The sequence below is a fragment of the Ruditapes philippinarum genome, unplaced genomic scaffold, assembly GCF_026571515.1.
Source record: "Ruditapes philippinarum isolate M1 unplaced genomic scaffold, ASM2657151v2 ctg4582_1_1_1_1, whole genome shotgun sequence".
Lineage (NCBI taxonomy): Eukaryota > Metazoa > Mollusca > Bivalvia > Venerida > Veneridae > Ruditapes > Ruditapes philippinarum.
Genome location: NW_026866420.1, coordinates 9334 through 81422, shown reverse-complemented (window position 1 = coordinate 81422; position 72089 = coordinate 9334). Strand labels below are relative to the sequence as shown.

The 72089-nt window shown below is 31.4% G+C and overlaps 1 protein-coding gene across 1 annotated transcript; it reads right to left on the bottom strand.

The window, feature by feature from the left end:
* Positions 1-32069: 32069 nt before the first annotated feature.
* On the bottom strand, positions 32070-66290 carry LOC132732419 (paladin-like). The gene is made up of 15 exons (XM_060718834.1): positions 66161-66290; positions 63687-63826; positions 62229-62352; positions 55496-55597; positions 50580-50690; positions 47773-47907; positions 46984-47106; positions 46185-46364; positions 45357-45407; positions 44360-44509; positions 42037-42192; positions 41269-41349; positions 37706-37846; positions 35534-35689; positions 32070-32799 (listed from the first exon to the last, which is right to left on the bottom strand). Exons 1-15 carry the CDS (start codon positions 66269-66271, stop codon positions 32656-32658), a joined length of 1905 nt encoding a protein of 634 aa, XP_060574817.1. The 5' UTR covers positions 66272-66290; the 3' UTR covers positions 32070-32655.
* Between the last annotated feature and the right edge of the window lie 5799 nt (positions 66291-72089).

Below are 72089 nucleotides of genomic sequence, written 5' to 3'. Positions count from 1 at the left end.
CTTTGCTATTTCTTTTAACAGTCTGACATTGTCAGAATTGTCGATAAAAATAAAATTGAGGTACCACATGGGGAAAATCTTAAAAAAAGTAGTTTCGTCATTGAAAAAAGTGAAATTATATTTTGATAATTTTCACTGTGAAATTATCAAATATAATTTTCACGGATAAATCAGTAATCCACTGAAAAGCATAAAATAAATTTTTTTCCTATTTAAATTTCTTCCATTATCTCTTGTATGCTTTCAAATGCAAAACGTAGTGATGTCACTTCATACATTACATAAAGACATGTAATTGAGTTTGGCTAAAACGTTCTGAGATAAAACCGACATTTCTACTTAAGATCGAACGAGTTGTCTATCTTGAGAACAATATTTCATTTTAGAAATGATAAACCGGGTCGTCTTCAATACTGTACTAGCTCCCTTATTTAAAGAGTCTTAAATATATAAACAAAACGTTAAAAGCAATGTAAAACAAATAAAATAAATAGAAATAAATGAAGATAAATAAAACATGATTCTAATACCTTTGCTTTAGATATAAACAACCACTTTATCCCACTCTCATTAGAATTTTTCTGTTTTCTATTTAAGTAAGCTTTAAAATATTTAGAGAAACTTGGCAGCAAGTACAGTTAGCTATATAGTATGATAAACAACAATCAATTGATCTCACTTGAATAACTTTGAAACGCTTGTTGGAAGAGTATTCAAATGAATTTTAGACGTGTATTTTACACAAAAGTGATTTTCATGTTAATCGTATCTGTTTGATATTATGGAAGGTTATTTTCTCATTAATTTTAAGTTACAAATTTGTATCAGATACCACATCCACGCCTCTAGCGCAGTTTTGTTAAATGACCAGTAAAATCAGCTTAACACTTACTGCGGTGAATATCTCCTAATAAATGAGCACTGAACCAGACAATTCATCATTTTAAGGAAAATTTCATTACAAGTTTTGACTGAAAAGCGAACAGTAAACCATAGACGACATATATGCTCCCGCTTGTTTTGGTCTGTACTGGTAGCATGCGTGAAATCAATTGTCGCCAGAAGGCTGAGGATCATATATACTCAATCTTCAATAATTGAAGCATTGAAAACCATTTGTTAAAGGACCAGAAAAATGATTTTTTTAAAAAAGGGGCGGAGGTTTTTTTTGTCATTTGGTGTCTGAAAATTTGTTAAATTATACTTTTTCCAAAAATCTCTGGAGAAATATATTTAAAATATAAAATTTTGTAATTTAAAAACACTATTGATTGATAGAAAACGTCCAAAACTGACAATTTGATATTTTTCAATGAGAGTGTAAACAGTTTTCAATAAACAACTTGATTGGTTTATAAACTCACTCAACACTGCCAATAGTCTTTAGTTAACGCATAATAAAGATTATAATATTATATTATTATAATATTATTATAAGCAAAATTAAGACACTATTAATATTGACCGATAACGGACATACAATATGAGAATAAGACATGACAATAATGATGCTGTTTTATTTATCTTGTGTGGGATATGATTTTTTTTTTTAATTTTCGTACAAACAGCCATTCAATACCATTATAATACTAGAATTCATGAAAGAAATTAAGACAAGAAACCGAGACTTTGATTTTGGTAAAATCTTTCTAAAAGCTTGTATAACAAGCTTACCAAACATTCTCGTAATTACGAATACAATCAGTAAAATATTTGAAGCTTATAATGAAGCTTTATGCCATATTTAAGACATTTCATTATTTCACAATGACCACAAATTGCTTAAAAGAATGTACTTCTTATTTATATTTCCTATCGCCAACATTGCCTATTGTGTGTCCTTTGCAGTAATTAAGTATTGACAGATTAAATAAGGGAACTGCACGGTTAGATAATGCCAAATTCGATCAAATAGAGACTAACATTACTATAATGCCTTGGATACTTATATGAAGTATGTGATCTATATGTGTGTGAAATCGGGATCACGCTTTAAAATGACTATCTATTGTTCATTTTCATATAAAAAAAATATGACAGTCATAATGCAATGCTAATATCGACATTTAACAATAAAACTTTGAAACTTACATGCAAGTATATTCTTTGGCGCTTCGAAACGGTCATGTAATATATACGTTAAAGATAAATACTTATTCATATGATACTTGATTTATTTTCTCAAATGGTTTCCAATGAGTATTTCAAATCGATTTAAGCGTTACATAAGCAGAATGCAAATACTTTTTGGTTTTCATGTCTCTAAGTGGCTTTAAATTCAGCTCTTTTTAGATGAATAACGTGCATTCATTTATTTTGATTTATCTCAGGAAATAAAACGACGATTACAACATTCTACAATATTTTACAAAATGATTGAATTCTTAAACATTTTTACAGAATGAGTTATATACTAAATCATCATGATTAAGTAAAATATAGTATGATAAGCTTCACAATCGAAAATTTTGTAAATAATTGATAATTCTCTCAAATTTAGACATCTTTGTTCAAACGTATGGTGCTTTTGAAAGTTTTGCCTGCATATAAAAATGGACAACTCAGACATTTAAAATTGCAGCTTAATATAACTTATATAAGTACTTCTATAACAGTAATTCAACAATGAAAAAAAATGTTTCTTTTACAAAGTCATTCAATTCTTGTTTAGAAAACGATAATTTCGAATTGTTGATGACATTGTATTTTTTAAGTTATTAATTATTCGCTGATTTCCACGGGAAAAAATACTTTTACAGATATTTATAAAAAAAAACTCACATGGTATTCAGTCTACTCTAGAAGTAATGAAATGAATATAGAAAGTTTTGATTTTCAGACTTTCCATTCTTAACATTTCATAACAGATTCAGCAATGCTGCAATAAAAATTTCATGTAAAAGAATATTGGTCGTCAAATTGTCCCCCGCCATTCATCTTCTCCTGTTAAACCATATACATGAACTTTAAGGCAATAATATATAGCAATAAATTAGGTATTTATATAAATGTATTGCCGGTTTTGCAATATTTCATGTTTAACTTCCATAAACAGACGACATTGTGGGTCCTACACCGCCATATATGTATAATATAACTCTCCAAATATTTTAATTTATGTATCTCATTGGCAAAAATAAATAATATATTATAATAAATTTACAAAACGTACGTATACACTAGAGGATCAATTTATTTTGGTTTTTATATATTTGAAAGCATTATTGTGATTCTCGTTAAATGTAGGGATGAACTTGCAACTGATATGCAAATAGAAGCGATTGATCCGTCTATTATTTATATAGAAGTTTGCAATATATGGTGTTCCCGATGGTTATATATTGTATGTATATAGAAAAAAACACAAGCAAAGAATCAGGCATGACGGAGTTGTTGAGCTGTTTTGTTTTGCTTATATGTATTTTCGTAAAAGTTTATCAATCACAGAAATGTAAAAGATGAGTAAAACCCTGATACTTTGAAATGAATATAAAAATGAAAATGTGCATATTTGTCGGAGGTTATTACATTTATGGATAGTTATTTTTGGAACCTTTCGCCCCTTTATCGTCTTGGTAGCTGATTCTGATACAACCAAAAGTCTTACCTATGACTAATTACGTAGACTTTTATTGTTTTTGTCCACAAACTCTTTCATGCAAAATGCATTAAAACCCAGCTTCACTTGAGGAAAGGTTGAGAAAACATCAATCATCTCTTATTAGATTGTAGGTAATAACTAGCGTTGTACGGCGTACGACAGTTTTCCACATATCCTGGATTGTGACCACTGTTATTATAATTATTCATAACAAAGAACATTTCTTGTCGCTAATATGTTCAGATATGAAGCAACTGCCACAATTTCATTACTATCAAATACAGCATATAGAAGCACTTTAACATTAAAAAATGCATGCTCCACACAATTATTTTGTTAATTTTCTTTTAGTAAAAAATTCCGATGCCTTAAGTCTGATATATCATTCATATCCCTATTGAATATTGTATATCTCGTATGTCTGTGTTGACCGAAAAGGTCCCATTTTTAAATTTCTTTGTCTGATTTCATAACACAAATCCACCTTGCAACATGTGATATCATAGACTTCTAGTGTTTTAAGATATCAGTGTAGTTCTGAATGTATTACTGTAAATGGGTTGAATCTAGATGTTAACCGAATAATTTTTATCCTTTATGTGAAAAAGTAAATTCAGGTCCCAATGTGGTTTAAGAAAAAGTTTATATCTGTTTGGTTTTACATATACATTAGATAGCATATTGGAAATCGCAAAAATGCTATGTTCAAATATATTCTTTTATACAATTTAGTTCTTTTTTAATTTTTCAACAAATAAAGCATTTATATTTTATATAGTAGAACACTAAACACAACAGTTACTTTCATGTTTGTCAAATGTAAGGGATTCCAGATGTGTTCGGTAATCACTTTTTACATCTTTCCACAACGTAGGTAATTTTCTAAAATATGCCAAATTCTATTCCCCTTGCCTGCTCTAGAAAATATATTAGATCGCCACACCCCAGCATGATAATGAAAAAAGTGCAACATCCCTCGTGCTGCCTAGCACACGCTTGAGCGGTACTCGATTTTCAATACTCAAAAATGTTGGAATCAATTATCCCCAAGGACCAGAAAAATATAACAACATTGCAGTGTAGTACGGGGGAACTTTTTACAGCTGCCATACGACACTTAGCACCTGATGTTGTGAAGTATAAAAAATCTGGATAAAGTGTGATCCCTCGGAAGCATCACTACAAAATTATATGAAAATAGAAGACAACATGCACCTAATATATAGCATTTTACACTTTGAAGATTTAAGTTATTTTAGTGATCAAAACTTCAATCTGTCATGAGATACAGATATATAAACTTGTTAAACTGTGTTTTGCCATTTAATTTCATCAAATGAGAACAAAGCCATTCATCAAAACCTTTTTTTTATTTTAAATGATAAAACCTGAAATCAGAAGCTTGTAAATCCGCATTATATAAGAAACAAACGAATTGTTTTCTAATATTTAGAAATTGTTTTAGAATATGATAGATGATTAACACCAGAGGGAAGTAGCTCTCTGTCATTGATGTAGCAAAATGTAAACAGAGTAGTATTTTGACGTACAAAATACAAAATCACAAAAAAATACGTGTTGTCAAAAAGCAAGGGAAGAAAACAATGATCTAGGTTATTTGCCGATGAGTAACGTTTTGAAAATTATAACAGGAGATGAAAAAACAAGAAAATAAGAAATAAAATAAAAGCATGTTTGGGGAATGATGGGACTTCAATAATCAAGGTTTCATGACCAGTTTTGTAATAATTATTCCAAGGTAAACAGCAAGATGAAAGGATACAAAAACATCAAAACTTTTTTATTTCGGTAAACGTTGGAAATGCGCTGCTCTAAAACAAAGCTTATAGAAACGAACAAAGAAATAATCAAGATTTACATCGACTATGCTTACATGCTACCTGGCAAAATAAGAGCATGACAACAGTTCGTGCTTAAAGTTACTAAAACTTTAAATTTATAATAACAATTATTATTATAGAACCAAACAAATGAAATTGTGGTCACTAAGTATGGATTCGTGACAAATAATGTTAAACATATTAAACAGGAAACATTACCTTAATTTCCTACCAGACTAATTTGTGGAAGTGTTTCTGTGACATTTTCCTTTTATAAATGTCATAGATCAAATTGTCCTACATTAACCTTTTAAGAAACATAATTTGACATGTTCCTTTTTACTGAACATATTTACGGGTAATTTATAACTTAAATTATGGTTTTAAAAATTATTACAATCCAGTTTTATTTCTTATTTTTATCGTTCTTCTGGATAGTTAATCAGTTTAATACTTTGTCATGAAAAAATAAAAGTACAAAAGTCTCGCTCGAAAAAATGTCAATTATAGGAAAGCTTGAGAAAACACCTGGTGTGAATTGCAAAAGGATTAGAAAGACTTGCCTTCGGCGAATATTGAAATCCTCTGAAAAAAATCTTATGTCATATTGTTCTAATGTAATACTCAGCATACGCCTGAAAAAAGAATTGAAGTGTCATTTATATAAATTCAAAGATTAATATATTTAAATACAAGACACAGTCAGAAGCTGTCTAAAAGGGCTACAAATAAACAATTATCGTATGTGTCTTTTTTTTTTTAAAAAAATGGTTAAAAACAATGACAACCAGAAATATTAAATTTTGATTTTTCGATGTTTTAGTATTGGCTGTTTAAATCTTAAAAGCAATAAAACATAACTGAGAAACATTATTCATAAAGCGAATTTCAAAACACAATTTGTATTGCTCATTTTGCGCATATTGAATTATGATTCAGTGTTTCTATAAAGTCAAGGGGCAGATTATCATAGATATATAAAGTGCTTTTTAAACTGTCACAGGGGAAAAGGGTTCAATAAAATTTGTATAATGACATAATTCATCTTAGAAAAAATACAATAATCAGATGTATTTATTGCATTGGGATGTAGGATAAATGCATGTTCATAGATTGTTGCGTAGTACTCGTATGTTCCAATTTACAGTTGTAACATTATAACAAAATTATACCATTTGTTAACTAGCAAAAAATGTCAAATCTGCATCAATTAATTACGATTAACATTGCTCTCGGTTCTTTTATTATATACCCAGATCAATCGGAATAAAAAGAATATATATGAAACTATTTCGTTGGCATTTTAAAAGATCACGACAATCCCATATAATGCGAACAGTTGGTTTTAATTCTAGAAATGTCATTCATAAAAAATAACTTTAATTTACAAAAGTCAAATAGAGGAAATTAAAACAGTCGAAATAGAAATTCAGTCTTTTAAAGATTGTCTTTAAATTAAATACTGCAGATCTTCACTCCAAGACCACACGAATTATCTGTCTTGTATTGTATTGATTATTTGTAAAGATATTTATAATACTTAAAACAAATTTTGTTCTCGACGTTCAACAGCGAAGTATAAACGTGTATCAAAAAGCTTTACTATATTTTAATTACTTTTCTGCATACACTTCGTTATTATCGATGTTTTTATGCCGAACTTTAATCTAGAACGAAGCAAAATGGCAGTGACAAATTTTACCATCAAAATCGAGAAGCCTTTTTAACGAAAATGATATCATAAAAAACGACCTAACTTCGAACAATATTGCTTTTACGTAATGTGTACTGTGCATCGTCATGATTATCAAATATTCAAAGTATTGAATTATAGATTAATAATAATGCGAACAAATTGTTTTAAAGAAATCACGTTCATTGCCTGTACGTTCATTTTTGTTTGTATACTATAAACACTTCTAATACATCATTATGATTATCGACTAACTAGATTTTTTTGTCTCTATAAGCAGTGATAAGATAATTTTTTTTATTTAATTTATCTTGATTTAATTCATGTTATAGCTAAGAATAATGTGATGAACAGGTTCTTCTGCAATATTTTCTATTTTGGCACTAATTTATATAAAATTATTCTTCTATTCTTTGAGTTAGTCATTTTATTTTATGAATACAAGATAAAAAAAGCTTTCATTTCCACCATTTGATACTTATACATCATTATCAAATGGTAATAAAAGCAGCTTTTATGCCTAGACATTTATATACCAACAATATATTTTGATGTAGGCACAATGTCCCTCTATATCACAAGGACGTCATCATCAACTCTTTCTTTAATAGTCTTTGCAAGGAAACATTTAATCAATAAAGCATATCTGCAATTTAAATTTTGCTCACTCATGGTTTTACAACATTGTTCATATTGCAACGTGTACTTTACTTAAAACAACAGGATAAAGTGTACTATGTAAAACATCTAAATTTATCTACAAGAAAGATGACATGTTCATTTAATGTAAATTGAAATGTACCGAGATATTTTGTTGTGATGTATTTGCATTCTAAAAGTTTTATCTTTGAAAACGTCAGGCGATCATGAAATTTAAAAATTAACTTAAAGATAAATTATAATTCATACGCATTAGTGCAAACTTTAATTAAATTGCTCACGCGTTATTCTTCTTGTATTTCATATTATTTCCTGACATTGTATAATACCTAAAGTAGATTCATTATCAAATGGTAATAAAAGCAGTTTTTAGGCCTAGACATGGAAGTTGTACATAAATTCATACAGGAGAGCCTGAGACTGAAAAATCCTACACATTCATTCTTCAACAATTTTATGATTTTGATTTTAGAAAAGCTATTTAACTTAGCAAATGTGTGTAATAAATCAGTAACTTATGATAGAGTTAGTGCAACTTTTACGGTATTTCGCTCTTAACTGCCAGTAAAATACCTTCTCGGGACTTTCAGAACGATATATGTATAACTGCCCATAAATTAGGTTTTATGTCTAGTACTGGCACCATAAGAACAAATAGGGCGCCTGCTTAAGAATGACAAACCCCAATTTAACCAACACTATTCTATAATTTCGTCTTTTTGTCGATAAAGGCGAGATTGCTTTTCTTATTTAATATAAGGGTTATCTTACAAATATCATGTGAATTGTATAAACATGATATATCGGTCATTTCTTTACGTGATCTGCGATAGCAGTTACTTTCTGTACTTGTAGATGGCCGTTACATAGATGTTGGGTGTTCTAATTATTGTTTTCGTTTCCAAAACAACAAATGTCTTATTTTATTAAAAGTTTATTATTCATACCTCATAATGCAATAATGATCAAGTAGTTTTCGATATTTGTTAATCATTAAGTACAAAACCCATTTGAAATCATGTTTTTTATTCTGCTTATATTAAATTTTAAATGGTTGCATTTAAATTTTCATACCATCTGAGGTATAATAACATTAGCTCTTCGGAAGAAAAACACTTAAACACTTTATAAAACGGAAATATAGGACATTTAGAAGTACTGAAAGAAAGCATGTTACCGTTGAGTAAAGATCATTACATATTTGTTGAATTTTTAAAAGAAATCAAATCCATGAACATTCATTTAAGAAGAACTTTAAGTCGCAAGAGGTTTATATAAATAGTTGCTGCTTTTAACAATTCTTTTGAAAAATTTTCTTTTTCAGGTATATAATATGAAAGGTTTATATTGGATCGGTCCTGAAGGAAACGAAACAACGACCTATATTTTGATCTTTAATGTGTCAAACCTCATGATCTGTAATTTCTTTTCTTGAACAACATTTTAAAAATATTAATCCAAAACAATTCCTTTTTTCATAACATATACCTTGACTAAAACGATGCAAAAGTTAAATTACAAAGATAACATTTCTGTAAACATGGAAAACTATCATTTCATTTGACAAGACAATAAAAGGTTTGTTTATTAAACATATTTGTAAATATCAGATCCGTATGCCTTATATTTTGCAAAACGTCTGCCATGAAACGTTTGAGACAATTGAGCAATAGATGAAATTCATTGATTAGCTTTCAACGATATAAAATGCTATCATAAATATGTTAGTCCGTCTGAATGAGACTTCTGAACATTAATATTTATATGTCCATAGTCCTCGAGAATAAACATTTATATACCAACAAGATATTTTGATTTACTACAAACAAAGAGGTGCAATGTCCCTTTATATCACTAGGACGTAATCATCAACTCTTTAATATTGTTTGCAAGGGAACATTTGGGTCAATAAAGCATATCGGCATATCAAATTTTGCTTACTTATGATTTTACAACATTTTTTACATTGCATCATCAACTTTACTTAAAATAACTGGATAAAATGTATTACATAAAACATATAAATTTCTCTACAACATCTTTTACAGAAATGTCACCGAACCGTTACAAGAATGATGCAATATTCATTTAATGTAAATTCGCATGTACGGCGATATGTTGGTACCATGTACTTGCATTCTAGGCCTTTAGTCCGACAATAAATATTTATTCACCAAATAGATATTTTGATTTACTCCAAACAAATAGGCACTATGTTCCTGTATATCATTAAGACGTCATCATTAACTATTAACTATTGCTTGCAAGTAAACGTTTGAATAAATAAAGCATATCGGCAATGTCAATTTTGCTCACTCATGATTTTACCACATTGTTTATAATCCATTATGTACTTTACTGAAAATAACAGGTTAAAATGTATAATATAAAACATATATATTTCCCTACAAGATCTTTCACAGATATGCTGTTACGAGAATGATGCAGTATTCATTTGATGTAAATTCTAATGTATGGAGATATTTTGTTGTGATGTATTTGCATTTCAAACGTTTTATCTTTGGAAACGTCATGTGATAAAAAATTTCAAAATTAACTGAATGATAAATTATAATTCATACGTCTATGTGCTCATACACAATCCTGGTATTATTTTCTGGTATTACATAACTTAAAGTAGATTTCCAATTATTTTGTATTGGATGTTCAATACAAATGCGAGAACATTTCAATTAATAGTGACAAAATCATCTTCAAAATGAAAATAGTACCTTATTTGTTACTTTTGTACTTTTTAAAGATTTATTTGTTATATAATTTCATTTCAGTGGTCTATTTCAAATAAAAAATCATTGCATTTGATGTTACTTAAATAAACAGATAAATTGACTAATGTTTACGATGATTTAAAAAAAAACAACTTATAATCGCATTTACTTGCTTTAAAGTCATGATGATTATTGTATAAATGCTTGAACATTGTTATATGAATATTTTTATTTCGAATTCTTTCAATACCACTTGTATATTTTAAATCCAAAACTTAATTCAATGACGTTATATATTAGATTAAGAAATGTAATGGAGTTTAAGCAAATCGTTCTGAGATATTTCCGACATTTTATATAAGCAGAATTGCAAAACGAAAACAATATAATTGCGTCTTTTAAGAACATTTTTTCGAAATCTTTACCATTTCTTAAGGTTATACAAGAGTCATCTTTTATCATTTAATATATTTAAAATGAAGAAAATTCAAATTTTAATTTCTTTGTTTAATATTTTTTCAATTTATGAAAGAAATTGAAATAAATTGCAATAATTAAGAGAGGTTTTTTGTTGTGAGCAACATCAATTATTTGACAAAAATAAATATTTCGTATTATACTAACACTAAATACTAGTAAAAATGTCTATTTATATTATACATTAACTTTTTAGGTTTGCTCTGTGAAAATGCACAAGTATTTATAGATAATTACGCCTGAGATATATTTTTTCTCCTTAAATATGCAAAGTAAACAATTATATAGAGAATGCATTTTTCAGTGTTAAAAATATTTATAGTGTCCATACTGTATTACACAATTGACTTATTGCACTTGTCTCTTAAAGCATTTATGTTTTATATACATAACAAACCTAGTATGGTACAGGTGCATGGCAGAAAAACATTACAATAATCATCAAAGAAGGACGTATAATGTACATGTATTTGTATTTTTATAATAAAGCTGATAAACTCTGGGACAGTCAGTGTCCATTAAATAGAGTCATGGAAATTTCTTTCAGATAGAACTTTGTGTCTCGTAGTGTTTTAAACAAAAAGTCTGTGTAAGAAATTTGGATTTCGAGTGAAACATCATCTCTATATTGCATAAATAAACATGATTATCATAAATCTGTGCTTAGTTTATTCCTATTAAGGTTCAAAGCTAGCATTGCATATACGAGGGTCATTCAATAAATAATGAAACTTACTAAATAATTTCTTAATAGCGTAAGATATCATTCTTACCTTATTATAATCCTTCAAAGTAATATCCCTTGTGGTCAACGACCGATGTCCAGCGCTTCGGCAGGTCTTCTATTCCCGTTGCTAGGCAACCGCGCTCATATGCCCTCACCTGCTCGACCACGGCAACTTCAAGCTCGTCTAGGTCGTCGTAACGTATTCCTCTCATATTTTCCTTCAGCTTGGGAAAAATAAGTCATAGTGACAGGGACTAATATCCGGGGAATAAGGTGGGTGAGCTAATATTTCCCGACCGTATGACTGAAACAGTGACGTCACCCCCTCTACACCGTGTGCCGTTGCGTTGTCATGCAGGATTATTGGATTAGCCGCTAAAAGCTCAGGAGGCTTTTTTCGAATCGCTGGTCTTAGGTGTTTTTTAAGGTACTCCTCATAGTACTTGCCACTGATAGTTTTTCCACTTTGCACTTTATGACTTGAAAATACACCATGGATATCGTATGCAAATATCATCAGCATCTTAAGTTGTGACTGTACAGTACCCGTCTAAACTTTGCTGGTCTCGGAGAGTTAGGAGTATGCCACTCAGCCGATTGTCTTTTTAACTCTGGCTCATACGATCTTACCCAAGTTTCATCAATAGCCACAATTCTTGATAAAAAATCTTTGCCCTCTTTACTAAACCGTGAAAGATGTTCAAACGACGTTCTGCCTGCTCCGACGTCAAGCGATGTGGTACCCATCTTGCTGAAACCTTGCGCAATTTTAAATGGTTTCGAATAATTGTATGAACCGACCCTACACTTATTTCCAGTTCCTGTGCCAATTCTTCACACGATATCCTTTTGTCATGATTTAAAAGCTTTTTTATCTGGACCGTACTATACGAGTCAGTAGCTGTAACATTTCTCCCGGGTCGATGGTTATCTTTAACACTGTCCCTGGCGTCCTTGAATTCTTTAACCCATCTAGTAACTTGTACAAACTAAAGAGCATAGGTGCCGCAAGCTTCCTGTAATGCATTGAATATCTCTTTCGCTCAATTTTGATGTAACTGCGCTGTTCCTGCGACGTGAACGCGGCCATGACGCGTTAAGTGACGTCAGTAAACGTCACGCTGTGATGACGTCACATCATATGAGGTCATCAAACTTTGTGAAAAAATCGAAAATAGATTGACGCATGGTCATGTAATTTTTTATGGAATTCGAATCATTAGTTTAAAAGTTATTAAGATGGTTTTATTATTTATTGAATGACCCTCGTAGTACAAAATTCTTTGATATAAAACGGGTCCACGGCAATTCGTTCCTCTATACAAGACACAGGATTTGCTGTTGAAGGCCAAATGCCCTTACCGTCTAATTTCCTTTAGATTATAAGTAATAATTGTCGGTCTGATCTTAAAATATCTCTTTTAATTCCAAATAATTTGACTTATTTCAAATAATTGCTTTCAAAATATCCATATAATTTTTTCTCAGTTTTATTTTCTCTCTTGACATTCAGTTTGCTATACCTTAAAATCTTACATTATATTTAGATTTAAATTTCTTATATGAAGCATTTCACTGGCTATATGACTTATTGTATGTGTGTAAACATTACCCTTGTATTATAGCATAACCGTTCAGACCATTGGCAAACATAAGAAACAATGGAGTATGAATAACACTCATTTTAACTTTACAATAAAAATCCTTTTTGGCATTTCAAAGGCCAATTTAACCTTAAATGGTATGTTGTTTATTTTTCTTTTCTTTTTTCTTTTTTTTTTTTTTGGTTCACCTTGACATTTTCCAGAGAGTTAGCCATTTACCATCTTTTGATATACTTTTATGTTAGGGATATTTTTACATTAATAGGGTCTTTAGTAGCTTGTATGGAGGTCAAAATACCACTTTGATTTCATTTTGCTGCTACTGTGATACATAATTTCACATTTGCATTTAACATGCTTTTAATTCATCATTACATTTTGATAAAATACATGATTAATATTTCTATAGAATTAAAATTATATTAATATCTGAGGTTAATATGCCCTAAAAAATTAATGAGTTCTATTTCTAAACAAAAAGATATTAAATTCCTAGTCTGACCGCAAACTTCTGTGTCTTACAAACGACCTGCTCAATGTCTTTTTATTTTAATACAGGTTCATTCTCTTAAATACTCATTTAATTAATTACAATAACGAACGTTATTCTACATTCAAGATAACCCAAAAGCACTGACAACAAAGAAAATACGCAAACATTGCAGACTCGGTTTGTGCCTGACTGTCCATATGAGATTATGAAAGGTACAGCATCTTTTATCTTCCCAGCAATGGTTTGAACATTTATTCAATCTTAAATAGTAACGTATTAGAACAAATGTTCCCGATGGATATAACAACACTGAGAGAAGATACGCGGCTATTTTGCCAGTTGTCGCACAACACTAAACAGCTGCCGTTGATACTAAAAAAAATCTAGTTTAAACCAACAAGAAACAAATGAACTAGAAAGTGCTTAAATTACTGATGGAAAGCGATAAGCGTATCGTGAAATTCTATTCATTGATATTTTAAGTTTGCGTTCGATTAACCATTTATTCAAAGATATTTTAAGTTTGCACTCGGTTAACCGTTTACATTTATCAGGGGGAAAAGAGTCCGAAATTAAACGAACTAATTCTTGGCATAATCCCTCACAAAAACTGTGTCATACTAACTACCGTACAGATAAGATGATTATGCTAACTGCTATGGACAATAAGGCGATGAACAAAGTATTCGTTCTTATAATGAGTATCACGATATATCATTTAAAAAACCATTCAAAGCATTTTAAATTTCGGTAAACGTTCGAAATGCGCTGCTCTAAAACAAAGCTTATAATAACGAACAAAGAAATAGAATTGCATCGACTATACCTGGCAAAATAAGAGCAAGACAACAATTCGTGCTGAAAGTTACTAAAACTTTAAATTAATAAGAATTATAATAAATATAGAACTAAGCAAACTAAACTGTGTTCACTAAGTATGTATTCGTGACAAACAATGTTAAACACATTAAACAGGAAACATTACCTTAATTTCCTACCAGACTAATTTGTGAAAGTGTTCCTGTGACATTTTCCTTTTATAAATGTCATAGATCACATGATCCTACATTAACCCTTCAGAAATATAATTAGTCATGCTCTTTTTTGCTGAATAGGTTTTTAACGGGTAATTTATAACTTAAACTGTTTATATTTGTAAAAAAATTTACACTCAAGTTATATTTCTTATTTTTTTATCGTTCTTCTGGATATTTAATATGTTTAATACTTTTATCACGAAAACAAAGGTACAAAAGTTTTGCTCGAAAATTGTCTATTATAAGAAAGCTTGAGAAAATACCTGGTGTGCATTGCAAAAGGATTAGAAAGACTTGCCTACAATGAATAGCAAAATCCTCTGGAAATAAAGTCTTATGTCATATTGTTCTAATGTTATACTCATCATTTATTGAAGTGTCATTTATATCTTTCTTTCAAATGCAAAGGATTTATAAATTTAAATACTAGACACAGTCAGAAACTGTCTTATAGGGCTACAAATAAACAATTACCGTGTCTTTAAAAAAAATGGTTAAAATCAATGACAACAAGAATTCTTAAATCTTGATTTTTCTATGTTTCAGTGTTGGCTGTTTTATCTTATATGCGATAAAAACATAACTGAGAAACATTAATCATGAAGCGAATTTCAAAACACAATTTGTATTGCTCCTTTTGCTCATCCAGTGTTTCTATAAACACAAGAGGCCGATTTACATAAATATATAGAGTGCTTTTAAACTGCCACAGTGAAAAAGGGTTCAATAAAATGTGTATAATTACATAATTCATTTTTAGATGGAAACAATCAGATGAATATATTGCATTGAGATGTGGAATAAAAGTATGTTCATAGGTTATTGCGTAGTATGTTCCCATTTACAGGTGTTATATTTTAACAATATAATACCATTTGTTAATTAACAAAAACTGTCAAATCTACATCAATTAATTACGATTTACATTGCTCTCAGTTCCTGCTCAATCGAAATAAAAAGAACATACATGAAACTATTTCTATGGCATTTTAAAAGACCACGACAATCCCATATAATGCGTACAGCTGGTTTTAGTTCTTATACACTGTTCTAGAAATGTCATTCATAAACATAACTTTAATTTACTAAACAAAAATAGAGGAAATTGAAACGGTCGAAATAGAAATGCAGTCTTTGACAAATTTGTTTTTAAATTAAAAAAACTGCAGACATTCACTCTTAGACCAAACGAGTTACATGTCTTGTATTCTAACAATTATTTGTAAAGAGATTCATAATACTGAACATGAATTTTGTTCTCAACGTTCATCAGAACAGTACAAACTTAACGAAATTATCAAAAACTTATAATGTGTAAAACTGTCCAATCTAAATTAAATTGAAGGATTTGCGTTTTCATAACTTCAAATTGCCATTGTTTCAGATATATACACTCGAACAATTGTGTTTTGCCATTCAATTTTATCAAGTGATAACAAAGCCATTGATCAAAATATTTTTTTATTTTAAACTTCAATACTAAAACCACAAATCAAAAAGTTGTTAAAGGGACATTATGAAACACAGAAACGATTTTTTTTCTAATTTAGAAAATGTTTTAGAATATGATACATGATTAATACCAGAAGGAAGTAGTCGTAATGCAAAATCATTAAAATTACATTGCTAAAGGAGCAATTGAAGCAAACAATTGTACAGATTATTTGCCCATGAGAAACGTTTTGACAAACTGTAACAGGACATGAAAAAAAGAAGATTTTGATAAATAAAAGCATTTTGGGGAATAAATGGGCTTCAATAATAAAGGTTTTATGACCAGTCTTTCAAGGTAAAAAGAACAATATACGAGAATTTTGCACTTCTGAATTCAAGTTTAGACTCGATATGAATGTTTTTGTGACATTTCTTAGAGTATACTAAAACAATGGCATCAGCCCACGTACCATTTAACATGACATGACCGATAAATTTGTGCATAGCTGTATTAAACATAAAAGACATAGGGACCTTATTTAATTAAAGGCATAATGATAGTCGTATTTAACTTAAGAAGAGGTCATATTTATTACACAGTATAAAAAGCCAGCATTATTTTAGTCCAAGACTATTGTGTTTTAGTGTGTTATATTTCTTCTTTTTTGATTAATATAAAACTAAGATTTTGTATTTTTAAAATAACGATTCCCAGGGTGTATATCCTAAAATGCTTTCAAGAGATACATAAAAAAGTAAATATATTTTAGTTTCCGTGTTTAGATGAATGACATGTATTTTTGTTGAGAATACCCTGATAAAACAAAAGATAGATACATAGATTTATCTGCGGAAATGTCAAACAACCACGACAATCTGAAATAAATTCAAACTAGATTATACATTTCTTTAGAATAAAACATTAAATTCTTCACGCACTGATTTAATTCATCAATTTTGAAACATTTCCTAAAAGAATGAATTAAAGCAGAAACGTCACGCTCAGCTTAAGCAATCTCTAGACAATTGTTTGTGTTATCTGTGTCAAACTGAATGAATTTAAAATACATGTACTACTACGCCACAATCAGTGTTTTTGATGCCGAAGTTTAATCGAAAACGAAACAAAATTGCAGCGACCGTTATTTTTATTGTTTTTGAACAATCAATTAGTTAATATATTTAAGTATTTTTGTTTGTTTTTATTTTCTTCAAATTTTACTATCAAAATCGAGTAACCAGTTTTAACGAAAATTGAAAATTCTGTGTTAGGTAAAAAGCGGCACAACATGAAACATTATTGCTTTTACGTACTACGTACTGCGCCTTGTCATGATAATCAAATGTTCATAGTTTCGAATTATAGAATAATAGAAATGCGAACAAATCTTTTTAAAGAAATCATGTTCATTACCTGTAATTTGGTATTTGTTTGTATTCTATATACACTTCTAACACATATCCTTAAGATTATCGGCCTTCTAATTCTTGTCTCTTAAGGTTCGAGTTTATCAATCTTGATTTATACTTCATATCATAGCTGAGCATAATATGATAAGCAGGTCTCTTTTGCAAACTTTACAAAACTTTTCTATTTTGACACTAATTCAAATGAATTGAGTCTTCACCTGTTTGAGTTAGTAATTTTATTATATGAATACAAGATTAACAATGCCTACTTTTCTACCATTATAAAGCATTATCAAATGATAATAAAAGCAGCTTACAGGCCTAGACATGGAAGTTGTAAAAAAAAATCATACGAGAATTGAAGGAGAGCTTGTGACTGGAAAATCCTATACAGCCATTCTTCAACAACAATTTTATGATTTTGATTTCAGAAAAGCTATTTAACTGAGCAAATGTGTGTAATAAATCAGAAATTTATGACAGAAATTAAGTGTCACTTTCACCATATTTTATCCTTAACTGCCAGTAAAATACCATCTCGGGATTTTCAGAACAATATATACTATATGTTTTATTATAACTGCCCATAAATTAGGATTTCTGACTAGTACCGGCTACATAAGTACAAATACGACGCCTGCCAGAGAATGACAAACCCCATATAACCAACATTGTTTATATTCTTTTGTCGTTTTATCGATAAGGTCGAGATTACTCTTCTTAGTAAATATAAGCGTTATCTTTCAAATACCATTTGAATTGTATTAACTTGACACATCGGCCATTAAACTGTTCTGCGAAAGTAATTAATGTCTGTACTTGTAGATGACCGTTACATTCATGATGAGTGTTCTAACAAAAAGCAAATGTCTTATTTTTTTCAAAGTATTATAATACTCATACCTTATCGTGTCAAAAAGTAGTTTCTATAGTGTTTTACATCATTAAGTACAATACTTGTATTTTGTATACTATATTACAATAAATCAACCAATAAACAAATAAACACTTTATTGGAATTTTGTTTTTATTTGTGCTTGAATTTTAAACGATTGCATTAAAAATTTTAAAACATATGAGGTAGAATAACATTAGCACTTTGAAAGAAAACTACTATACAAATCTCGAAATTTATGGGGAATAAAAAGAAAAGAAAAAAAAGAAAGCATGTTACCATAGAATGAAGGACATGACATTTTTGTTAATTTCAAAACGATATCCTATTATCCAGGAACATTTATTTAAGCATATATTTAAGTCACAAGACGTGAATATAAATTATTGCTGAGTTTTAGCAATTGTTGGGGAAAAAATTTCAATTTCAGATTAATATAAGGCATGATATCAAAGGGTAATATTGAATCGGTTTGAAGGAAAAAGAAACAAAAGTAAATAAAACCCTACATGCTGACCTATAATGTGTACGAAAACGATGCTAAAATTAAATTACAAGGTTAACATTTTGAAAACATAGATAACTATCATTTATTATCATTTAATTTGAAAGGATAAAAAAATGTTTCATTTATTTGTCAATATCAGATCCATGCTCCATATGCCTTATATTTTGCAAAAGTCTGCAATGAAACGTTTTAGAATATTTAGCTTGTCATCAAATGTATAAGATTCAATTCATTGATAAGGTTTCAACAATAAAAAATGCCATTTCGTCTGTATGAGACTATCTTTTGTACATTAATATTCATATATCTCCAGTCTTTGGGCATAAACATTTATATACCAACAAGATATTTTGATTTACTACAAACAAACAGACACAATGTCCCTCTATATCACTAGGACGTCATCATCAACTTTTTAATATCATTTGCAAGAAAACATTTGAATCAATAAAGACTATCGGCAATTTCAATTTTGCACTCTCATGATTTTACATTGTTCACATTGCATCATGTACTATACTAAAAACAACAAGATAGTATATATCATATAAAACATATAAGTTAGCTGTCACATAACCGTAATAAGAATGATACAGTATTCATTTCATGTAAATTCGTATGTACTCAAACATTGTGTTGTGATGTACTTGCATTCTGGAAGTTTTTATCTTTGAAAACGTCAGGCGATCATGAAATTTCAAAATTCATTTAAAGATTTATTATAATTCATACGCATTGTTGCACACTTTTATTAAATTGCTCACGCATTATTCTTCTTGTATTTCAACATCATATCATTTCCTGGCATTACATTATAGCTTGAAGTAGATTTCCTAATATTCTGTTTTGAATGTTCGATACAATTTATAATCACGAAATCATCTTAATGAAACTTATATATGTTGTAAAGATTTCATGATTAGTTAAATATGAACATATCAACTAAGTGAACTTTGCATTTCAAAAATATCAATGCATTTTTATTACTTGTCATTGAATAGAAAGAAACATGTAATCATAAAACCAAACTTTAACGATGTTTTCTTTCCTAAAACTATCTGACAATCGCACTTACTTGCTTAAAAGCTAAGAATTATTGTATCAATATAATGATATAGATTATGTTTTTTTCCTATTTTAAATCCTTCCATCATCTCTTGTATGCTTTTTACATGCAAAGCTTGGTTCAATGACGTCATACATTACATAAAGACATGTAATGGAGTTTGGGCAAAATGTTCTGAGATAAAACAGACATTTCTACTTAAGCTCGAACGAGTTGTCTATCTTGAGAACTAGAAAGGATAAACCAGGTCGTCTTCAATATTGTACTAGCTCCCTTTTATATTTGCTCCTATTAAAAGAGTCTTTAATATGTAAACAATATAAAACAAGTGAAATAAAACGAAATAAATGAAGATAAATAAATACACAATTCTAATACATTTGCTTGAGATATAAACAACGACTTTATCCCAATCTCATTAGATTGTTTTCTGTTTTCCATTTAAGTAAGCTTTAAAAAAAAATGGAGAAACTTGGCAGGTACAGTTAGCTGTACAGAATTAATTATAAACAACAATCAGTTGATCTCACTTGAATAATTTTTAAACGCTTGTTGGAAGAGTATTCAAATGAATTTTAGACGAGTATTTTACACAAAAGTGATTTTCATGTTTATCGTATCTCTTTGGTTTTATGGAAGCTTATTTGCTCATGAATTTTAAGTTACAAATTTGAATAAGATACCACATCTACGCCTCTAGCGAAGTTTTGTTAAATAACCAAAAATAAGAAACTGTTGGGAAAATATTTGTAAGATCAATGCAACCAAATATAACAGACTCGGTTTGACTGTATAAAGTGTAATATGTCTAACGACTCCAAGCACCACCATCGGCTTAACACAACACTGAATATCTTAAATAAACTCTGGACTTGACCATTTCATCATTTTAGGGAAGATTTCTTATCAAGGTTTGGCTGAATAGCGAATAGAGCAGGCCATGATCAGACGACACAGATGATCCCGCTTGTCTTGGTCTGCACTGGTCGCATTTGTGAAAAAGGTGACCGTCAGAAACCTGAGACTTAATTATGCTATATTTGAACTTAAATAATTAAAGAACTGGAAATAATTTTGCTGAAGGACCAGTAAAAGGAATAATTAAAAAAGAGACGAAGTTTTACACAATCATTTGGCGTCTGAGAGTTCGTTAAATTATCTTTTTTCCAAATGAATTCTCCAGGGAAATATATTTAAAATAGAAAATTTTGTAATTTAAAAGCTCTATTGAAATGTTTGAAATATTCTAAATACTATATTTGAATGATAGAAATTGTCAAAAACAGACAATTTGATCAGTATTGAACAGACATTATGGTGTAAACAGTTTTAAAAATGTTTATAAACACTGCCAATACAGTCTTTAACAAACGTATAATGACGATTATCTGTCGTCTGTTTAGGCGTCTATACGCAAAATCAAGGCTTTAGTAATATGGACCGATAATAAATAACAATATGGGATATACAGTATGTTATAAAGGCATTAGACCAATATTATAGCGGTGGTGATCCCTTCGTGCATTATTATTTATGGCATATCCGACATACGCTCCAACATCACCCAAGCTACTTTCTACTACACCAAGAAAACATATAAAAATATATTATGCAGATATGCAAAAAAGGAAAATTGTCACCGGCATTTAAAGTTTAAAGAAATGACAATACCATCGTCTCATTTGAATGTCTTAAGCATGATTATTAAGTTATATACTAGTAACATTAAATTTCACAACAGAATAAAATTTCCTTTTCAACCTCGTTTAATTCTTATTTAGAAAACGATTATTTTGAATTTTAAATGACAAAGTATTTCTTGATGTACATAACAGTCACGTGGTATTCAGTCTACTCTATGAGTAATGAAATGAATATATAAAGTCTTGACTTTTAGGCAGCTTTTCATTCCTAACATTTCATTACAACTTTAGGAATGCTGCAATAAAAATGTCATGTAGAAGAATATTAGACGTCAAATTGCCCTACGCCATTTTCTCCCCTAGTTAAATCATATAAGGGAAACCAATTCAAATAGGCAATAATACATAGTTATAAATTAGGCACTTACAGAAATGTATTGCCGGTTTTGCCATATTTCATGTTTAACTTCCATAAACAGACACCATTGTAGGTCCTACACCGCCATATATGTAGATTTATAATATAACTGTCCAAATTATTGGATTTATGTATAGCACTGGCAACAATAAATCTACAAAACGTATGTATACACTAGATGACCAATTTATTTAGGTTTTTATATATTTGAAAGCATGGGTTGTGATACTCATAAAATGTAAGAAGTTCTTGTAAATGATATGCAAATGGTAGCAATTGATCCATCTGTTACTTATCTAGAAGTTTGCTGTCATATTGTACTAGTGGTAATATGTATGCAAGAAAGAAGACAAGAATTGAGGATAGGAGTTGTTTTGTTTTCGTAAAATTATGTCAATCACAAATATGAAAGGATAAATAAACATCTGATAGTTTGAAATGAAAAATGAAAAATATTCGAATGTTCTTTAAAATGATGGATATTTGATCAATATTAACATTGGCGTCTTTTATAGTCTTTTCAGCTGCTTCTGATATTGACAAAAGTCTTACCTGCGATCCATAACAGACGTACACTATCCTTGTTCCGCACTTGCACTGCAAAATACTCTAAAACCACGAGCTTTACTTGAAGAGAAGTCTGGACGGTTGTCGCATGAAGAAAAACAGTAATATTGTTTTACTGTAAGTATTGAAGTACATGTAGACGGCGTACGATTACTAAATTGAACAGTCTGACACCCCAACACATCCTAGATTGTGATCGCTGTTATTATAATATTTTATAAATACTGTGAGAACATTATTTGAAACTTATGTGTTCATGTATGCAACACGTGCCGCAATTTCATTACTATTAAATACAGCGTACAGAATCATTCTGACATTCCATTATACATGATCCACCAAATTATATTGTTAAGTTTGTGTAGAAAAATCAGATTTCTTATGTCTGATATATCATTTATATCCTTATTGAATTTCGTGTATCTCGTCGGACAGAGTTGTGTCTGTGATGACCTAAAAGGTTTTACTCTGTCTGGTTTGAATACAACAGGACGATATCACTGACTTCTAGTGCCATGAATACATTTTATATAGAAGAACTCTTACCCACTGCACTTTACACAACAGTTACTCGTATGTTTGTCACATGTAAAGAATTTAAGGTGTGTTTGGTAGTTATTGTCTACATCTTTTCACAACATAGGTATATTGTCTCGTCTATGCCAACTCTTCTCTGTGGCATGCTTTGACATTTTCTCCAAATATCTTACATCTAGCACACCAACAGTTAAGCATGATTGCTCAAACTGACAGATCAAAACAATATATAGGGGCATAAATATATTTTCCCCCCTAGGGCCTCAATCAATTTAAATTTGTACTGCTCTTGAATAACAGTAAATACTACAGGTTAGCCACACATTTTATCACAAAGCATGGAAAAAGTGTGCGTAAGTTAGGCAATCCTAGCCCGATGTAGATCAGTCTAGTGCACTAATGTATTTTGTACTTTAGGGGAAGCCAAATTTATATTTCAGGCACGTGAAAAACGTGTAAGCAGTGTAACGAGCTGAAGATGAATAACACACAAATGCACGTGAAAATCAAGGTTTGATTGAACGCATGTATCGAAGCATTTTTGAGAAGACAAATGAAATGATATTTTTATTCTAAAAGCAAACACATTTAATAGTAAGTTTATAGGGATATGCAAACTGATTTGCTTAAAGAAGATAAGACTCACCTGAGACCTGCTAAAAATTCACAGTTTTCGATGCAGACATCAGAAAATAGATAACTATGGGTTTTTCAGTTTTTATCAAAGCTGTATAAGTACTTGTAGAGGTCCACAAGGAAATGTGACATGCCAACTACTTAAGTTCAGGTCGTTGTAGTTTTCCGCAAAATTGAAATGTATCAAAGTGTTTATAAACTAAGTGACTTTCTCGACAGGGTCAATTTTACCCTTGACGCATGATTGATATGATAGAACTACAAGATGATGAGACAGAATATCTATGTTCTGGTCAATGTAGTTTCGGAAAAGATTGTTTAGACATGTTTACTATATAATTATATGTAAACTAAGTTGGCGCCATTAAAATATCTTTTGTTGAAGGCACTGGCCATAAAACCTTTACAGTAGGAATTGTAGTTTCACACATAACTTAAATGCGATTTTCTCAGTAACAAATCGAGCATTGGGGCGGAGTAAATTTTAACTCTAGGGGCATGATTAATGTATGCCAAATATACAAGCTCTGTACATATCTGTTGTTCTTTTTTTTCACGAGCTGAATTTTTGCCCCAGAAACATGGAACTTTTGTATTGGATCACAAGATTGTGCAACATATATCTATGTCCCGAGGCTCTGGGCTGTGTATTTTCAGAAAAGAGAAATTTATTTTTACTATAAAAGTCTATATAAACTAAGTGAACCCGGGTGTTGGGCACTGCAGTTACTGAGGAAATGATTTTTAAAGATCTGATTTACGTATATTTTAGCCCTTTTGACCTACTAATGCATCCGACTGGAACCATTTATTTAACTTGTAGGCAGTCAGGATTATTCCTATGAAATATGGTCAATAGGGCTTTAAATTGTACATAAAGACAGACACATTACTTATAATCACAAATGCACACATTAGAGCGCCAGCATGGATGAATCAAGTTTTTTACGACTGTGTCTTGCATAAAATATTTAAGTACAAAATATACATGTATATATCATACACTATTTATGACATAAATGATATTAACTGCATAGGGGTAATCGCGAATTTTAAATATTAAAGATTACAAAAAATAAAAACCTGTGGTTTATTCACCAGTTTTCAGATAAGTTAAAATCACCTGCACAATTTGAACTGAAGTGCTTGAAAACATTTAGTCAAATGCAGCATGAATAAAAATATGGCTAGTTTAATCATTTAAGTACACCAGTAGTTAAAAGTAAAAATTTTTTTATTTCTTAGATTCTATGACCCTAAAGAGAGCAATTACAGCAGCAGCAATACCACTTGTTTCTTAACTCCACTTTCATTTAATTACAAATTTCAATGTTTTGAAAATACATGTGACCTTGACCTTCTGACCAGAAAATGTGACAGTTGCAACTAACTCATCATGGTGCATCCACATACTAAGTTTCAATTTAATAACATTGCTGGTATTAAAGTAAATGATAAACATGTGCCAATGAAAAATGTTAAACTGTAAATGTTAATGAAAGGAATACTTAACCAGAACTATCAACAAATAGGTCATGAAACAAGTTCAGCTTTTTTTTTTCGAAAAAAAAGGAGCTGACAATGTATTTAATGATTTTTTGATTTATTAATTGTTCTCAAATTCATCAGCTGATAATCATTACTATACACATGTGGCTAAAATACCAGGCATTTTAAAATACCAGAAATTTTGGTCAGTTATAAAAACATCAACACTGCATAAATGTCAAAATTTTATTTAATCATAAAAAGAAAGTTACATATAGTATACATATATACGAAGTATATCACAACCAGATAATGTGATAACACAAGCTTATATTGAAAAACAAAACATAACAAAATAATAAAATGTTTGCTGATTTATAAGTTCCATAAACAAATTTGGAGGATATTGAAACATTCTTATTTGTGGTTTGAAGCAAACACTGGTGTCATTTGTTTGCATGAATCGTGTACAAACACCACAAGTTATACATGACAACGCTGAAAATGCTACAATTTTCCATGCTTTGAATCTTTAAGAAAAATAAAACAATCAGTTGAACAATATTTTATTAACACAATGGTTAACATTTAGCAAATCAATCTTTTTCTGAAAAAAGAACAGTATCCATAACAACTTAGAGTTGCTGAATTTCATTAAAATCTTACCTGCCTTAATGTTGTAATTATATTAAACATACATGTAACTTAATTGATTATTAGTAATGTTAATGTTTGTAACATATACCGAAAAATCAACAAGTTGCTGTTTTGTAATTTATGCCTAGAAATATATACAAATGTATTGCACAAAAATACATTAAAACACTGGTACAAGCTATACAATGAGTTCTAGTTTTATTCTGTTGATCATTTTATTTGATCTTTTTGCATCTCATGGACATTTAGTAAATCCTCTGATCATTTCACATTGTTACGTTTTTGTTGTATGTTGAGATAAGGGGCAACATAGTGAAATAAAAAGGGAAAATTTTACAATGTAAGGTAGACAACTCTTTCTTTCAAAAAATACAATGCTGCATGTATAATGTCCCTTGCATAATGCAAATAAGGGCAAAACAGATGTAATTCTACTCACAAGTTAAAGACACAAACATATTTACAGTAGTTTATATATGTTTATGCCTTATATATCAATAATAACTTAACATATTTAGATTTAACTTTTCCTGCAGAAATAATTTTAACACAAAAACTTATCAATAACTGAGATTTATAACTTAAAACTACAACACTACATTGATCTGAATTCATTATTCACATACATTAATTAATTAATTTATTAATTAATAAAAAAATTAATTAATTAACCATAAAATTATTCAAATTATTAGAAAATAATATGAATACATGATCGAAATCACTCTAATATTGGTGCCACATAAGACATTCAACAGAAAAGAATAACAATTCAATACCTACAATAATTATAATAAAATAAAAAGAACATTTTTTGGTCATAAAAATTTATAAATGAACAACAAGTTCATAGGAAACTTGCAAAACCAACAATAGTTTGTAACAATGTTTCCATAGATTACACAGATTCCAAATAAATTACAAAACCAACAAAAGTTTGTAACAACGTTTCAATAGATTACACCAATTCCAAATAAATTACAAAATCAAAATAAAGGACACAATTATTGCACATACAAAATATCGCACACATTAAAATGAAAGAAATCTTTGCAATAAATAATCAAGTAAATAAATAAATCAAAATTCAAAATGCGCTTTGTTCTTTGGTGAACAACAAGACATATATGTATATAACAATTTCTTTAAACTTAAGTGGACACATGATAGGTCTACACTAGTAATATACAGCCAGACCACATTGTACATCAATGCTGTCTTAAGAGACAATAATTTATACCCAATTTTAAGTATTTTTGAAATTTAAATCCTTCAACTGATACTGGGCAGATCCAAATTGGCAGCATGGCTATTCCAGAAACATTAACAAACAGATTAACCTTAAGCCTGTCGACGGCAACTGATTCTACCCATGCAACCAGTGTAGACCAAGATCAGCTGGCACATCCGAGCCTTGTGGTCATGGTCTGCACTGTTTGCTATTCTGTCAACATATTATATAACTTGTCCTAATAAATATAGACAACTTTATTTAAGATTTTAACTGTGGTAAATGTAAAAATATCATACCTTTATGAAATAATAGGATCTTACCTACATGTATTTTTTTCTAGCAATGTTTTACAATATATACAATAGTTACATTTTATATACATAAACACTACAAACAAGACAATGTATATAACTTCTGATTATATTCATTTAAACACTGAACTCTAACAACTACGAATCCTAGCCTTTGTTGTATGCACAGCTAATTTTACTCTATTTCCTGTTTATATATCAATTTTGAATTCAATCAATTTTAAATAGATTTTTTGAATTCTGTTCCATCTATTTTTACTTTTAACTTTACTTATCCTTTATTGATACATACATATTGAAATTGTCTAATTCTTAAGTCATTATGTTGTTCTTATTCATGTAAATTTCATACCCAACTTGACTTTATCCCTAATTAAAACATTCATTTTAGAATTATTCAATTCTAAATACATTCTGTTCCAAATCATATTCAAGTTGACTTCCTGTTAATAGAAAATTTATTTCTAATTAATTTAATTCTTTTGTTGTTGTTGGATTTTTGGTCACACCAACACTGTAAAGGTCATATATCGACTTTCCATCTTTACTGGTGGAGGAAGATCTATGGTGATCCTCTGTGTGTTATTTCAGGCACTAGGGGGTGGGCATCATTAGATCAAGTGACCATAAGCTAGCCTAACAGCTTCCTCACATGAAACAATCCAAAGTTCCTAAAGGAATTAGAACCCACATTGGGTTGGGATTGGAAAGCAGATGATTTGAATTCATTGACCATAACCTCACAGCCACTGAGGCCACTCTCATTCAACTTTAAAAATGTTTTGATTTAGTATGCATACAATTGTCTATTGTTAAAGATGCCATAAGTATTACCGGAGCTGTATACAATCTGAACTTTCTGATGTCACTTCTGCAATAAAATCCCAAGACTTAAAACTGGTTTTGAGACAAAATTAATGAGAATTCATAAGCAATTATATCTAATATCAATAACTAGTTTTACAATATCAATACTTCTTGGCAAATATATAGAAAAAATGTTAAAATATTACAAAAACATTAAATGGCCAATGCAATATTTCTTAAAATTTCACAATATTTCATGTAAACATAATGGAAACATCACAGATAATTTAAGTAATATCAGCTACACATGGAAATATTCCAAAATTTACCTCTTTTTTTCCTCATTTTTCAACAAACTGATCACAGAGACTCATGATGAAAATTCATGAATTAATATCTGCCAAGAAAAAGTACAAATAATGATAACAAACAATGGTATAACCTTTACCCTGCCAGAGTCAGAAACCTTTCCTACAAGCAGGTAGTCATGCAAAACTTTACACAACAACTGTTAACTGACCAGTGTTAAATTTTTTATGTTGAATTCCCGAAAATTAATAATCAACAGTTTGCAAAATTATGAGCTGGACCAATCCATTAATTTTAAGGAACTCATTTTACCAAAGGTTTAACCATTTCACATTCCATCAAAAATGTCATATCAAAATGCTTATATTTATCTGCGTTTTAAAACCCATTTGAACAATAAATACACTTATAAACTGGACTAAATAACTTTGATGTAAATAACAAGTTCTAAAAATATCAAAGGAAAGTCTTGCAATAGTCTTATAAAGTGCACAGTAAATAAATTCATAAATAGTGTTTCAAGTACAATTTAACATGGGTGCATGACCATCATTCTTTTCCCACCACTTGACATTTAACCATTCAATATAGCCTGCTTTTAGAGTGCAAATTTAGAAAATTATGTTTACTAAGAGTTTATTTAAACTTGTGTAATAAGTGTAAACAAGAATATGCTTACAAAGAGTTTGTGTAAAAAAGAATCTCAAATCTCAAAATATGATAATGTCAATGATACAAGTAAAGAATAATCCAATGTAAACAAAGAGCACATGTATATAAGAATCATTGTAATCACAGTGCTTAGGAAAACAAGAATCATATATAAACAAAGAACTCCTGTAAACAAGAATCCTATGTAAATAAAGAATTTGTGTAAACAAAGAAATCATGCAAACAAAAATCTCAAATCTAAAAAAAGTTTCGTCAGTGATCTATGTAAAGAAGAATCCTATGTAAATAAAGAACTCCTGTAAACAAGAATCTTATGTAAACAAGGAACTTGTGTAAACAAGAATGTTATGTAAACAAAGAACTCCTGTAAACAAGAATGTTATGTAAACAAGGAACTTGTGTAAACAAGATATCAATGTAAACAAAGAACACATGTAAACAAGAATTATATACAAACAAAGAACTCCTGTTCACAACAATCATTTGTAAACATACTCTGAACTCAGGTTAACAAGAATCATGTGTTTAACAAAGAAATCAAGTTAACAGAAAGCATGGGTTTAACAAAGAACTCGTGTAAACAAGAATCATATAACTTAAAAAGAACTTTGTAAACAATGCGCTAAAAGATAAGTAGGCAATACTGTATATAGAAAATTCAGTAAAAAATTATGAAGGAAACTCATCAATATTTGCTAGATCAATAATCCTCTATTTTGTCATTCTCTACAAGATGCAGGAAACTGAGATTAAATGAAGAGACATAATGAGCAATTAATGCTGAAATTGCTAATGATATATTTACTGCTAAATTGCCAATCTACTTAATGGGCTGCTATAATTAACAAAGCGAAATTTTAATGAGTGTTTAAATCATGATATAATGTGATTATCCTTCCGACTTAAATCTATTTACGCCATATTTTAATGCAAGTTTACTGGAATACAGCAATTCTCATAAAACTAGAAGTTCCTGCTTTCTAATTAAAACCATTCCCAGAATGTGAAAGCAAAGTATTCTGTCATAGAAAATAAGTAATTTCCATGCAACTCAGTGCTTTGCTAAGCATTTCTATTTTTTGTTAGTATGTTTTGACATATATTTACGCAGTAATAAAGTTGTTGAAATTAGTTTACATGTGCCTTTGTTTGTCATATACTATCCTCAATTATTACAGTGGTTTTACAAACACATGGAAATGAGTGTGCATTAGAAATAACCAATTCTTATGTACATTTCAGTCTTTTTCTTTGTTTGTATTTTCCTCATAACGTGATAATCAAGATTTAACAAGCTTTACATTTGACCCGCATCACGACAAAACCAACATAATGGGTTTGCGACCAGCATGGATCCAGACCAGCCTGCGCATCAGCGCAGTCTGATCAGGATCCATGCTGTTCCTTATCAGTTTCTCTACTTGTAATAGGGTTTGTAAGCGAACAGCATGGATCCTGATCCGACTGTGCGGATGCAAAGGATGGTCTGGATCCATGCTGGTCGCAAATGCACTATGTTGGTTTTGTCGTGACGCGGCTCATTTAATCATCAACCATGTATTTCAACCATAAAATTCTAAAATCACTCTGGTACAAAATGCAATCAAATGATAATGGAATATTACCATTAAATGACTTAAAACGTATATATCAGCACTATTACATTGAACAGGCATGCTACTTCCTCCTTTTTACCCTTAGTACAGCAACGTTCATGTAGGTGTAAAAGAGTATTAATCTTGTGCACTGGAAACAACAATGACAAAAGTGCAACTTGATGTTGAAATATCAAAATAGCTTTATAAAGTCAATCAAAAGCTAAAATGTATTTCACAATCCATTTTCATGGCCAAGAGAATAGTCAGTCTGCATGGATGTGCAAAGAATTAGCTGGCCTGGCTCTGTACTGGTGGCCTGAACAGATTTTATCACTGAATGGGATTTCAGCAAATTAAAATAGCATATTTTCTGTAAATCTCATCTAATTATGATTTATTTAAATATACACTTGTATCCAGTTCCAAATCTGTTACTTTACCTTCTCAATTTTTAACCTTACTCGACATACAATCTAAACCATCAATTTTATACTTTTAAACCTGAACGATCCTTTTTATCTGGTCTCATTGGGAACATAATATAAAGCATATAAAAGGACAGATTCTAATGAATATTAATTTTTCCACTTAACCTCATTTTGATATTTTGAGGAAGCATTCAAAAAAGCTTACAAATGGGTCTAAAAACAATTTGGTTAAATTCAGATTAAATTATTTTAAATAATCTAAAGCAAAAGTGAAACATCAAAGTAGCCCTCTAAGGCATTTTTGTATAAAATCATGGAAATAAAAACCCCAAGGATATCTAATGAATCCATGTACCAAATCACCCTAAATAACAACTTGTATTTTAATAATACATAATAGGTAACAATTTTCATCAAGTTGTCATTATTAAGACATTTGAGCCGCGTTACGACAAAACCAACATAGTGCGTTTGCGACCAGCATGGATCCAGACCAGCCTGCAAATCTGCTCAGTCTGATCAGGATCCATGCTGTTCCCTTACCAACTCTATTACAAGTAGAGAAACTGATAGTGAACAGCATGGATCCTGATCAGACTGCGCGGATGCGCAGGCTGGTCTGGATCCATGCTGGTCGCAAACGCACTATGTTGGTTTTGTCGTGACGCGACTCATTTCAATTTACCAGTGAGATATAAAGGATATCACTCACTGTATTCCTAGCTTTATTTCTCCCCTGTTTAAAAGATTAGAAAATAATTAATGCTGATAAGAATCAATATGTTTTCAAGTTATAGTCTTTGTTCTTATTTCTTTGCATTCTTTGTTCTTATTTCTTTGCATTCTTTGTTCTTATTTCTTTGCATTCTTTGTTCTTATTTCTTTGCAGGTTTGTGACAATAAGATTATATAGAAAATTTCTCAATATGAATTCTCAATGAGGTATATTTAATATTCTAGTTTCATAAAGCAACAAAAGAAAACCTACTATATGAATGTGGACATTATTTCAACTCCTTTTATTTCAGGCACAAAAAAGTGCAAATTTAAACAAACAATTTTGCAAGTAAAAAAAATTATCCATTGTACAAGTTCATTGTGAACATTTATATACATATAAAAACCAGCTATGACTTTATCAAATTCTAAGCTAGTCCATCTTCTATACTGTTCTTTTAAATGAATTCCCCTTGCCATTTAACATTTGGCACTGGGTATTTCCATCGCACAGACATCTTTCTGAAATCTGTAAGTGTTTCTTCAAAGTCATAAAAACCAAGGTTGTCCAAAACTTCATACACACCTGCCCGACCTCCAACCTGTAAAATGAAGTTAATAGATTATTACAAGAAAATTTATACAATATACTTATATACATAATATACATAAAATATCATTTATTTCTAACCCTATGATGAAAAGACACACAAAAAACTGTAACAGTTGTTTACAGCTTTTATAAAAAAAATTATGAAAGCTGAAAAATCCTTAAAATAACAAGAGCTGTCGGTAGGACAGCAACGCTCGATTATTCTTAGTGGTTGATAGTAAAAAAAATGCTTGATACAGTTACCACCTCCTGTTTACAGGTTGGGGTCATGATGGTGAACAAGTGTGCAAAGTTTCAAAGCCATATGTCAATGGACTTTGAAAATATTTGAACTATTACAAAAACTTTAACGTAAATTCTAAGTCAAAAAAGGGGCATAATTCTGTCAAAATGCTTGATAGAGTGTCCTCCTCCTGTCTACAGGTTTGGGTCATGATGGTGAACAAGTGTGCAAAGTTTCAAAGCCATATGTCAATGGACTTTAAAAATATTTGAACTATTACAAAAACTTTAACGTAAATTCTAAGTCGAAAAAGGGGCATAATTCTGTCAAAATGCTTGATAGTGTTACCTCCTCCTGTCTACAGGTTGGGGTCATGATGGTGAACAAGTGTGCAAAGTTTCAAAGCCATATGTCAATGGACTTTGAAAATATTTGAACTATTACAAAAACTTTAACATAAGTGACGCAGACGCGGACGCCGACGCTCGGGTGACTACAATAGCTCTACTTATTCTTATCGAATAGTCGAGCTAAAAACTGTCAGTTATTATGACATGGTAATCAGTGAAATAATGTTAATTCTAACACGACCCGCATTTTTCACTATTGAACATAGAAGAACTGAACAGTGTGTTATTATGCTATAAAATCACTGTAAGACATTCTATATTTAGACATGTGACGTAATCATTATACACGTGACGTAACCACTAAAAATGTGACGTGCTGAAAATAAGTACAGACACAAATTAGGCGCAATTTAGCTAATTATCATGTACGGGCAGCATTTATTTGTTGATGTCATGTTAGAATCGAAATAATATATCCAAATCAGTGATTTTATTGCTTGATAACATCACTGTTTGTTGTTCGGATGCGCATCATTATATCACTCTACGCTCTCATGATATAATTCCCCGCATCCGAACTCCAAACAGTGATGTTATTGAGCAATAAAATCACAGTTTGGGATATATCATTTCTTAAATAATGGATACTCAACTAACAAAACTAAACAAAATATTTCTAAAGAACAAATAAAATAATTATATATAGCCTATTTAAAAATACAACTAGCTACAATTTCCAAAGACAATGACATTCACTTTGTACTCTTAATGGTTGTGTGGTGACTTGTGTGGGGGAAAAAGGATTTTGATGTCAAAATCTCTGGAATATTCTAAAAATCAAAGTAGAACATATCAATTACAATGCATTATAAGCAAAGTAAAAGCATAAAACAAAATTTAATTTAAACCAGTGGAAAGTGAGTTGTACAGACAAAGTTCAGACAGCAAGTCTTTCACATATCGCATCATGCATTGACATATGATGCACTATAGATCTGCCACCCTTAGGGATATTAAAATGGTACCAGTCAATAGTAATGTGAACCAGATATATGTCACATCTCCAAATGATTCTTGGGCACGAACAATCTACTGTACAGAATTGACTTAATGCATCAATAAACAACTTGATTTAATTTATTCAATAGCTAGCAGCCTTGCAGGGTCCTAAAGTCATTAGGTTTATATATGCATGATTTCACACAATTATTCTGTCCATATAACATGCATTCAACTGGGAAATAAAAAACATAATGTTTTTGCATCGTAATAGTCAATTTACATATTATCAGTACACTTGAGGTGATTCTGCTCTGACAAAATAAGGTCATCACATGGCATACCAGATCTTTATTATTATGACATTTAACTTCCCGTTAGCTTTTTCATTTTGTGGAACTGTCCATTACTAATTTTGATAACAAGATGGAAATTCAAAGTTATTCAGTCAACTATACATAGCCTGTTTAAACTGCATGGATGTGCAGTCTGGCTTGACTCTATATTGGTGGCAAATGCTTATTACTTTTGATTCCATCAGGGTAAGATTTCACTTTGCTTGGAGAAATATGTAATCTCCTACTATTATTTATATGGTGCTTAATTTTGACACAATATAATGGAGTAATATTATGTACTTTCACTAGGTGATCATCTGATTATGCAAAATATGATAAAACTGTTAATGAGACATTGTTATTTGTTGCACAGTCTTGTGTCATATATCTCAACTGCAGTAGCTATTTTTTTTTATAATAATAATAGCCTAACAAAAAGATGCTTACCCATATTTTGCAAAACTAATGAGGGAAAGTAGAACATCCAATTTTAAAACTCTGTGATTTGACTCCATTAAATTCATACCCCAACTAAATATAGAGGGTGTAAATATTTATAGAGATAGGCCAAGGATTAGGAAAAATGGGCCACCCTTTTGTTACTTTCTTTAGATGTATAAAGGCCATAGTGCCTAATATGCTATTGTTTCAGACTGATACAGTAGGGAAGACATAAAAATAAAACAGATCATAGCACTATGATAAAGTATAAGTAAGTGTGATAAAGATAAAACTTATGATAATATTATCCCCACTATTAATTTTACATGTCATGAATTCAAGTAATCAATGAATTAAAGTTCAAGTTCCAACCTCTTTCATCCATTTACTGAAGGGTCGTTTCCAGTGTGTGCTTGCATCACAGTGTAGATAGGCATTAAACAGTATAAGGTAAACATAGCGTTCTAGGAACAGAATAGACTGGCACAGTATCTGTTCCTTGGCATGCTCAGTTTCACATTTCTTCAACTGGAAAAAAAGGTAAGAAATGTCAATATAAAAATGTGATCTAAAGAATCTTTGCTACAACTGATCAGCTCCTAGTTGCTATTGGTTACCAGTACTAAGTCACTTAAATAGTCATCACCAGTACTGATATATTGGCTTCTCAGCATGAAAATATAAACTAATCCATCTAAATTGTTCAAGAACAACAGTAATAGACATACACATAATCTAAATCATCAAAGAAAAACAAGCAGTGTGCCTAGGACTGTAAATTGCCATGCTTATCTAAGCCTGTATCCATGGTAAGATAAATGAGCCGCATCATGACAAAACCAACATAATGGGTTTGCGACCAGCATCCGCGCAGTCTGATCAGGATCCATGCTGTTCGCTATCAGTTTCTCGTCTTGTTATATGGTTCGTAAGCAAACAGCATGGTTCCTGATCAGACTGTGCGGAAGCGCAGGCTGGTCTGGATCCATGCTGGTCGCAAACCCATTATGTTGGTTTTGTCATGACGCGGCTCAAATGCACAAAGTCTTCAATTTGAAACACAGCTTCATAAAATAGTACATTGAAAGTAAGGCATACAACAATAGTGTTTTTTTTTTTATACTGGTACAATAGGGCTGCCATTTCAAATGGTACAATAGGCCTGTCCTTTTTAACAGGTACATTTATAGGCCTGACATTTATATATTGTTACAATTGGCAAGACAAAATGCCTGTGTCATTTATACTTATACGATAGGCTAGAAATTTAAATTGGTACAATAGCCCTGACATTTATAGTAGTTCAATATGCCTGTTGTAACTGTGATCACAAATATTTAGTTCATATAAACAATGGAAATGTTCAAACCTGAAAATCAATGTACCTGCAGAATTTATTTCTGAATTGAACCAGATAACTTATACTTTTAAACCATGTGGGAATCACAAAGCATTGATCATAAATTTCACAAAACGAATGACTTTTTTTCCCTCATCTCATTATAACAGATAAAACTATCTCATTTAACACAAGCTTTCTGAAAACTGAGATTTAATTTCAAAATTTCTGGACAGATTAGAGCAGCATCATCCTGGAGATTTAATTAATGGCGTTAACGAATAGCGCCTACTATGACAATGAGATCAAAGAAGTTTAAATCCCCGAACACCTCTGCCTCATTAGTCAGTCTGCCTCTCTCAAGTTAATTTCTTTTCTTTGATTCACAGCTCTGCAGAAGCTTTCCACAGTTAATACCTGATAGTTAATAACTTGTCAGTTAATAACTGGAATTAATTTTGTCATCAAGAGAGCTAGCTATAGTTATCACCGTTCACTGCTAATAACCTGCATCAAGCCGACAGCTTCTATTGTAGGCCTACCTCTAGAAATGTATGCCTTAACTCTTTTGGATAAAAGATGATATTAAATCTCATCTACCATAAATACAGAGCTTTCCATTGTTAATCATAGTTAATGATGAAGAAAATACCAGCAAAAACAACATGTTTATTCAAATGTTTGTTGTTCATATGAAACATTTATCATAAGTAACCTTTTAGTATGAAACACTTACTGCATAAATAGAAGTTTAAGTATAAAAATGCACCATTGATTTTTTTTCCTGTGAAATACCTTCCATATAAAAGTTATTCAAGATAACATTTTTGTATGAGACAATTACCTCCATAAAATGTAGAAAATGTTACTACGCATGTATTCCATAGAGACACTTATCCAATAAAATGTACTCAAGATAGAATAGCTATTCTGTATGAAATAGTCAATATAAAATGTACAGAATTTTTTTTTTAAAATATCAACAAAAATATACCAAAGATATCTTTTTACATGTAAAAATAACAAAGATAACTTTTCATTAAAAAATTTCCAATATAAATATCCCAAAGATAACATTTTATATGAAACACTTCCAATATCAAAATATTATAAACATAACTTTTTTCAAATCAACCAGTTACCCTAGGAAATGATTTGACAGCAATGCTGTTGACTGTTTCAAGAATGTATCTATATAAACTTACTCTATTATATGTAACAAAGATAATTTCCCTCATGTGGAACATCATAGGGGTCATTGTGTTGAATATTTCGTCCAGTATGAAGTCCACTTCTCTCTTCACTTGTTGACCATTTGGTAACATCCTTACCAGCTTCTGTACAATCTGTTAGTTTTAAAAAAGAATGTTACCTTTGTCATAAAATATGCCTACCCGTGACAAAAGCCTTTGGTGAAAATATTGGCATATGGATAAAAAAGGTGTGAGTAGGGAAAAAAGTTTGACTATTTCTAGCACTGGATAGAAAAAGTTCAAGGAAGGCAATTATTACAATGAAAAATGTACATGCGACTAAAATTCTAAGCAAGAATTAAGACTCTGTCTGATGTACATGAAATTATAGTGGGTCCTGAATTTGGTAAAGGGCGAAGAATATAATATCATGTAGACAATTTTTCCTTGCCCTCCCTGCATGACCTTGACCTATAACAGACCTGGTTTATAGGCGTGACACATCCCGTGATTGTGAAAATTTATATCAAGTAATAGTCAAATCCCTCTATGCAGAAGATAGAATGTTGACAAAACTGAGCCCTGTCTGCCAAGTTTGATGGAAAGTCCCTTAATTGATTTATGTTAGTATGTAGGAGATGTACAGTAGAATCATTTACACCCAGCTGATCACCCTGCCAATAGTCAACTATTTGACCAAAGTACTAAAAAATACTGATGGAAGAGGATTTTCCAATCTTGAAAAATGTTTCATTCATAGCTTTTATGAACGACAATTTTTTTAAAGGGGGTGGTAAGTCTGAAGGATGTCATAATAATGCTTCTTCATTTTACAATCTGACCCTGATCGTCACAGTATCTATGATATGCCATGCTACTGCACTCACAGATCTCCGGAATAAATTGTTACAGACAGTCTATATAGATTGACTAATAGGGAAATGTAGTAGTTTCCCATGAAAACATGCACAAATCTATTTTCAAGTATTTCCATGAAATGGCATTCAAGAAATTGATTACTTTTTACCTACAATGTAATGTATTTTTGAAAGTTTTCTGATTTTCTCAAATGGCATAAAACTATATTTTTACATGAATATTTTAGCTCTTGGGCCTTATATAATGCAGATGCCTAATAAATGCTTTAATTCTGTATAATTAAATCAGAAACACAGACAAATATTATCTAAATATGATATCTTATATTAAACAAGAAGACCGAGGATATGTTTTCCAAGCAGAAATATTGACTGACTATTGGAAGACCTAATCCGATCCAGTGCAAGATACAATATATACTATATACACCAAATTTAACTTGTTGTCAAGACCATAATTGCAGCACATTATTGCGCTTATTTTATCTGGTACATTAGTTTTCAGAACGAGTTCAAAAGTTCAGCATTTTCTTTCCCTTAATGAGATCACACAATAAGACTGAGAAAATAAGGCTTTAAAATGATTCCCGACTCATACAATGTCATTTCTATGACCTGGTTCATATTAGTATTTCTCTTCCTATTTTTTTCTTCAATCAAGCTCTAATATTTACGCATCTTATTCTAATCAGATCATTCAACAAAACTGTGTTTATATAAGGTTTAAGCCTGACTATTTGTCATTTCTATATTCTAAGATTTTGCTCTTTTTTAATTAAATTAAAATGCCAGATTATATCTATAAGATGAAAAGAGCCACTTTAAGTGCTATATAAAAAAACACTTAGCATTCAATGCTGCGATGATATTCAGCAATGATTACTAATATCTTATATAATTATTAATAGGAGAAATTGGAAAATATAAAATAGGATATGAAATTGTCTTCAGGGAGCATGTTCTAACCAAAGGGGAGATGTGGTCTACTAGTGCTTAATGAGTGTGTCTCTCAACCCAAGGTTCCTAGGTTAGAGCCTTCCTGGGTTCATGACCCGATTATATATTTCTTTTACGTCACCAGTACTGGATACTTTTAGGAAGCGTACATGATAGAGATTCAAAATAAACTACAAGCTTTCATTGAAATTAAGCTTAAACAAATAATATTTAAACTAACCAAAAAAATTGAACACATGACTCTTGCCTCCAAAGGTAACTGGCACTTAAGCAAGATAATCAAGGTAAAGATTTTAATCTATATTACACACTGTACTTACTAATAATTTGTATCTTAACCTTTACAAATCCAATTTCCCATTTGCAAATGACATTGTTGCTTATGCAAAATAGCCTAAGAAATGACAAAAATGAATGATTTTTGATTTTTGCATTGAGTAACTATTTATTACTTGGCAGCATGCAATGGGAACACTATTTTGCCAGAAAGTGCTTATAAAATGACATTGCATGTTAAAATCTAAAAGGATGACATTTGAATGGAACCCTAAAATTAAGGTGGAAAGGAAACAATCAATTCTGTACAACAATCCATTAAAATTTTGTAATGGCTGACTCGATCATCTGTATAAAGCAGTTGCTGCTCATTTTGACAGTTAGCTACAACAATTCAATCCATTAAGGTGTTGATGTTCCCACATTATCATCAACATGTGTCAAGTATTACAGCATTAACTTCAAACACAAATATAAATGGGCGTATTAACTTGAAATGGAAACAGATAAAGAACATCTCTCTGAACAAGATTTATGTGATAGCATCAGTCATAAAACATATAATAAAAGAGTGCTGCACGAAATGTCAATCTTACAATTTTGTGTTAGAGATGACATAAATATTCTTTTCAAACTTTTTTAAGAAATAAATTCCAGTCAGCAGAATATTGTCAAAATCATATCTGTTTATTTAATGCTTTTTTTGTGGATTAATAATTGATTAGTTATGAGAATACTATTTTTGAAGCTCACTCCATGAAATAAAATTTGATCTTACATAAAGAACCTAACAAATACCGTTTATAAAATAACAGCTGTCAGAGGAGCTTAATCCACTCTCTTCAATGCTGGATTATAGTATAATGTACATTTTCTGAATAAGAAGATAATCATTCTGAAATAGCAGTCACATTGGCCTTGGCTGATAGTGGCTAGCAGAACTCATCACAATGCATTCATATATCAAGCTTTAATGCAATTATTTAAATCATTGACAATAAACAAAAACTTAATCATTTTTTTACAAAGGTCAACCATTATAAACATCTACCAGTGGATTACAAAGGTCAATCAATCCTAAAGCCTATAAGTGTGCTACACAGATCAACCAATTCAAACGCCTACAAGTGTGTACCAAGACTCAAAGCAATATACATGTATTGCTAATGTTGATGTAACATTTAAGGCTTTGTCATATAGGTCATTTAGTCTTAAAGCAAGGAGCTCTAATATCATTCTTTCAAAATCAAAATATTCATGACAAATTCATAATGGCAAGGATTTATAAAGCTAATGAAATTTTGAATTAAAGGGACCAGGTACAAAACTTATTTCAGTTAGTGCTGTTTTTCATCAACCATTGTTGAATAACCATGTTGAGAATTCAAAATGGAATTGAAAGTCTATTTTAGACAGACAAATATAATGAAAAACATACATTTATTATTACATGTTCATACTTACAATGAATTCTCCTTTTGTATACTGAGCATTTGGACAGCTTATTCGTTCTTGTTCACCTTTCTGGGAGCCTTTTGGGAAACCCTGTAATATAACATATTAACATTAAATAAAGCATTCTAAAAATTACATTTTGTCCAAAGGACACAGATTTGCCCATATTAAACTGTTTTGTCATGAAATATTTTGTCAGTCAAGCAACTATATCTCAAGCCCCCTTAGTGAAGACATGAAAAAGGTAAATATACCAAATCAACATTATAGAATAAATTAACAAAACTTATTAACATAACTAATTTTGAGCCTTTTGTTATTAAAGCAATGCAGTTGCCTTGGTTTTGTAATTTGAAACTGATTTTATGAATTTTGACCCTAGTCAGTTCAAACCAATGTGAAGTTTATGCTGGAACTGAGTTTTATGCTTTTGTGTAAAGGTCTCATTTTTTGAAATTACTTTACTTTCTCAACACTTGTGCTATAAATCTGAATTTCTTATACCTTCTGCATAGAACAAGCACAAAATATGACTATTGTACAATTATGTAAATAATGTATATTTTTTAAGATGCTGCAATATGCACAAGTCTGGAATAAAATTTCATTTTGTTTTGTTTCCACATGCTGTAAGAAGAGACACAAATACTGCCAGCTGATAAATTGAATATTTTGAAATCACAATAGTCTAAATTGACAGTAGACAATTAATAAATCAAGCCTTGAAATTAGAAGCATTCCACAATTACCAAAACTTAATGAAGGTTGAAAGCATACCTTCATATGGCACAATGTGAGACCAGCCACAGCCATGGCAAATGTTGAGCGACTTTTCCCCGTTCTACAGAAGAACACGAAGGCTGTACTTGTATTGTTCTTTAGACGTTCTTGTTTGCAGTGGTTACATACAACCTCCAATAGGTGGTCAATATCCTGACATATACATGAACATTTATATAATATAAACTTTTCTTGTTTTGATTAAAAGGCAAAATGAGATTCTTTATCACAAACTTGAATAACTAAGTCATTTGGCTTTAATCAAAATGGCTAAAAATAACTTATATATTAAATGATGATCCACATTCAAAGTCTATAAAGTATCATGAGCAGCTAAACTTAAGTCAGTACTTTTAATATTAAAGTTACATAAATGCCCATCCAAGTATAAATAAACTTGACATTTTGCCATTATTATGTTTCATTTGATATTTTACAATGAATAAAAAACAGACTAATAATAATCCAGGTAACCAAGAGAAATTTAGAAAAATATTGTTCAAAATGTATCAGTAATGAAGAGTGTGGCAGTCTTCTTATCATTCAGTGATTTTATATTGTATCATAAATAATTTCATTTATCAGTTTTATTGGTCAATCACCATAATAATTGTTAATCTTTTGAAATATATTACTAAATACTAGTTCAACTCAACTTGACAGCAAAAAATAAGCATAATATCGCTTTAATGCTACCCACCATAGATTTCAAAGTAACATATTATTTGTGCCACATATTAGTTTAAGTTATTGTAAAAATTAAGAGGTCCAAAAGCCAGAAAAGATCATCTTTTAAAATCTTTCATACAACTTGGGCACATAATATTGAAAATTATAAAGATAAATAAATAACTATACTCAACAATTAAACTGAAATCAATATTTTTTTATGATTCTTCCCAAATGAGTTAAAAATATTAAATTTAAAAAACCTTTTCATTTGTATGTCATTTTGCTCTATAAAAATGAATATTTTACACTAACGTTATGAAATTTTGAAGGTATCCGGACAATTCCCCTCCCGGACGATTCCCCTCCCAGTTAATTTGAATGTTTTTTCACAACCCGGACATTTTCCCTCCCGTTATTTTTTTACGGCGGACAATTCCCCTCCCGTTCTTTTATCAACCCGGACAATTCCCCTTCCGTTCTTTTAACAACCCGGACAATTCCCCTCCCGCTGTTGTCAGAGCGGACAATTTCCCTCCCGTGGCTATTGAATATATATAATTATTATATAATATTTTTTATTTGAAAGGTATATACATTTTTGCAGCGGCAAAACAATAAAAGAACATTTGATAAGAACAAAAAAACAATTAAGCTGTAGATTCTTGCAAAGAATATATTATGCACATGTTATAGTAAATTGAACTGTCATCATCGTCATTATGATTATAAAATCATATTCACCATATTGAATCATCATTTTGATTTTATATATGATTGAACACATTTGTAGGAATATTCTCCTTCATTTTTAATTGGTTTTGCAATCAAGGACACATTTAATTAAGGGCGGCAATGATTAAAGATTTTTTTATTGACAGTTTGTTTATCTTAAGCAGCGGCGGCAATGATTAAAGGCGGTATAATGTCACTTTTGTGAAATAATGATTGTTAAAAGTTCCGATCTTTAACAGTTTATTGTTAAGAGTAAAAACTGTCATCTTTAAAAAGAATGGTTATAGATTTTTTATACGCAATGTGAAAAAAACGGGAGGGGAATTGACCGCTCTGCTAAAAAATGGGAGGGGAATTGTCCGCTCTGCTAAATTAACGGGAGGGGAAAAGTCCGCCCTATTAAAATAACGGGAGGGGAAATGTCCGGGTTGTGAATATGTAAGGGGAATCGTCCGGGAGGGGGATTGTCCGGGATTCAATTTTGAACACTCAAGTTATTGGTATAGACCTACATCAAATGGTATAAAAAATATCAACAAAACAAATTAAAATGAAACAATTTCAGTCCTTTTATGACAAACAAAAAAACTTGGTCGAGTCCCTTTAATGTCAGGTCTAATGCTATTACTATGATGGACATTCAAGACGTTTATCCCTAAAGAATAATTTATAAATCAACAGCATATTAAATCGCAATAAATCATGCAATATCATTACTCTTTGCTACTTCTCTGAATAATTTTGAAATATGCATAATATTTTAGTGCTCCCATGCCTAAAATGCATCAAAATTAATGTCAATTCCAATTATGATGAAAAAATGATCCTGAAATTTCTAAATAACAATATTTGTTGTTTTAACTGTCATCATGTAATATTATCAAAGTGAGTGTGTAAAATATTTTATTCAATTTACTTTTTCAGTAGGGCTTTCATCACAGAGAAGGGGTATTCTATAATAAGACATATCCAGGGTTTGTAAACGTTGGTTTTCAGCAAGGTCAAGTATTGTATAAGCTTTGTGAACATCCCTCTCTATGGGTGGGTCTCCTAATTCATTGTATATCTGCAAGGAATAGCAAGAAGTTTATTATAGAATATGACAAGAGCTGTCTGTAAGACAGTGTGCTCAACTATTTTAAGTGCTTTAGAGTAAGAAAAGGGGCATAACTCTGTATAAAGGTAACTCAGGGTTATTGAACCTGTGCCCATCATGTTAAATAATCACAGAGAACAAGTTTTTAAAGTTTTGACTTTTTTTTGCGATACCAACTTACATGCCAAAACTTAACAAAAGTGTGATTGGGAAACCGCCACTGGGGAGAGTACAATAGCTCTCCATATTCTTTGAACAATCAAGCTAAAATAATATTTAAACAGTATCAATTCTCATCATTGCAAGCATTGAGTTATAAAATTTTTAAATAGGCAAAGTATTTCACTTGGCATCAGTTTGGTAAATTCTTGGCAGGATATCCAAAAGCTGACAACTGTTGTATATTACTTTATACAAGGTATCCCATTGCTGTCACAACATCATCATGGAGTATTGCAAAGCTGTCACAAGTTTTATTATTTATAAATTTGATTTTAAGTAACACTGACATTGTTGTTTGTATATTATATGTTAACTTTCCACCTTTTTCTGATTGAGGAAACCCCTGGTACCACAACTATGATTTCAGGGTTCAACTTCAAACATTTTAAAATTTATCTATATTCAGAAAGACATTTAATGATATGACAATAGCAGATGTAGAAAAAATCTATTTCAATATTTAACAGTATTCATTCATTTCTTATTTTCTGTTTCTTTTTATATAAGAGTTCTGAAAATATTCATTTTTTATCAAAATTCAAGATTTTTGTAATTTTTCTTTTTTATCAAAATTCAAGATTTTTGTAAATTTTACCTGGAATGTTTTGTATTTTCTGATCAGTCTCTTCAAGGACTCCTCTCTGTCCTGTAATGTACAAAAATGTTTCATTGAGAAAATGTTCTACTTGCATAGGTTGTTACAAACATACAAATCATAATATGTTAAATGAAAATTTTAACAGACTTATATGTCATGGAAAACTAGAAATGTGTCAAAAGGGCACTTATGCCATCATTTCATATGCTGTTACAGTGGCATTTTTACTTGCTTAAATATGCATATTTTATAAAATAAAAAATTTATCAGTATGTAATGTATACATAATAAGTTGCACAAATCTTTCTCTAGTTGATGGCTGGACAAGCTACAAGTGGTCAAGGCCAAAGTTACCTTTCCTTTAACCTACTGATCTCAAAATCTAAAGGGTCATCTACAACTCATGACCAACCTCCATATTAATATTAAGAATGTGGACCAAATGGTACTTTAGTTATTTGTCAAAGCTATGGTGACCTTAACCTTTCACCTAATGACCTCAAAATCAATAGGAGTCATCTAATAGCCATGGGTTATGTCCCTATTGTGTAACATAAACAAGGGCTTATTCATTCTTAAGTTGCTGACTCCATCTCACAATAAAGATATAAACCAATATTTCGCTCACATATGATGGACATGTAGCCTTTGATAGTGAAACATGACTACAAATAGCCATTGACCTTATGTAAAAAGCAGCAAGATGACCTTCAGTGGCGCATGACCTTCACCAAAACAGCAAAAAAATATTTCAGTTGCAAAGCAATTCACACTTGCAGTGTCAACCTTACTGTTAAATAACATATATCAAAAAGGCAGCATTACCTCCAACTCGCCTTTACTAAATCCTGGGAAAATGACTGGCTCATCCATCTTAGAGGTGTCCCTGACAGTGTATGTAGAATCATCTATCTCCACCATTATATCATTACGTAAGTTGATCAGAACCACATGGGTATGCTTCACTTTCAAGTTTAACAAGTGGTTCACAACTTTGGACAAACCCTAGAAACAACAGTAAATAATGTAACATTGTAAAACCCCTTTTGTAACTTTCAATTATGACAATAAATACACCTCTTAAAAATTAAAATTTTATATTTTTGGAAAGTGATAATTCAAATACAATGTATTAACAAATCACAGATATAAAATATACAAAATGCAAATGAATGGTTAATTTTAGAACATCAAAGTCCAGCTAGTGCAGGACAACCTGGCTCTTAGTGATTACACTCAGGTCTGCCATTACTATTTCTAGCTTTCTTTTGTTGACAACATTATTTACACCTGTATAAAATGCAAAATGAAATTCAAATATTTAATTTACAACCAGCCAGTAAATTACTGGAGAAATCTCTAATATATTTATGTCACACAGCAATATCTAAATTCTAACAATAGAATTCAAAGAGGCTCTGTTCAGTTCATACAGTAACTTTCAAGCATTATTCATGATGGAAGACCCCAGGTGCTGATTTGCTGGAAAAAAAATTCATTTCATTTAGAACCACTGATTTTTCAAAAGTTAGATATATCTTTCAATACATTTTGATGAAACATCCTCCAAAGTCATTTAAAAAAACAACAACAATAAAAAATCAATTAAGAAAGTTATACTAACATCAGCAGCTGGCTGTGCCATACCATATACAGGGATTTCTTTCAGATTTATTTTTCGGAAATTTGCAACTCTAACATCCATCTGAGAACCCATTAGGTCCAGGCCTACATAGTTATCCGATACCTGGTTAGAACAAATACACAATGGTTATAAAGTTGTGGTCAAACCTATTTACAAATAGACTAATCCGGAATATAGAATATTTGGGTTTTCCTCAGCTAATCTGTAGGTACAAACAAATTTTAACAGTTACAGCTTCGAAAATAAGCGCAACAGGTTTACTAATATATTGTGACCTATCGTGCATCATAATGCGATAACGGTAAAAGTTTGATTGTACCAGGGGATTAGCTGGAAAAACCCCAACATTTGTCGAGTTCCGGATATCATCTATACAACAATGGATAGAGAAAAACAGAATAATGATCTATATTAAAACAGAAATATAGTATCAAAAAGTTTTGTCTACTATATTATGCCAAAGAGATATTAATCATTAATTTCTGTAGAACAAGTTTAATTTTTTTCTTTCCTTTACTTTTTTTTAATATTCATAGCAGACAGATTTAATATTTCAAATGAATGATTAAAACTTTAAGTGAAAAAAGAGCTTTTGTTTCCTTCCTATAAAGAAAATTAGCATTTCATATACGTAGTAAAAGCTTTTATTTCTTATAAATAATGGTGAGAAATTTCCATAATTTCCATAATTTTATGAACAAATTTCTACTCTAACCAATATATTTCAAAATGTTATCAAAATTTGCCAAAGAAGATCTTCACACTTACCAAGCAGTGTTGTCCAGAATCGAGCCTGGAGTAACTGCTGTTGTTTATAGGCAGAAACATCGTACATCGTAGATGGTTCAGTTCTGGATGACGATTCATCCATTTTGTAAAACCAACCATAAATTGATTATCATACTGAAATAATAAAATATTCATTTATTTAATCTGACTTTTTAATCAAAACATAATATTCTTATTTGCTGCAACACAACAAAAAAAAATTGGCATAAGAATTTTAAACATGTCATAAAACCTTTCAATGTTCATTTACAATAAAGTCCAAAACATATCTAATATCAAGAATTTTAATACAAAAATAACTAAGAAACACTAAAATTAAATAGCAACAAATCTAACCAATTTGGCATCATTCATGACGGAAAGCCACCTATATTTGTATGCAATTGCTAAATATTTGAAAATTTAAAATGTTTCCACAATATCTCCTGTGCAAATAGGCAACATTAGAAGCATCCTTAAATAAGATGTATTCCACAGTAGGTTAAGCTACAGATTCTAAATGGTATTAACAACAAGGTCAAAGTCCATCAAGGAACAACTGGCTTATGAACCGGACATGAAAAAAGAACTCAATTTTAGGCCTTTGACCTCAGTGAAGCCTACCATTGACCTATACGCACAACATTATAGTCTCATGCTGGTGAACATTTGTGAAAAGTGTTTTAGAATTCATCGAATAATGAAATATAAATGAACCATTTATGAAAACAGACTCCATTCTAAGCATTTGATTTTGATTTTTTTGTGACCTTAACCTTGGTGCTACAGACCTTGATCTTGTGCACAACACATTGTCTTATGAAAATATTTTGTTTACTTTACTAATTGATACCATTTCAAAATAAACCAAATTTAGAATTTGACAGAGACATTAATGTTTTCATAATACCCATCAATGGATCAAATATATTTTAACATTCCATATGAGAGAATTTCTCTGTTTTTGTAAGACACCAACTGTTAGTTGACATTTTAAAAAGGTTCTTCACCTCTTAAATAATTGATCATCATGATGGTTGGTTAATGAACAATGGATGGTGTTAATGAACTATTGTTCAGAATATCTCTGCTGTGTAAATGGCAAGTCAAGAAAAGCAAAATGCACTTCAGTATTTGAGAACATGATGTTGCAAGTCACTGATTTAATACTACCAACACCATACAGAATTAAGCAGAAATATTTTTCCTCTAATTCTATTAATATTGCTTCTTTAAGAAACAAAACAAAAACATTTTTTCTCCTAAGAATTCTATCAATGTCTTGACAAAGCAAGAGGCAAGCAAGACTTCTCTAGCAGGAGAATGTATGTTCAAATACTCAAATTCTCACAGGAGTTTGTGTAAACACTGGTATCATTTCATTATCAGCAGAATAAATATTAGCCTTTGTCTAAAACTGATTGAATTAGTTCTCTAAAGAATGATTGATGTGGTGGTAAACATAGCCTTTTTTATTGAGGAGAAATTCAATGATAGTGGAGGAGAGTTATGAAATATTCAGGTCAACAATTTACCTGAAGTACTTGCCATAAAAAGGATTGATTAAAAGGCTGATGTCACAGTGTATAGAAAATATTTTTTGTAACATATGACATTATTACTTTCAGAGAAGATTTAGATCTGTTTTCAGATGCACTTTATAATAAGTTGTGCCAGATAATAGAAAAAAACTAGGCTTTAAAGTTGGCTATTTAAAAATAAATTACAAGAGTTTTGCATAAATTATAGCAAATAGGTATATGATTTTATCACAAAACAGTTTTGCACAATCAGCATTTTTAATGGCTGAAGTATCATAGACTGTGACTTTTCAAGCAATATAAGTGAAGGACTTTGATGCCAAACAATCTATTATTCTAGTACTGAATTCACACCCCAAAGGATCAAAATTATAATCAACATAAGCAGATGAATCATTTGTTAAATTTCTGGTGTCTTTTGCTTGGGTTTTAAGTCAGGCCAAAACTGTTAAGATCATATAGCTAATTTCTAGCTATATTGGAAGAAAAAAACATTACTGATTTCATTACCAATATGACTTCAGGCACAGTCACATGAAAAAAACTGAGAGCCACTGACTGTATGTAAGCCTGCTGGATAGCTTGAATCCTCACATGTAATCATTTAATTGTCTTTACTCAGGATTTGAACCAATAGTAAATAGAAACAAGTGTGTTTGAAAGTTTGTTACCACTTGACCATTTTTGGAATATCAAACAGAAATAAATGCTGGCTTTAAAGGGATACTCAGGCAAATAAATGGCAAAAATATTAAAATGATCTAATGTACTCAAATCATGCTAAAATGACATCTTTTAAAGTCCCAGCATGAATTTCTGTTTAAATTCTATATATTTTGTGTTTGAAGCGTAAATATATCAATATATGTTGAACGAAATTTAGACCCCTACAGAATCACCGAGTGGTTTTAAAACAAGTCATGTGACTTGTACAAACCCTGGATGTTACAATAACAGATATTGTGGATATTGTATAATTGAAACAAGTCTAAAGCATTCATTTGACATGTTCTTTAATGTTTCCAGAGTTCACTGTTACAACTATTGTGAAATCTTAACGCTGTAACCTGACTCACGTGGGTCAGGTTAGGAAACCACCATTTTATTCTTTATAAGTACAAAAGTTTTGTCCCTGTGACTGCCTAGTGTATACATTTTCAGGACATATACAAAATAATGAATGAAAATATCAAAACAAAGAAATGAAAATTTTGCCTGTGTCTCCCTTTAAGAATAAATTAAATTAACTGATGTTAAATACATTACCTGATCACAGAGATAGGCATTGAAGCAAATTAAAAAGAAATATCTGCTAAGATAGTTCACACACTTTCTGTATTGAGCCAATATATCATTCTCACTCTGAAAGGCAAAACCCTGAAAATAAAGAAAATAAATGAATGAAATGATGTCAATATGTTCCATTACCAGGAAAACATACAGCATTGTTTCTTTAGTTTTATACAAGTTTTTGCCAGGGTGAAAAATGTTTTGTAAGGAAGAAACATTTTTTGTAAGGAAGGAAAATGAGAAGGTTTTTTTTAACCAAAATGACAGTGCTTGGCACAATCATGATTGCTAAGTTTTAAATAAATACTTTTACTAGATTCAATTATTTTCAAAAATCCCTGCCACAGCCAACAAGATTTGTACAAAATCTTGTGCATACATGTGTTAGTCATCTAAATGATATATTATTAAACTATAGTATATTAACACTACTGTACAGTATACAAAATATATTTCTTGTAAATAATGTTCACTGTTCAATTAATTTTACATGTTTCCTAGTCATAACTTTGTTGTTTTTGTTTATGTATTGTATATTTATAGTAAAAATTCAATCCTAATAATGATGTAAAGTCAATGGTACAACTCCTCCATAAAATATATTAGAAAGATTTTATTATAATTGTTTCATACCAAGTTGAAGAAAAGGACAAAAGTTATTACAACATGGAACATTCACCATACTTTTATCTACTTTTATAAATTAAATTTGTCTGCATTTTACAAGCTAGACTACTGAAGACATTTTTTCCCACTACCAAGTTTTTTTCATTCACTTATAAACTTTTCTATTTGTCAAAAAGAATTATCACAAACAAATTTAATCCAATAGAACTGATGTACCATCACATAATCAAATTTTAAAGGTTACTTGCGGAGACAGATTTTCTAAGATATAAGTATTTATTCGGTTATCAATCAGTGTATCTGGCTAGGATACAACAAGACATTATCTCAGTATAAAGATACAGAATTAACAGTATAAATTGTTTGCCATTTGTCTACAAGTCACATTTTATATAGCAATATCTTCTCCCAGACTGACAAATGATTCAAGGATTCAAAATAGACAATACTTGATGTATTACTTCATTGTAAACAAATACAAGGAAGAGGAATCTTCGACTAAACAGGTTGTTTTTATTACTTTGACCTTCAACCCTGACCTTCCATGTTTTCATGACACAATAGGTATTAAACCTTGAAATTATAAATTGACATTGAACTTGTTTAACTATTTGATCTTGAACTTGAAAATCTAATTTACAACAAACTAAAAAATTCAAATATTTACATTAAACATTATATCTATAACTGGCCTTGACTTTAATTTTATTTGACCTTCAACCTGATGTTTCAATCTGTCTTTAACTAAAACTTTCATTTAAACTTTTGACCAACTGAATGTCGAAACCAAAAGTTCCTCTATTTAATTCATGATAATTAAATATCTAGTAACTATGAAAAACATGTGCAGTTGATCATTCAAATCAATCTACTTGTTATCTTGACTTGTGATCAAGTGACTTTTTTCATATAAATTATTAATAAACTATGCTTATTATCTTATATCTATTAGTCTCTATAGGTTCAATTTTGAAAAACCTACTGAAAAATTCATGTAAAATTATGAGTGTACTTTACAATGTTTCACTTTGTTACAAGAAAAATATTATTTTGCAATCCTTTTAAAACTAGAGGATGCTTTTGTAAAAAAGCGCATGTCTCCCCCACTGCTGAGAATAACTGTGAATGGAAACAGGAATGGAACTGGAGAAATCCGGAAATGAGAAAATGACCAATGGTCACTGTGACCTTAACCTTTGACCTACTGACCCCATAAACAAGAGGGATCATCTGCTCAATAAGACCAATCATCCTATGAAGTTTGAGGGTTGTAGGTCTAAAGGAACTCTAGTTATCATCCGGAAAGGAGAAATTAACCAACGGTCGCTGTGACCTTGACCTTTGACCTACTGACCATTAAAACAATAGGGATCATTTGATTAATAAGACCAATCATCCTATGAAGTTTGAGGGTTGTAGGTCAAAAGGAACTCTAGTTATCATCCGGAAATGAGAAATTGACCAACGGTCACTGTGACCTTGACCTTTGACCTACTGACCCCAAAAAACAATAGGGATCATCTGCTCTATAAGACCAATCATCCTATGAAGTTTGAGGGCTGTAGGTCAAAAGGAACTCTAGTTATCATCCGGAAACGAGAAATTGACCAACGGTCACTGTGACCTTGACCTTTGAACTACTGACCCCAAAAACAATAGGGATCATCTGCTCAATAAGACCAATCATCCTATGAAGTTTGAGGTCTGTAGGTCTAAAGGAACTCTAGTTATCATCCGGAAACGAGAAATTGACCAACGGTCAGTGTGACCTTGACCTTTGACCTACTGACCCCAAAAACAATAGGGATCATCAGCTCTATAAGACCAATCATCCTATGAAGTTTGAGGGCTGTAGGTCAAAAGGAACTCTAGTTATCGTCCGGAAACGAAGAATGGACGGACTGACGGACGGACGGACTGACGGACGGACAGGGCAAAAACAATATGTCTCCCCCCGAGGTGGGGGAGACATAATTATATTAATAAGCTTTTAAAAATATCCAGGTCATCAGGGTACATAAGTATGACATAATTTCAAAGTAAAATTAATCTTGACCCTCCCCATCACCCCAAAAAAAATTTCAAATAAAGATAAATACATTGATTTGTATTCTTAAAAGTTTTAAAATAATCTAGTAAAATAGCAGACAAAAGTAAGGCTTTGTATTATCCACTTTCAGGATCTTCTAGAGCTGTCAAAAGGCTTTTTGCCCATCTTGTCTGTGGTAGCAGAAGTGCGATAAAATTTGAAAGTGCAACTTAATCAGTTTACATAAAACTATCAATCATGACAGAAAGAAAAACACACATTCTAAAATCATCATCCGATAGTTACATTATACAATCGGGCATTATAAACTCATCGTAAACTATTAACATTAACACTTTAATAACAAGAGCACCGCTAGGCGGAGCATTATATGCCCGAAAGTGTTTTTTTTTTAGTAAGGATGAAGCATTTGTAAGACATGGGAATTCGCTGTTCATCCTATAAAATTTTACAGCTGTAGGTTGATTAATACTTAAGTTATTTATAATGACCTTAACCTTTGACCTTGTGACCCCAAAATCATTAGGAGTCTTCTACCTTATATGGACAATCATCCTAAGAAGTTTGAACACTGGCAGCCAAATGGACCTTAAATTATGCTCCGGAAACTGTTTTCAGTTTTAAGGTCATAGTGACCTTGACCTTTGACCTTGTGACCCCAAAATCAATAGGGGTCTTCTACCCAATATGGCCAATCATCCTATGAAGTTTGAATATTGTGGGCCAAATGGAACTTACGTTATGCTCCGGAAATTGTTTTTGGTTTTAAGGTAATTGTGACCTTGACCTTTGACCTTGTGACCCCAAAATCAATAGGGGTCTTTTGCCCAATATGGACAATCATCCTATGAAGTTTGAATATTGTGGGCCAAATGGAACTTAAGTTAAGCTCCGGAAACTGTGTTCAGTTTTAAGGATATAGTGGCCTTTGACCCTTGACATTTTGACCCCAAAATCAATAGGGTCATCTACCCAATATGGACAATCATCCTATGAAGTTTGAACACTGTGGGCCAAATGGAACTTAAGTTATGCTCCGGAAACTGTTTCCAGTATCAAGGTAATAGTGACCTTGACCTTTGACCTTGTGACCCCAAAATCAATAGGGTTCTTCTACCCCAATATGGCCAATTATCCTATGAAGTTTGAATATTGTGGGTCAATTGGAACTTAAGTTATGCTCCGAAACTGTTTCCAGTATCAAGGTCATAGTGACCTTGACCTTTGACCTTTTGACCCCAAAATCAATAGGGGTCTTCTACCCACTATGGACAATCATCCTATCAAGTTTGAACATTGTGGGTCAATTGGAACTTAAGTTATGCTCCGGAAACTGTTTTCAGTATCAAGGTAATAGTGACCTTGACCTTTGACCTTTTGACCCCAAAATCAATAGGGGTCTTCAACCCAATATGGACAATCATCCTATGAAGTTTGAACATTGTGGGTCGAATGGAACTTAAGTTATGCTCCGGAAACTGTTTTCAGTTTTAAGGTCATAGTGACCTTGACCTTTGACCTTTTGACCCCAAAATCAATAGGGGTCTTCTACCCAATATGGACAATCATCCTATGAAGTTTGAACATTGTGGGCCAAATGGAACTTAAGTTATGCTCCGGAAACCAAATTGCTAACGGACGGACGTACGGACGGACAGACGGACGGACGGACAGACAGACGGACACCAGGGGGTATAACATTATATGCCCTTTCGGGCATATAACAAAATGTGTCAATAATCACTAATGAAAAAATATCAAACAAAAAATTCTAGAACATGTGCTCCCAGTAAAATCTTTGCAAAATTCCACTGCAAGCTTACAGAAAATAATTATTATTATTATGTCAATAAATAATTGCTACAATTATAGTTTGATTCTTATGCATAAACAAAATTAATGTATCTGTTATCAGGGACTATTTTTTTCTCCAGGGTACAAATAAAGATTCATGTGCACTACTCTTAACATTGGAGTGATCAACACATTGCCCTTATAGCATGAATTCAGCATTTTCATCATATTTAAATACAATATTAATTTGAGAGTACAATAGATACACATTGCGGAAATGTCAACTTATTACATATCATGTTACAAATTATTTATCAAATTTCAACTTGTTGTCAATACAACATAAAATCCCCATTTCTAAAGGCAGTTGTTACTGTGGTATGTATAAATCTAATGCTAAACCAATAAAGTAAATACATACAGCATCATGATCTGCTTGCATTTCTACCAGTTTTTTCTTTGCAATCATGATCTCTGTTCTCAAGTTGTGTGTTGTGCAACAGTTATCAATTGCCATGTCAACCTGAAAGTAACAAATTTTTACATTGCATTTTAAATACCGCGGGTGTGATGTGGTTAACGTGTCAGACTAGTAATCTAAGGATTGCTGGTTGCGTGGGTTCAATCGCTGTCTGAGACAAGCCTTTGTTTCTGTGAGCAATAAACTGCATGTCTGTTGCCATGCCTTAATCAGCATTTTGAGAATGATATCAGTTTCTGTATAAAAACTGAAAACATGAATATTGCAATAGTTCATTTTTATAATAGATCTTGGGAACAAAACCTTTGAAAACGGCAATGAAAGTTTTGAAAAATAAATAAAAAAACAAATATGGCATCAAGTATATGTGTTACAATATCATAAAATATTGCATTGAATATATATATTAAAAACAATACACTCTCATTCAGTTCATAAAATTGTATTGGCCATGTGCATGACATAAATATAAACAAAGTTTCCTTTTATTTTGTCAACCTTGATAAAATATTAATGACAGAACTGTATCGTAGAGAATTTCTTATGTTAGGAAAACTGATCCTACTAATTACTGTCATAGTTTAAGATTCCTAAGATATCTCAGCAGGGATTGTAACTAACTTGTTCCTATTAACATTACAAAAGTGTTAGTATGAATATGATTTATCTATCAATACTTAGATTAATGTAGTCTTTTCTTTTCTTAATTCTGTAATATCGTAAATGTCTCTTGGGATTATCTACAACAAAAACAAATTGCAAAATGTAGAGCAAAATGAAAAATCCCATATGTTTCATAATTTTCATAAGTCTTTAAGCCCCAGTGTCATTTATATCTAGGTTTTAAATACCACCTTATTTATGCATTGAAAACCACACACTTTTTTGAACTCTCACAGTTAAATATTAGAATCTCAATACATCAATCATGGCTAAACATGGCTTTACATTATCTATCATGGTTTTATACCTCATTATTTACATACATCCTTGTGGCTAAACATACATTGTAGGATACATTGAACATTACTGCTATACATGCATCAAGTACTGCTATACATGCATCCAGTACAGCTATACATGCATCTAATAGGCTATACATGCATCCAGTATGGCTATACATACATCCAGTACAGCTATACATACATCCAGTATGGCTATACATACATCCAGTACAGCTATACATACATCCAGTATGGCTATACATACATCCAGTATGGCTATACATACATCCAGTACAGCTATACATACATCCAGTATGGCTATACATACATCCAGTATGGCTATACATGCATCCAGTATGGCTATACATACATCCAGTATGGCTATACATACATCCAGTACAGCTATACATACATCCAGTACAGCTATAAATACATCCAGTATGGCTATACATAGATCCAGTATGGCTATACATACATCCAGTATGGCTATACATACATCCAGTATGGCTATACATGCATTCATTAAGAGAATTTAAATGACAACTGGTGTTAGTAAAATTCATAGTTAAAATGAAATTTATCATGATATTAATATGAATATTTATCAAATATTTATTTTTTAATAATAACAGCATTACTGTATGCTCTATGCTTATCGATCAATCAGTTGTCAGTTGTACCCCAATGTTAGACCCCTTATCTAGTCTGCACTTGCTGGTCCTGTTATATTTTTTCCAAGATTTCATATTATCAGAATAAACACAAGAACCGGTTGAACCGGGTGATGCTCCACGAGAAGGTTCTGGACACAGGAAAGTATAAAAAATGAACAAAGGGCAAAAACTCCAAAATTAGGCAAGGCGGAGTTATGTTTTTTGCACTGCACTTCTATTCAATAAGATCTATCTATCTATTAAGTTTCCTGATGATATCATAGTTATGTCCCGGGTAAAATTCAAAGTGTAAAAATGAACAAAGGGCAATAACTCAAAAAATTAGTTTAGGCTTTGTTTAGGTTCTTTAAGCATTGCAGTTCTATCCAATTATATCTAGCTACCTACAATGTTTCATGTTGATATCTCTAATAGTTTTAAAGTTATGCCCCAGACAAAAGTCAAAAAGTAAAAATAAACAAAGGGCAATTACTTCAAAATAAGGCAAGGCAGAGTAATGATTCTTAAGCACTGCACTTCCACCCAATGAGACCTATCTATCTACAAAGTTTCATGTTGATATCTCTTATAATTTTAGAGTTATGTCCCGGACAAAGTTCAAATTGTCAAAATGAACAAAGGGCAATAACTCCAAAAGTAGGCAAGACAGTGTTACAGTTCTTGTGCACTGCAAACTTACTCAATGAGATCTATCTACCTACAAAGTTTCATGTTGATATCTCTTATACATTTAGAGTTATGTCCCGGACAAAGTTCAAAGTGTAAAAATAAACAAAGGGGGATAATTCAAAAATTAGGCAAGGCAGAGTTAAGGTTCTTGTTCACTGCACACCTACTCAATGAGATCTATCTACCTACAAAGTTTCATGTTGATACCTATTATAGTTTTAGAGTTATGTCCTGGACAAAGTTCAAAGTGTAAAATAAACAAAGGGGGATAATTCAAAAATTAGGCAAGGCAGAGTTACGGTTCTTGTGCACTGCAAACTTACTCAATGAGATCTATCTACCTACAAAGTTTCATGTTGATATCTCTTATACATTTAGAGTTATGTCCCGGACAAAGTTCAAAGTGTAAAAATAAACAAAGGGGGATAATTCAAAAATTAGGCAAGGCAGAGTTAAGGTTCTTGTTCACTGCACACCTACTCAATGAGATCTATCTACCTACAAAGTTTCATGTTGATACCTATTATAGTTTTAGAGTTATGTCCTGGACAAAGTTCAAAGTGTAAAATAAACAAAGGGGGATAATTCAAAAATTAGGCAAGGCAGAGTTACGGTTCTTGTGCACTGCACACCTACTCAATGAGATCTATCTACCTACAAAGTTTCATGTTGATACCTCTTATACTTTTAGAGTTATGTCCCGGACAAAGTTCAAAGTGTAAAAATAAACAAAGGGGAATAATTCAAAAATTAGGCAAGGCAGAGTTATGGTTCTTGTGCACTGCACACCTACTCAATGAGATCTATCTACCTACAAAGTTTCATGTTGATACCTCTTGTTGTAAGGGGACGGACGGAAAGACGGAAGGACAGACGGACAAGGCGGCGACTATATGCTCCCCCGAAATTTTTCCGGGAGCATAAAAACAGATTGTGACTAGTAATTCCTTGTTTTTGAAATATGAGATAAATTACTTCTGAATCAATTTATGAAAGATATGTACAATAACGAATGTTGCAGGTTAAATCAATGATGTTGTGGGATTGTCTTTTGTAGGAGTGGATATTCTCGTCTGTTTGACCCCTCTCCTTTTTCCTTGCATGCCTGCTCAGAAAATAATTACAAGGTATTTATATGGAAATATTATACATTCTAAGTGACTTGTAAGGCTCTAATGATGATAATTATAGTGATTAAATAAACATATCATTTTGTTCCAAAGTAATAATATGTCAGATGATATTTGTTTGTACAAATCTAATGCACACCTAATTATAGACATTCAGAAATCAGTCCATTCACCAAGACCAAGATAATTATAACATGTCAGTATTATTAATTCATGGGGGAAATAGGTATTGAACTAAAACCAAGACAGTAAGCCCAATTAGTGCAAAAAGCATTTACGAATGACTGACAAAAACTAGTACCCATGTACTACATTATTTTGACATTGACCTTCACCTTCAATCTGATATCCTGGCTTATATGTGAGACAAGTTTTCCTCATGTGCCACAAAATTATACCTTAGTTATTTCAAAATCCCTTCAAAAAATTTTTTTTTTCATTTTTAATTTGAAATCATCTTAACAATATCATATGAATGGTTTAATTCATATAATGTATTTCTGTAATTATTGTGATGCGTTAAAGCCATTCTGAGATCATGATCACGACAAAATTATAGGTCGAGTATGCATTAAAACGTCATTGTAAATCAATTGCATGCACTCATTTTGGTATAATGTTGTAATTATTATTCCGCGATTAAATCATAAAAATGTTGTCATTTTCGATTCCAAAAATTACTGAACAAAGTATAAATGTTACTTTTGTTAGAACTGGCATGTGAATTATCATGTCAGAATGTTTCAAACATTAAGATAATTTTTTAATATTAGCGATGTGTTCAATTTGCAATAAAGCAAAGAAAAAATCTACAGTGCATGTACCCCTCGGCAAAGAACCCCTCCAACACTTATTTACTGATGGACTTAAGGAACTCCCCTAAAATTACATGTTCCATTTCTATCATTATTCATTTGATTATTACTTAAATTTTCTGGGCAACCTTGATTATTAATTTAGTGTTTCAGACTTTTTTGTACTGTACTTCAAATGAATTTTAAAGTGGTCTACAATTTGCACATTTTCAACAAGTATTCCAAGTACAGTATTAATGAAAAATATAAAAATTATCATATGGATATTGTCATAAATATCGCTTGCAAATATTGTTGATGAAGCTTTAAAAGATTTAGTATGAACATTAAAATATGATGCAAAATAATATTTTGTTCTGGAACAATTTATTGGCTGCTATATGATTATAATATTATATTTGTAATATTGGATCATGTATCTCACAATTGCAAACAACATTCATATATAATTCTTTCATGGTTTGTTGTAATGTTTAATACTTAATACTATCAACATGATAATGTTTACATTATAGACCAATCCACTTTAATCATTGTAACATGTTCTTTGGTAAATTGGCGTTAATTAATCAGTCTAGCCAATCTATTGTTTATAGATATAAAAATAATTTCAAATACTCGATTGACAAGCATGAATTAGGAAGAATTTACAAAACTAAATTGGTCAAGATTTATTTAATTTTCAAAAATGCTTACTGGTAAGAAATGAATACAACTTACCTAAATAATGTAAAATTTTAACTTTTCATAACAGTAAATTTTAACAGAGGGACATGATATTTCTACTATCCAATAAAATAGACATGTTACAGAGATGGTTCGTTCATTACTTAAATGCAGTAGCTACTATTACTTTAAGGCATATCAAATATATAACTGAAAATGTCACACAGCAAATTGAGTAGCTGCAGACAGACAATCTGATTCCTATTTTGATATGCATCATTTAATATAACTGGGATGTATGGTAAAGCATTGTCTGCATTAATTTGTCACAATTCTGTTTGGTGTCCAATAAATTGATAAATTTTCAATATGCTAGAATACAATAATGACAGGCTAAAATAGATCACAAGTAGAGATCTAGTCTGTAGAGTCTCTTTAACTAGAGAGTCTATAAGGTTTACAATCATAGGCTTTTTTCCAGTACTAGAAGAGGATCTAGAACTCAGCTGCCCCTATGTGCATTGTTTCAGATAAAAGAGTGCACCAGAACTGAACCACAAACCCATATAAGGCTAGCCAGATAGTTTCCTTCTGACTTGCTATTTTAACTTGCCCCTGACAGGGTTTGAACCCATGTGGCTGGCAATCATTAAATTTCAAGTCAAACGCGTTAACAACTTGGCCATGCTGCAACATCCATCAAAATAAGTACTGACTGAAAAGCAAACAGTGCAGACCATCATCAGACAACACCTGGGATTGTAAAAATTTATTCAGAGCCTGCAGTTTAAGTAGGTACTAAATTCTACAAGATGGCTACAATTTTTGTTGCTTGACTGTCGGCAATTACTCAAAAATAAGAGTGGACACTCCCTGCTGCATGGATGTGTTGGCTGATCTTGGTCTGCAATGGTTGCAAACTTGCAAGGGTCAAGGTTTAAATTAACAAGGACATTTTCTAAAATCAATGCAAGTAAAGTCTATTACATAAAGTCAGTAGTAAATGGAGAGAGATATTGTCTGTTTCAATTTTATTAGAATTCTGATTGTCATGCAATAAAACAATTAAAATCTCCATGCAGAGAAAACAAGCATATTAATTCAAACAAAAATAGTTTTGTAGGCACATGTTTCTATTGTCATAACAAACAATGTTCATTTTTTTTTGTTCTACATTTAAATAAAATAAGACAAAAAGTTGTGGCAAAGATTGATTCTCTCAAGGGGAGTTTTAAAACAAGTCAGCTGTCACACTGCCAGCCATGTAAACAAACTGATAATACTTCTTTGGATGAAAATATAAGTGGCACAGGAGGTGAATCAGTGGGATATATCACATGAAATCCGAGTATTGCATAATTATATTTAAATAGTAACTGACTGACTGGTGTGTATTATTTCTTTAAATGTATCAAATAATACTGATCTACTGATAACACAATAACTTACAACTACTACATGTTTTTATTTCCGAGATTACATAATCATTTTCTAAAGATTTCATTCCATACAAATACAGACATGAGCTGTCATATAAGAACTATAGATAAAAGCAATGGTGAGAGACACCATACTAAACATGGTGAGTCTATCAAGGTAAATAAATGCCAGATATTTCTAGATGTTAAAAAAAAGGGGAATATTTCAGAAAAAAAAATCCAAACTATAAGTATCCTGCAATCATGATGGAAAAAAAATGTTGTGAAGTTTCTAGCAAATATCTTTAATACTTGACAAGAAATGGCCACAATGCTTGTCCTATATTTTGACCTTACCTGATGTTTAATGGTGTTGCCATTGTCAAGCAGGGACACAAGCTTTGTAATGGCTCTAAAATAGCCCTGTTCTTGTAGATCAGTTTCTGTCATTCTATTGTGCCTAGACGCTGCAGAACTGGGTCTGAAAAGAATTCAGAACAAATTAAATGTGTATTTGACAAAAATGTAAATTCAAAGTAAATCCAGGTTATCTGCTCTATGTTATCCTGAAAGCGAGAACTAAATCTATCCATAAAAACAGAGCAGACCAAGATCAGCCAGCACATTCATGCTTTCTGACTATGGTCTGCACTGTTTGATACTCAGTCAGTACTTATTTTAAAATTCTCCCATAAAATGAAATTTTCCCTACTAAGTTAAGATTTTAACTCAAGTTGCCAAAAAATAAAGAATAAATAATACACATCATTTTTGTTTTAATGTATAACAGTTACTTCTATAGAATTCATTCTAGCAGCACTTGTTTCATTGCTGATTGTTCACATATGTATATATTATTGTGCAATAGGCCGAACAGGAGTAAGTATTCAATCTGTAATAGAGGCTTGAACCTTGTTATCATTAGCAGACATCTACTGAGCTATTCAATTCTCAGACATACTTATTTAGATGCATGAATAAATAGGGAGAATTGTACATATTGTCCCATACAATCAAAAGTCAGCCGGTGCATCCAAATAAAATGTCTAATCAGCCACAGAACAATCTGTCATTTCCACAAAGTCGCCACTATCATTCCAAAATTAGCCAAAACCGCAGTGATGATCAAACAAGATTAATGAATTTGCTTCATCAAGCCTTTAACTGACAATGCTAACAAAAAACCACGCAACAACAGACTGCTGCCCACTATATTAGATCTTCTAATCCACAAATGGGATGACTTCACATCTATCTTTTATGTACCAGTCTGCTTTAAAAGCATCTTCTATTTCCTTTGGGATGATGTTCCAATATATCTAAAAGCACCCTATTCTATAATTAAATGTCTAAATATTCATCAGTGTGGAGACTGTAGCTAGAGACTGTGGCTGTGTTCATTCATTAATCAAGGTGTGTGCTGTCTCACTGATCATTACCTAGGGGCTTATTCATAAGAAACCATAAACAAAATAAAAAATTTCCCAACTCCAGACGAAAAAAATATGAAGACAAAAAATCATTTAAATATTGCTATTATTATAATTGTTGTTGTGATGGTAGTGAAAGTAACTTTGTATTAATATGCATCTTTTATCAGCCAGAAAAAACTAAAACCATCCTTATTTCTTGCCAAGTGTGCCCCAAAAACAGCATTTCACACTGTTAAATTATGATCAAGGTTACAGTCATGGCAATATTTTGCAGCCTTAACATTTTGCCATGTTTTATATTTGACTCAATGTTGCTTCCTCATAAGCAACAAAAAAATTTTTTTTTTAACTTTCATTTTAATTAAATTAGCACTAATATTACCTCCGTTTTGTGGTGTCTGCATCTTTTTGTGCCAGCAGTAGATATCCCATCACAGCACCAACATTGACACGTCCCACACCTTTCTCACCTGTAAATAACATTGCTGGCTGGGCAGTGTCTTTAGATGACAAGTACGAATCCTAAAATAATATAACATAAATTCAATTTTAGATACCATCTAACAGTCAACCAAGCACTTCCCAACCCTTACTCCTCCAAATATATCCATCATTAACATAAATGAACCTATCTTCAGGGGAGCAATGGCCTATTAATGGCCCATCTCTTTAGCAAGTTTGGCAAGGTAGGTTCAGGGGAGCAATGAACTTATGGTCTATATCTTTAGCAAGTTAGACATGTTGGTTTCAGGTGAGCAATGACCTAATGTTCCATCTCTATAGCAAGTTAGGCATGGTGGGTTCAAGGAAGCAATAGCCTAATGGTCCATCTCTTAAGGAAGTTAGGCATGATGGTTTTCAGGTGAGCAATGACCTAATGTTCCATCTCTATAGCAAGTTAGGCATGGTGGGTTCAAGGAAGCATAATAGCCTAATGGTCCATCTCTTAAGGAAGTTAGGCATGGTGGTTTCAGGTGAGCAATGACCTAATGTTCCATCTCTATAGCAAGTTAGGCATGGTGGTTTCAGGTGAGCAATGACCTAATGTTCCATCTCTATAGCAAGTTAGGCATGGTGGGTTCAGGGGAGCAATGGCCTAATGTTCCATCTCTTTAGCAAGTTAGGCATGGTGGTTTCAGGTGAGCAATGACCTAATGGTCCATCTCTATAGCAAGTTAGGCATGGTGGTTTCAGGTGAGCAATGACCTAATGGTCCATCTCTATAGCAAGTTAGGCATTTTCTATAAAAATTAAAATTATTATTATTCTTTATTGAGCGATTGGAATATTGTTTACGTAAAAAGCTGTGATCTGAGATTACCTGAAATATAGGTTAAAGTTAAGACATTTTTAACAAGGATTCTATTTTAACATCCCTTTTATAAATCACATGATCTCATGTGCATTAAATACTAAGTAGATCACTTCATACAAGTATTTGAATAATTATCATGTTATGCAAACGTCGAGACATTAAAGGAACATTAATTCATTTGCTTCCACACGGTAGAAGATATTCTGCCATATCTAAAATTGTTTCATGTCATCTTATGACATTGAATGATCATTAATTCATCATTTATAATAAACATTCAATCAATTTCTATGAAGTAATATCATACAAGAATTCTAGAGCTGGCACTCATAGCTAAAGATTTGATTAATGGCTATCACAGAAATCTCTGAAACAGCATCCTGGTATTTTCAGACATACTAGGCTCTATAGTTCTGATTTCAAATTTGATGCTAATGTGGCAGTATATGGGGAATTAAATCTTACATTTTACAGTATGTAAATCTAAAAAAAAATCATGAACTCTGGAAATGTTAGTTACAATCTCATGTTTTCTCCCCATTTAAATACATAAAATAATATTTTTTATTATTTCCAAGCAACTAAACTTTATGTCATAATGTTTATGACTAGATAACAACCAGTGAAACAAACTTTTTATGTAGAACTGTTTAAATTTCACATCTATTTCTGATAAAAAGCAGAAAATTTATAATGAATCCATAGTAAGTTTCTCTTGTAAATAAATATGTTTCTTTGTATAATTTATCAGAATTTTGTCATACGTGAGAAAATAAGACAAAATATTTTTATACCATGAGGCATTGGGGACATTAAATAACATTTCCCAGAATTCCCCTTTCTCTGTAATGGCTCATCTTTATACGTGAAAGGATATTGATTCTTTACCATGAAACAAACATAAACCTTTAAACGACAATATATTATTTCCAGAATCATGGGGATCATATCTGTACTTCTTTAAAATTATGCTGTTATACTCTAGTCATAGATTGTACCTGTACTTTTATATTTATCAGTATATGCCATTACTCTAGCTTTTTTGTAACGGATTTGGCCTGCTTTAGACAGTTCGTTCAAGGATTTTCAATACAAAAAAAAGCTGTAACATTGTACAGTCTATAATCAGATTACTTAGATGAGCTGAATGAGGCTGGCCTAGCTCTTGACTGGTGGCAACAACTGATCATTTTCAACACTCTCTGATCTTTCTCTGGAACCAACCAGTACTAAGCAATGAGTGAAAAGTTTCTTGCCTTGCCCCTGACAGGGTTTGAACACAAGCAGCCAGCAATTCTAATAGCTAGAGTACTAGTCTGACAGTCATGTTAACGACTTGGCTATGCCGCCACTGGTTACAATTTAAGCACAAACCGGCGCTTTGAGTAAGACTGTCTTGGCTCTATACTATTGGTGTAGGACATACATTATTATCCCTAGCATTTAAATGGTTATACTTTAATACGACAGTCAGAACAAATTCATTCTATACTTTAATACGACAGTTAGAACAAATTCATTCAACTAGAAAATTGTTATACCTGAGCTATAGAGATGAAATGGTCCACTTCTAAGTCAGGTGGAGCGCCCTCTAGTGGGAAGCAGAGTCTGCGATATCTGAAATTCAAAACAATAATTTTATGTAAAATCATTTTACTCCCTAATTGTAAATGTTAAACACTCATATGTTATCCGAGTTAAATTTTTGTGTATGTATCTTTAATACTGGTTAAGGTATTAGCACCCTAATGCATTACCTCCGCTCTGAAGAGTATTCAAATAGGCTAGAACTACTGTTAACTACATTGAAAATGAGGGACATGGGTTCAATCCCCAGAAGGGCCAACTTTTTTTTTCTTTCTTTTTTTCTTTTAACATTATTTATGTATCTCCCATGTCCCATTTGGAAAGAAAAAAGTGTTTAATTTTGATTTTTTAATTTATATAGGTATTTATTGGCTAAATTATGCTAAATCTAGTAATAAATATGGTACCTGATATTTTCAAAGTGTAATATAATCAAAACTAGACGGTAAAAGTATTTCATATTTTACAAGATCAACCAATATACTTTTTTAAAAATTTAGGGAAACTTTGAAAACAGGCACTCATTTGGGTAAATTTTAATTTTTTTTTAAACTAGAACTGCCACTATCATGGCTTGAATACCCCCGCATACCACTTTGTCAGAATCAACAGTGGCCATTATGAGCTCAAGAACAACCTCCCTGCCAAATCTGAGGTTACTAAGACAGTGCATTGCTAAGTTATGTATTCTACATGCTTCAAATGTGAAAATGTCAAAATCAAATCATTGCAGACACGACATTCTTTAGCAATTGAGAAGAAAAGCTTTTTTTTTGTCAAGGTCCCTGTGACCTTGACCTTTGACCCAGTGACCTCAAAATCAATAGGGGTCACCTTATAGTCATGATCAACATCCATACCAAATATGAAGACTGTGGGTCAAAGGAATCTTAAGTTAATGGGTAGACAAACTTTTTGAAGTCAAAGTCCCTATGACCTTGACCTTTGATCCAGTGACCTCAAAATCAAAAAGGGGTCATCTACTAATCATGATCAACATCCATGCCAAATATGAAGACTGTGGGTCAAAGGAATCTAAAGTTATTGGGTAGACAAAGTTTTTGAAGTCAAAGTCCCTGTGACCTTGACCTTTGACCTAGTGACCTCAAATCAATAGGGGTCATTTACTAATCATGACTAACCTCCATGCCAAATATGACAACTGTAGGTCAAAGGAATCTTAAGTTATTGGGCGGAAAAGCTTTTTGAAGTCAAGGCCCCTGTGACCTTGACCTTTGACCTGGTGACATCAAAATCAATAGGGGTCATCTACTAATCATGACTAACCTCCATGCCAAATATGAAGACTGTTGGTCAAAGGAATCTTAAGTTATTGGGCGGACAAGCCTTTTGAAGTCAAGGCCCCTGTGACCTTGACCTTTGACCAAGTGACCTCAAAATCAATAGGGGTCATCTTCTAATCATGACTAACCTCCATGCCAAATATGAAGACTTAGGGTCAAAGGAATCTTAAGTTATTGGGCGGACAAGCTTTTTGAAGTCAAGGGCCATGTGACCTTGACCTTTGACCTAGTGACCTCAAAATCAATAGGGGTCATCTTCTAATCATGACTAACCTCCATGCCAAATATGAAGACTAAGGGTCAAAGGAATCTTAAGTTATTGGGCGGACAAGCTTTTAGAAGTCGAGGCCCCTGTGACCTTTGACCTAGTGACCTCAAAATCAATAGGGGTCATCTTCTAATCATGACAAACCTCCATGCCAAATATGAAGACTAAGGGTCAAAGGAATCTTAAGTTATTGGGCGGACAAGCTTTTTGAAGTCAAGGCCCCTGTGACCTTGACCTTTGACCTAGTGACCTCAAAATCAATAGGGGTCATCTTCTAATCATGACTAACCTCCATGCCAAATATGAAGACTAAGGGTCAAAGGAATCTTAAGTTATTGGGCGGACAAGCTTTTTGAAGTCAAGGCCCCTGTGACCTTGACCTTTGACCTAGTGACCTCAAAATCAATAGGGGTCATCTACTAATCATGACTAACCTCCATGCCAAATATGAAGACTAAGGGTCAAAGGAATCTTAAGTTATTGGGCGGACAAGCTTTTTGAAGTCAAGGCCCCTGTGACCTTGACCTTTGACCTAGTGACCTCAAAATCAATAGGGGTCATCTACTAATCATGACTAACCTCCATGCCAAATATGAAGACTAAGGGTCAAAGGAATCTTAAGTTATTGGGCGGACAAGAAAAAACCGACGGCCGGACGGACGGCCGGACGGCCGGACGGACGGACAAGCTGATTCCAGTATACCCCCCTTACAACTTTGTTGTGCGGGGGTATAATTAGGCTCCCAAGTAGAAAAATGGTCAGACACGTGGTAAAAATGGGTGGGGTAGGGTAACATTTTTATACAGATTTTAAGTAGAAACCATAATTTTGCTTATTTGGATTGTTAGCTGAATGGTACTATTTGTTTCTTTCCAAAAATTAATGGGAAAACATTTTTCATTAGAATGTTATTGCAGATTATTTAAAGGTTCCTACTTTCTAAAAAAGGGCCCTCATAACATCCTAGCTTGAGTTCAGAAAAGTGGCCATAACTTGATTTCCGTACGGTAAACTTTGTTTAAATTTTGCATACAGGTGTACTTTAAGGTATACATCTGACTTATGGTGTCAATTTTTTAGTTCCTGATAGTGCCCATTAGGGTCATAATACCTTAAGAATACATGTATTACCAATTTAATAGCAGTATAATTATTAGTCACAAGGCCAAAAGATTCATTACAAAGGTCATCCACAAAAAATAAAAATCATCAATTCCTAGTATTCAAAGCAAAGAAATTGATTGCCTACTAGCTGAACATCTTGGGGAAAATGGGACTCCACTGAATTTTTAACATGACAAGACTGGAGATATTTTTCCCTAAGATTTCTGTACCATTTTATGTAGGTCTTGATGCACATCTGACAGATCAATCTCTCACCCTGCTTATCCAGAATTATAATTTCTATTGTTCAAAATGACCAAAAAATCTAAAAGCAGGCTAAGAATCGTACACAAAAAAATTATATTCAATTCAATTTTGAGTTTATATCTTATAATCATTTGTAGATTTTTTCCATTGTTAGTGTTGCACTTGATCTATGTAAGAATTTGAAATTTTTTGTTTTAGGCTATGTTTTTGACCCCAGTAAAGCTCTTTTATAACTTGTTTATGGGTCTTCCCTCTCTTTAAATTTATAATTACATAATCCTTAAAAGTGTAATTTACTATTGAATATCAAACCTTTCATTCAAGCACATTTTAAATATCTAATATTTCAGAGAAAATGTCAATTTTACTGGTTAATTTCCATCAATTTATTTCAAGTAGAAAGCAAACAGAAATGCAGGCTGCCAATAAAACTGAAATTACCCCCTCTGAGTATTTTCAAATTAGTTATTCCGCCTACTTTGATACTTAATTTCAGGCAAAAATATATCGTAAAAATGAAAATTTTAATATCACAGTTAACAAGGGAATTTGTTACTTTGTCAAAGCAAACAAGATATATAACTGGTTTATAAGTAAATTATTGAAATGTTTTTTGAATCTTTTGAGATTTGTCATGTCCATCAAGACTACTTATGTATTTAGAGACTTAAATCTATTGGGATTTGCCATTTCTATTGAGATTTTTCATGTCAATTGGGATTGGCCATGTCTATTGAGATTTGCCATTTCTTTTGAAATTTCTCAAGTTTATCCAGATTGGTTATGTCTATCGAGATTTTTGTCATTTCTTTTGAGATTTGTCATGTCTATTGAGATTTGTCATGTCTATTGAGATTTATCATGTCAATAAAGATTAGCTATGTCTATTGAGATTTGCCATGTCAATAGAGATTTACCATTTCAATTGTGATTTGCCATGTCTATTGAGTTTTTTATGTCTTTTGAGATTTGCCATGTCTATTGAGATTGGCCATTTCTTTTGAAATTTTTCAAGTATATCAAGATTTGCCATGTCAATTGCGATTTGCCATGTCTATTGAGTTTTTTCATGTCTATTGAGATTCAGGCCATCTCTTTTAAAATTTCTCAAGTCTATTTAGATTTGTCATGTCTATTGAGATTTGTCATGTCTATTGCGATGTGTCATTTCTTTATAGATTTGCCATGTCTATTGAGATTTGCCATGTCGAGTTTTTTTTCCATGTCTTTTGAGATTTGCAGTGGGTATTGAGTTTTTTTCATGTCTTTTGAGATTTGCCATATCTATTGAGATTTGCCATATCTATTGAGTTTTTACATGTCTATTGAGATTTGACACATCTATTTATATTTCTTTCTTGTGTCTGTTAAGATCCAGTGCATCTACCGAGGTTTGTCATGTACATGTATAATGAAAATTGATATGATATTTTGATCTATTTGGTCTAAAGAGTGTTATCATTTATATACATGTATAGATATCAATATGTTAATTTTAGATTTGAAATCTACAACATTCTTCTTTGTTTGATGAATGCTATTATGTCTGTTCAATGAGGGTGACATTAAATTTATTGAAATTAAATTTTGTTTTATTTATGATAGCCTGGGTACAACCTGATCACAATTATTGCCTTAAAGAGAATTAATCTCCTATGTATTATTAACTTGTGGTAATGCACTCTTACAATCATGTTTTCAGTCTCACCGGGACTTTTTTTCTTGTTCATTCATTACCTGAAACATGAATGGAGAACAAATCATGTGCTTTAATGCCTGCTTTCAGTAAAATTTTGTTCTTATACAATGAACATCTCAAAATTAGAATCCACCTATTGATTACAGATATCATGGTGTTTTTGTTTTCTTTCTTTTTTTTTAATCATTTGTGAAATAAGATCTAAATCAATTTGTTTCCTATGAGCTAAAAATGTTAATTCTTATTTCTGCTCAGTTCTTATCAAAGGAAGATTTCTCTGTTTAATATATTAACATTACAACTTTTTGATATAATAGTCATGAGAAGCTAATTAAATGGTGGTTAAAATAAGAAATTTTTCAGATAGATCAATATAATCTCTTTAGCACCAGATTTGTTTCAGATAATATAAACATAAGCTACAATTAACACTGTCTACATTAAAGAAACAAGAGCAATGACCTTCAATTCAAAATCAGTGACCTTTGCCACTTGATTGCAATTGACAAGGCTTTCAAAAAACATTAAACAATATAGAAAATTTGAGTTCTTCTATGAGCACAATAGTTTTTAAGCAGGTATATGTCACATCACATTAATTTTCCTCTCAAAGTATTCTATTTTTTAAATCAAGTTAAATATTAAAGATAGGGAAAAGAGACAAAAGCATAAAATTATAAAAGCATTAGACACGTACAACTTCCTTTTTATGTATATTACCATGACACAACTCCAAGAATCATGTTGTCTGCATGATGGGCATATTTATGTTCCCACACAACTTACACCCTCATATTGAGAACCCATTGGGACCAAGAGACTGGAAGGTTGGGGTCTCAATGATAAATTGTTGGAAAATTGTAGGCAATGAACAATGTAACAACATTATTATTACCCCAGCTTTTATACTTCTAAGCTAATTTACAAGTCTCACGATATTCACACTAAAGTTAAAAATAAAAAAATCTAAAAATTAATCTAAGTGTGAAAACATTTTGTAAATCAATCTATCGCCTTCATATGTTGCCATGGTAACATGATCAAAATAAAACACCTAGATTTTTTCCAATATATGATTTCCTACTGATAGTCTAATTAACTTTGAGATGTTTAGCTTATCAACAGCTTCCGTAATAAACCTTAAAAACCTGTCTAAATATGGTAAATATACATGAAACACCTTTAAAATTAATTCTTTTATGATCAGATATCCACAGACTTTTCTCATGAAACTAATAAA

Bases quoted from the DNA above. Each gene is read 5' to 3' on its own strand.
- LOC132732419 (XM_060718834.1), bottom strand. From the start codon at position 66,271: ATGATTTTACATAAAATTATTGTTTTGAATTTCAGATATCGCAGACTC. The intron at 63,827-66,160 runs GTATAACAATTT...ATATTATTTTAG, and splicing joins ATTTCATCTCTATAGCTCAG to GATTCGTACTTGTCATCTAA. The intron at 55,598-62,228 runs GTAAGGTCAAAA...TGTTACTTTCAG, and splicing joins GCAACACCATTAAACATCAG to GTTGACATGGCAATTGATAA.